At 36.8% G+C, this 72,089-nt stretch overlaps 1 long non-coding RNA gene and 1 pseudogene across 1 annotated transcript; both read right to left on the bottom strand.

Annotated features, from left to right (window-relative positions):
* Nucleotides 1-33,795: 33,795 nt before the first annotated feature.
* Nucleotides 33,796-34,901, bottom strand: LOC140523160 (actin, cytoplasmic 2 pseudogene; annotated as a pseudogene).
* A 22,589-nt stretch (nt 34,902-57,490) lies between these two features.
* Nucleotides 57,491-64,450, bottom strand: LOC140524158 (uncharacterized). The gene is made up of 4 exons (XR_011973585.1): nt 64,210-64,450; nt 63,079-63,164; nt 62,038-62,175; nt 57,491-57,639 (listed from the first exon to the last, which is right to left on the bottom strand). It is a non-coding gene; the product is annotated as an uncharacterized lncRNA (long non-coding RNA).
* Nucleotides 64,451-72,089: the final 7,639 nt, after the last annotated feature.

Raw genomic sequence — 72,089 nt, 5'->3', positions numbered from 1 at the left:
CTGCTTATCCCCTTATCCCCCACTTTCCTGTATTGTAAGATAGGTTTTCATACCAAAATGAGTGTGCATTTTATTCCTTCCTTTAGTGGAATGTGATGAGAGTAAACTTCATGTTTTTCTCTCCCTCCCCTCTTTAGCCCTCCACTAATAAGTCTTTTGCTTGCCTCTTTCAAGAGAGATAATTTGCCCCATTCCATTTCTCCCTTTCTCCTGCCAATATATTTCTCTCTCATTGCTTGATTTCATTTTTTTAAGATATGATCCCATCCTCTTCAATTCACTCTGTGCATTCTGTCTCTATGTGTGTGTGCATGTGCACATGCGTGTGCATGTGTGTGTGTGTAATCCCACCAACTACCCAGATACTGAGAAGTTTCAAGAGTTACAAATATTGTCTTTCCATGTAGGAATGTAAACAGTTCAACTTTAGTAAGTCCCTTATGACTTCTCTTTGCTGTTCACCTTTTCATGGTTCTCTTCATTCTTGTGTTTGGAAGTCAAATTTTCTTTTCAGCTCTGCTCTTTTCATCAAGAATGCTTGAAAGTCCTCTGTTCATTGAAAGACCAATTTTTCCCCTGAAGTATTATACTCAGTTTTGCTGGGTAGGTGATTCTTGGTTTTAGTCCTAGTTCCTTTGACTTCTGGAATATCCTATTCCATGCCCTTCGATCCCTTAATGTAGAAGCTGCTAGATCTTGTGTTATCCTGATTGTATTTCCACAATACTTGAATTGTTTCTTTCTAGCTGCTTGCAATATTTTTTCCTTGACCTGGGAATTCTGAAATTTGGCCACAATGTTCCTAGGAGTTTCTCTTTTTGGATCTCTTTCAGGTGGTGTTCTGTGGATTCCTTGAATATTTATTTTGCCCTCTGGTTCTAGAAACTCAGGGCAGTTTTCCTTGATAATTTCATGAAAGATGATGTCTAGGCTCTTTTTTTGATCATGACTTTCAGGTAGTCCCATAATTTTTATATTGTCTCTCCTGGATCTATTTTCCAGGTCAGTTGTTTTTCCAATGAGATATTTCACATTATCTTCCATTTTTTCATTCTTTTGGTTTTGTTTTGTGATTTCTTGGTTTCTCATAGTCATTAGCCTCCATCTGTTCCATTCTAATTTTGAAAGAACTATTTTCTTCAGTGAGTTTTTGAATCTCCTTTTCCATTTGGCTAATTTTGCTTTTGAAAGCATTCTTGTCCTCATTGGCTTCTTGAACCTCCTTTGCCAATTGAGTTAGCCTATTTTTCAGGGTGTTATTTTCTTCAGCATGTTTTTGGGTCTCTTTTAGCAAGGTGATCTGCTGTTCATACTTTGCTTGCATGTTTTTGATTACTCTTTCCAGTTGTTCGTCCAGTCCTCTAACATAATTTTCAAAATTTTCTGAGCCCTTTCTGAGCTTTTCCATGGTCTGAGCCCATTGAGTGGGCTGGGATGCAGAAGCCCTGACTTCCGTGTCTTTCCCTGATGGTGAGCACCGCTCTTCCTCATCAGAAAGGAGGGGAGGAGAAACCTGTTCACCAAGAAAATAACCCTCTATAGTCTTGGTTTTTTTCCCTTTTCTGGGTATTTTCCCAGCCAGTGACTTGACCTCTGAATATTCTCATCACACCCACCTCGCCTCTGGATCCTCCCAGACAATGCTTGGGGTCTGAGACTCAAAAGCTGCTTCCCAGCCTCAGGCCTTTGAGCGGGGGCAGGGCTGCTATTGAGTGTGAGATCAAGTTCAGCTGCCCAGGTAGGGGCAGGGCTGCCTCACGGGCTCAGTTCCCTCAGGGGGTTTATGCAGAGACCTTCAACAATGGATCCAGGCTCCTGCCTGCTTGGGGAGCCTTGGTCTGCTCCCGCCTCCTCTGTTGCCTCCCAAGTGGGCCTGAGTTATGGGTGCACCTCACTCCCCTCTTGACCCACCAAAGAGACCCTCTCACCGACCCCCATCACCTGTGGGTGGAGAGACCTGCGTGGCCGCTGGAGATCCCATCCCTGAAGCCCGCTCGGATCTGGTTCTCTCAGTGCCACGGCCGCGGCAGGGCTGGGCTGGGCTCTGCGTCTGCAGTGCGACAGACCTTTTGCGAGAAGTTTGCAGGTCCCTCTGGAACAGAAATCTCCTTTGCTCCACTGTTTTGTGGCCTCTGCTGCTCCAGAATTCACTGTGAATTCCTTTTTACAGATGTTCTATGGGTTGTGGTTTCGGAGCTATGTTTATGTGCGTCTTTCTACTCCGCCATCTTTTCTCTGCCCCCTGAAATATCTTATTAGAAAAACAACTGACCTGGAAAATAGATCCAAGAGAGACAATTTAAAAATTATGGGACTACCTGAAAGCCATGATAACAGAAAAGAACCTGGATATCATCTTTCATGAAATTATTAAGGAAAACTGCCCTGATATTCTAGAACCAGAGGGGAAAATAAATATTGAAAGGATCCACTGATCACCTCCTGAAAGAGATCCAAAAAGAAAAACTCCAAGGAATATTACAGTCAAATTCCAGAGTTCCCAGATCAAGAAGAAAATTTTACAAGCAGCTAGGAAAAAAAACAATTTGAGTATTGTGGAAATACAATCAGGATAACAAAAGATCTAGCAGCTTCGACATTAAGTGACTGAAGAGTTTGGAATATGATATTCCAGAAGTCAAAGGAATTAGGATTAAAACCAAGAATCACCTACCCAGCAAAACTGAGTATAATACTTCAGGGGGAAGAAAGGTCATTCAATGAAATAAGACTTTCAAGCATTCTTGATGAAATTACCAGAACTGAATAGAAAATTTGACTTTTAAACACAAGAATCAAGAGAAGTATGAAAAGGTAAACAAGAAAGAAAAATCATAAATGATTTACTAAAGTTGAACTGTTTACATTCCTACATGGAAAGGTAATATTTGTAACTCTGGAGACTTTTCTCAGTATGTATATAGTTGGAGGGATTATATATATATATATATATATATATATATATATATATATATATATATATACGTATATATACGTATATGTATATATATGTATATATATGCATATGTATATATATATACGTATATATATATATGTATACGTATATATATATATATATATATATATATAGACAGAAGGCACATGGTGAGTTGAATGGAAAGGGATGATATCTAAAAAAATAAAATTAAGGGGTGAGAGAGGAATATATTGGAGGAGAAAGGGAGAAATGGAATGGGCAAATTATCTCTCATAAAAGAGGTAAGAAAAATCTTTTTTGATGGAGGGAAAGGGAAGAGGTGAGAGGGAAAAAGTGAAGCTTACTCTCATAACATTTGGCTTAAGGATGGAATAACATGCACACTCAATTTGGTATGAAAATCTATCTTACACTACAGGAAAGTAGGGGAGAAGATGATAACTGGGGTATGGGGTGGATGATAGAAGGGAGGGCAAATGGAAGGAGGGAGTAATTAGAAATAAATCCTTTTGGGGAAGGACAAGGTGAAAAGAGAGAATAGAATAAATGGGGGTCAGGATAGGATGGAGGGAAATACAGTCTTTCATAACATGAGTATTATGGAAATCTTTTGCAGAACTACACAAATATAGACTATATTAAATTGCTTGCCTTCTCAGTGGCGATGGGTGGGGATGGAGGAAGGGAGAGAAGTTGGAAATCAAAGTTTTAGGAACCAATTTTGAGAATTGTTTTTGCATGCAACTGGGAAAAAAGAAATACAGGTAATGTGGTATAGAAATCTATCTTTCCCTACAAGAAAAGAGAGAAGGTGGGAGTAAGGGAATGAAGGTGTGTGATAGAAGGGAGGGCAGATTGGGGATAGGGGTAATCAGAATGCACAGTGACTTGGGGTGGGGGAAGGGAGAGATGGGGAGAAAATTTGGAACTCAATGTCTTGTGCAAATGAATGTTGAAAACTAAAAACAAATAAATAAATTAAATTTTTTTTTTTAAATTAGGAGTGAAAAAAAGAAAAAGAATCTCTACCTTGCTTTGAAGTTCAACTTTTGGGTCAACTTTTCTGAAAGACCCATCCTTGATTATCTGTTTGTCAGTGTTCTCCCCTTTCTTCTTATTTTTTTTCCTTTGTATAAATTTCATATTTAATCTTCAGTGTGCAGGTTATCTCCCCTTTTAGTACAAGGTAAATTCCTTTTAGGCAGAAACTTTAGTTTTATTTTCTTTTTTTAAAAAGTATTTGGCACACTAAGGGCTTAAGAAATTCATGTTGAGTGATGAAAGGAATGACTCACAGAATATGAGAAGATATGAAGCATTATCATTCTATATTGGTGGAGGGGGTCATCCTCACACTGAAAAAAATATGAATCTACCAAAGTAAGATAGACTAGATTGTCACTTAATATATTCGATTCTAACCTAGTACAGACATATATGTGTGTGCATATATATGTATGTGCATATATGTACATATGTGTTTGTACACATATACATTCAAATGCATGCAAACATACATGTAAATCTTCATTAGTCTTTAATTCTATTTATAAAATATCTACATTAAAATTATTCTTTGAAAAGATCATTGATCATGGACATACTACTAAGTATTTTAAAAAAAGTAGTAAAAATAAGCTTCAGGTAACCAAAAAGCATACTAAATAGAGGTTTATTTTAAGGACATTCACATAAAAACTTATGGAATAGTCTAAACTTTTATACTGAAAGGTATTACAAAAGACATATGTAGAATCTGACTTATTCATATTTCACATGCTCAATTTATCCTTAAACAATTTACTTTTGATTGTAATTAAATTATTTAAACATTCATGCATCCTATACATAGGAACCTTTTTTGACAGTAAGTAAAGGTCATTTATAATGAAGATTCTTCCGATGCATATCACTCAACTTAAGCAGGAAATAGAAACTGTTACTGTTGCCCTGTAATTACAGTTTGTAAAGCATGAATGTGATCAGAACTTACTACACTGACAGTAACTTAAATTTTCTTCATCACTCTGCAATTAAATCAAATTAAATCCAGTGACCATTATCATGGTACCCACTCTTCAAATTGTGTGCAGGTAATAGAGAAGAGACAGGCAGGATTTAGCATAAGTAAATTTCATTACTGCATGACTACTAAAGAAATCTCTACACTGTCCATTACAGAGACTCAAAGGGCACAACTTATTAAGGATTGTAAAGGAAGCAATATTATTGCATTGAAATGGGGTGCCACATATACCACATATACATAACACCCCTCTCTACCTTATATACATTTTAACCAACAAGGGGGTATAATGGTAAGACTATCTCTGCCTTAGTATGTCTAGTGTTCAGGTAACACTTGAACAGCTACAGTGAGTAGATTCAGGTTGTTATTCCTCTCAGATCACAAAGTGTTTTTGATGATATGTGTATCAAAGTGAATAGATAAGCAGAATACCCTAATTAGCTGGGAGCTCTATGATTCAGGGAAGATTAATTCTAAGGAAATATATAATTCTAAGGAAACATATCCCATAGATAGGTACCATGCAATGAATGTCTGAAAACTCTGATTTTGCAAAAGGATTTGATCCCCAGGTTGCTGTAGGCTGGAAAGAGATCTGGACAGGGACAAACTGGGACAAAAAGCATGGGGCAGAATACTGAATGAGAGGGCACTTTATGTGTTTATGGGTGATGTTTAATACCATGTACATTCCTGCCATTTTTAATAAATCTCACCTGAGTTTGGAATATAGTCTTGGTGCGCCCAACTTGCACTCAATGCTGTCATTATTAAGAGTTCAAGTAGTTCACTATTCTAGGGGCTATAGTCACAAAAGAAGACTTATAGCTGCTTTTTTTTCCCACTCTGACGAAGGAAGGATAACTGAAGGATTAAAGCTATACATCTTTATAGTGAATGCTTCTGTCAAATTTATTATGGTTTTTGGACCTGTGAATATTGTTTGTATAGAAAAATACTCATAAGGGAACCCTCTCTACCCATGCAGATATACTGCACCTAATCCAGAACTCAGACTCTTAGTAAACTTTCTGAGTTCTGTGCCTTACCAGAGCCACTAGGTGATGTGGTTCAGAGACAGGATTTTAATCTTTATTTTCCCTGTCTTGAAGTCAGCTATATATTATTAATCAGATTCAACATCTTTAAATCATACTGGAATTAATATTCTCTTTGTTTATAAATATAAAGATGTAAAAAAGTCAATACTCCCTCTGAACTTAACACTAAAGCAATTCAATATTCACTTTCCAAAAGTTATACAAACAAGGGGAAATGTAAGTGTTATCTAGGACTGAACAAAACAGATGCTCTAGAGGGCCATGTAGAATTTTCAGGTCAAGGAAATTGACACCCACACCCACAAACACACCCATACACAGTCCTCATGATCAAAATGGCTAGTTTTGTCACATAACACTTCCAACTCTCATCAATACCTGTACTACACTTCATCACAGAAGCTTTCTATTTTTAAAATTCAAACTCAATGTGGTCAACATAAAACTAATTAGATCTCCACCCCGAACCAAAAAAATCAACCAAACAAACCCAAAACACCTCTTATCTTCCCAACTTCCCCATTACTGTTAAGGACACCATCATCCTTTTAGTCACCTAGTCTTGCAGACTCATTCTCATGCTCAACTCCTCACTGTCTGTCCACATAGACCTAATCCATTGCCAAATTATATCCCCAAATCTCTCATATATGTGCATTTCCTTCCATTTACACAGTCACAACCATTTCTCAAGCCCTGGTCACTCTGCCTCTAGTCTCTCATAACTCCAAACCATCCTTCATTCAGTTGCCAAGCTGATTTTCTAAACTGTATTTCAGACCATGTCATCCTTCTGTTTAATGCACTCTAGTCACTTTTATTAGCCCCTGGATCACATATAAACTTCTTTTTTTGTGTATTTATAACTTTTCATAACCTGCCTCTGTCCTACCTTTCACTACTTACTATACTTTACTCTCTCCCAAACTGACCTACTTGTACTTCTTCCAACCCAACACTCACTCTCTATTCTCCAAACCTCTGATTTTGCTGTATCTTGTGCCTGGAATGTACCCCTCCCCACTCCCTTCAACTCTGCTTCTTATTCCCCTTATTTTCTTCAAGTCAGTTTCAATTCTGTCTTCTGTAGGAGGTCTTTTCAGGATCCTTCCCCCGACCTCCACTGAGAGCTTCCCCTCTCAGATTGCCTCCCATCCAATTTGTAAATCTTGTATGTATCTGGTGATTTAAAAGATGGATCCTTCATTAGAATGTATGTTCCTCTAAGGCAGCAGCTTTTTTTTTTCTTCCTGTGTATCCCCAGTACTTAGCCTATTGCTTTCATAATGTAAGCATGGAAGGCTAATTAACTGAATGAAGAAATGAATGAAGTAATGAATGAATACATGAAATTACCTTTAAAATAGTGCAAGAGGCCAGATTCTTAGGTCTCAATGTTGGGTCAGTGCTTGTATACAGTTCTGTGCCTTCCTTGTGTTCTGAAGTAGTCTTAATGCTTCATATTTCTGTAACAAATTTTAGTGTCAAGTACCTACCTGTCTTTATCCAGCTCAATTACATTTTAGCATTGTAATTCAACTAATTTTTTTTATAAGCAGGTAATGAAGGCCTACTGGTATCTATCCCATGGTTCTGTTGTAGTAAAAGGTCTTTAGAAACTGCAAATCATATAATAAATATGGATTCTTATTCTGTTCTCATCTTTTTGAGTGAAGTTCAGATGGTAGTGTTCCTATGAAAAGTCACCATTTCTCCTTTCAGATTTTTATTAATGTTCTGTGAATAGTTTCACAGGCAAGGAAAATAACTTTTATATAATTAAATAAAAATTATTGATATAAAAGTTTATCTTCTATAGGAATTATTTTGAGGACAATTCCAGTGGTAGCTATGATGATCTGCTTCTTACTTTGTCCCCACATGGTTTTCATCTCTCCTGAGAGGTTTCTGCATTTTCAATGTCTGTCATTTCACCCAGCTTGGCAATCATATTTGGCATGGAAATAATTATTGAATATATATTTATATGTATGTGTATATATATATATACATTTATATATATATGTATATGTCATGCACACGTATACATATATATTTATGAATCAACACTATATCTCAACAATTGTAAGTAACAATTTGATCCAGGATGATGCTCTGGTTCCAGTACAGTTTATTTATTGCATTCTCAAGAATATTTTGAGGTTATCATCATCATCATCATCATCATCATCATTTTATTCTTCTCATTTTTATGGGATTCGGATAGGTATAATCTTCAACAAGTCACTGTCCTACAATTTTTTTCTTTCATATTTAATGTTCTAGAGACTATTGCATAGGTGAATAAAATTACATCTATAGTAAGAATAAAGGCATTAGAATCCAAATTTATTCTTTATAGGTTTACTGAAACACTTTTAGTATGACTCCAGTAGCAAACAGGACAACAAAGATGTTATGTACCTCATCCAGTTGCCATTCCTCTAACCTCCTATATTTAGAAAGATTTTTACTTGATGTATGCTAGAGATTACTGGTATTTGATACACCTATGTTGTCTCTCAGTTTTTTAAGTTTAAGTGTTATATCTAATAGTGGGTAACAGTATGGTTTGCGAAACTGGATCAATACAATTTATTGGATGAGTTCTTGAGGATATTTTGAGAATTATATTTGTAGTACAGGAATTTGTCATCTGTTAAGCTACGAAAGATAGTATGTATAATTCTGTCCAAAATGTCATGTCTTGCTAGGTATTTGGTCAGTACCACTTTTTTAACAGCTTACAGTTATAGGTTGTAATGTCTCTATCCTTTCCTTGAAATATATCTATATGTCTGTATCTATATCTATATTCATATAGATTTATAGATATCACTAAGTCTAAATTTCATTAAAATAGCCATTTAGTAATGTATGATCCCTGTGACCTGACTGTGATTACTCATATCAATCTTTAAATCCAAGTATCCAATCCAATAGATTAATTCCTCTTTTTTGTTATTGTTGACTCAATTGTTGTAGATATTTTCCACAAATGGTCTTTAATTCTACTCTTTTTTTATTCCATAGCTTTCATTTGGTGATAAACCAATTTTAGTTTTCTGCAACAAACACAATGTTGTGTACTTGTTATGAAACTTTACCATTTCCAAGTGATACCAAAGAATATTTCTGTAGATTTTTTAAATCTATTGGTTACATGTTGTGAGTATGTCTCTTCATTCTGCTCCAATTTTTGGCAAGAAGTGTTCATCTTTCTATAGCAGTCTTTGGGAGAAGGGCTTTGTGTTTTAGCAATTTTTGTTTGTTAATTTTGGCCAGGATATACATAGATTTCAAATTTGTTGTGGTCTCTTTTCTATGTCCTAACTGAACCTTAAGACTAATAGTGCCATCAGTATTAATTTCTTTAAACGTGTTCCTCACATGGAGGTATGCTAGTTAGTTTCCTAATATATCAGAGTTGCCTCTCTGATCAGTGCTTACTCATTACCAAAAAATAAAAAAAATCTTTTGCTATATAGCAAGCAGGGGGGAGTGCTGGGAAAGACAAATAAAAAAGTGAGATTTTCCCTAATCTCTAGGCAGGGTTAAACCTAAAGGAGGTTTCATCTGAATAGGAAAGAGAAAGAGCTAGTGGTCTTTAAGGTGCTTTAGCAAAGGGTATGGTAAGACCCTGTTATCCTCTGATTTATCAGAAAGATCATAGATGATAATCCTTGGGAATCCCAAAATTGAGACTGGCCAGATTCAGATCATGGGGAACTGGAAGGGCCTCTACCACAGCTGTTGGAAAAGTTTTAGTGGCATCAAGAATCAGGTGGAGTGGGGAGCTCTGGGTTCCCTTACAATAGGGTGAATATGAGTACAAGGTCAGTGGTGGTCTGAAGGGTACAGGGGAAGGGGCCATTAAAAGAAAGCAGATATATTAAGGGGACTGGCTTCAGTGGTACAAGCTCTGCTGGGCCTTTCAATTCTCAGTAGCATCTAATGAGTGGGGGCTATGGAAAAGGATGGAGCGGTTCTCAGTGTAGTGTATCAGTGAGGTTTGAGCAGTGGTAGGCAAGCTTTATGGTCAATGTGTTTTACTTGGGGGATACCAAGTTATGTGTAATTAATATTTGGTTTCATTTGTTCAATATGACTTGTAATCTTCCGTTTCTATTTTCCTTGATAGATGTTAAGAATTTTACAGTTATTGAGCCTGAATGACATTTTTATATGACTAGAGAAAGAATCCTGAAAATTAAGGAGTTGTTTCATGTGATTTTTGCTATAGTATATAACTTAACATATAGCTTGATGTCATCTGTGTCTATCTCGTGGTGAAAGAGATGTTTTGGTTTAATTCTTTTCCTTTTATGGAAAGCATACATAATTCTATCTGGGAAAGATATCAATGGACTTAAGACTAGTCCCAACTATAATAGTCAAACCATCTATCTGTAAAATGCCCCATTTTATAGCAATTGTTCTTGATATCACTGTGTCAATCATGCGTCTAAAATAAAGTTTTCCATACAGGCAACAATTTTTTTTAACATTGTCATGATTCTGGGTCATATATATATATACACATCTATACATATATACACATATGTAGGTATATATATATGTGTGTGTGTGTGTGTGTGTGTGTGTGTGTAGGATTCGTGGCACATGATATAAAAATATAAAATATATACAGAATAATTACTATTGTATATGCAATTATATATATATATTTGTGGCACACCAATAAGCCAAAAATGAAGGCTGAGTCAAAGGTTTACTGTCAATAAAGAGAATATAAATGTTAAGGCCCTTTGAGGCAGCTTTTTTAACAGTTATAAGAATATGTCCCTTCATAATTCTGAAATTCAGGGTCAATACTTTTATTTTTGCATTTAATATATTATTTTATTGGAAGCATGTCTGTGTGTATGCAGTATGTATATATTTGTGTGTGATACAAAGTATGAATTCTTTATATCTAGTACATTCTGAAAACATGAAATTAACATGCTTTTGGCAGGTTTATTGATATGCTAATCTCTTAGTAATAGATATTTAACGTCTTCTCTTAAGAACTATGATGTGGGTTTGCATCTCCAAGTAAGGTAGTGAAATTCTTTGGTAGAAATTCATTGACCACTTGTTGGGGGTGGAAGCTCAATTCCATGTGGACAGTATCGGGCAGGTAAAGGTGGGAACTTCTAAATCTTAGAGTTCTCATGAGGCCCCCCATGAAACACCAGGGAATCGAGGAGTGAGACCGAGCTATCTCGTGTATTTCCGCCTCTTCCCGTGCGAAACGTGATGGGAGGAGCATCCCCGCCCTCGAGACTGTCCCGGATCTGGGCACACCTATTGTTATCTAACAGGCACAGTATTCAGGTGCAAACTACGTAGCCGGAGAGCTTAATTAGGGTCAGGAAAGCCTGAAAGCTCTTAGCGCGAAGGGGCCCTGACAGGACAGAAGGCTCCGTTTTTCCTCTATTCGCTCTCCCCTCCCCCTCTCTCCCCACTTACACTTCTACTTCCAATCTCTTACCGTAAGATCTTACCTCCTTGGGAGATTTTCTCTCTCCTTCCTAAGGAAGAGCTTCCCCTGCACATGTAACCGAGACCCTGAATAAAGCCTAACCCTTGTTCGACTCCGGAAAGTCTCTTCTCTCATATGTTTATCCGGTTTGGCCAACCAAAGACCTGGGACAGGTAAGGTAAGACTCGGGTAGCCCTCAGGCCTCTAGGCCTGGCAACCACTGTGAAGTATTTGAGTTAATAAATGTTGTCAAGTCTCACTGTTTCTCAGTTTTGTAGAGAAACTAGAGTCTCTGTCATCTCCTTTGATATAAACATTCTATTATAAATTATGTAATCTGCGGACAACAAACTTTTTGTTTCTCATTTGTTCTAACTTGCATTTTCATTGTGATAGATTTTTCACAGCCATAGAGAAGACAAGAAGTTTTCCACATCCTCCTTCTTCAGAGATCTTTTCTCACCTCTGGGTTCTCTGCTTCCCAACCTCTCTATAAAGTTTTTGATTATCATTGAATTCTTAATTTTGTTCTCCATGCTGCTTTGATTCCCTACATTACTTTAATTTCTAATCTAACTTTTAATTGTTGAATTAAGGACTTTAGAATTTTTGATGTAGCATTGACTCTAGACTTACACTCTGATTGTCATGCACACTAGCAGGATAGATTCCTAAAGCTAGGCTGGCTACATTCCCCACCCCCAAAGTCCCCCAACTCTGCCTCAGAGTTCTATACTTCTGAGCAGTTAAGATAATTCTCCTTTAATTCTCTTAGTTTGAGTCAACAGTCCAGTGACTCCTCCTTAATATTAGCCACCAAAGATATACCCTGATTTCAGTGCACCAATTAACCAGGAACTTTAACAAATTGATATTATTACAAAGAAATAAAGACATACACATGAACATTTCTACTCACCATCTAGGGAGGGGGCATTGTTCACTGTACTCTTGACAGAGCAGGTTCAACCTTAAAGCAGTTTTTATAAAGTATTTGCCCCAACAATTTCACTTCTAAATTTAGCAAAATTGATGACTAAATAAATTAATTCTATTTTGTCTGCCTTTTATTTATGCTGTATCAAATAATTCATCTGGGACTTCACATTACCTAGACTGGTCATAAAATGACAAAAACTGGCTGTAGGACCTCTGGTGGCTCATCATCCTGACATTTTAAAGCTCAAGTGATCATAACCTTATCCATAACTTCATCACCAAAAAAAGAACAAATGCAGAGGCAAAAAACACAGGTGTATATTTGTGGGCTACATGTTAGCCCCCAAAAATGAGGTCCAAGGCCTCTCCTTCTAGAGCCTTAAAGCTCTCCCTCTCTCAGTCAAATAGTAGGTAAACAAAAAAGCTCAAGAAGAAGATTCATACAGATTGTGCCTTTTCATTTCATCCCAGTTCTGGCTCAGGAGCCGGTCAAATTTGTCATTTCACTCAGACAACTGGTTTCAGAATAACTGTGCATGCTCCAAATTGGAGAGGATGGTCCTACCATTATACATAGCTATTACTTTCCTGAAGTAGGTTTCCCAGTGTCTTTCATGTGGGCTAACAAGAAGAAGAGCAAACTGAAGGTGATCTGAGGATGTCTAGGCCTCCTAACATACTTTTTTACAGATGTCTTGCTTATTTCTTCCTTCCTTCTCTCCTTTCCTTCCTTCTTTTTCTCCTTTCCTCCCTTCCTTCTCTCCCTTCCTTTTTTCCTCCCTCTCTCCCTCTTTCTTTCTTTCCTTCCTTCCTTTCTTCCTTCCTTCTTTCTTTCCTTCCCTTCCTTCCTTCCTTCTTTCTTCCTTCTTTCATTCCTTCCCTCCTCTCCTTCCTTCCCACCTTTCTTTCCTTACTTCTTCTTTCCTTGCTCCCTCACTTTCTCTTCTTTTTTTTTTTTTAGATGGAATGTCATTCAAGCTTAATCTTTTTTTTTTTTTTCGCTTGTGCCAGCTAGATAATTAATGTAATTTTCCAATACCTTCTTGTTGATCTCCAATATCTTTCAAGTTTCTTCTGTCATGGTGATCTTTTATGCCTATCCTTAGCTGCTTTTCTTGATAGGTTCATCCTTCCTTTTATGATTCCCTCTGTGGCAAGGATCATCTCACATACTGTTAGGAGTGGGTCTTGAAATGTTTTTATATTTTCTATTAAATATTGGAAGAGAGTGTGCTTATTAAGAATAATTTTAGCAAACAGCTTTTAAAAAGTACTCTTCTCTAGTATATTTGGTTTACTAGGTTAGATCTAGGCTATAAATCTCAAAAAATGTATTTCAAATTCCCGTGTCAGTATGACTCTTCCATTTTAAAAAATCATTTGATACATCCTATGTAATTTTTAAAGTTTGCTTGAAATGAAGACTTTCGTTGACCTCAGGTTTTTCAAGTTTTTCTTCTTCCTATTTTAGTAACTCTTCAATTTGTTCTCTTATTTTGAATAATCTAAGTTTAGGTATTTAATGATTTCTTAATATTCTCCTGTACTTGTCAGTAATACATGGTTTCATGACTGGGAATTGAGAGCAGCATGCACAAAAATCAGTAATAATTTGTAAGATTTGTTTCTTATTGAGCAATCTCCATATCATGCTGCTTACAACCCAATCTCATCTTCCTCTTCCTCCTACATCCAGAAATCAGACTCTGATTGGTTAGTTTTCATTTTATCTCTCTGTTTTTCAATTCTATCTCTTTATTCAAATAAACACCACTATTTGATATTCCTTTTTGATTACCATTCTCCTATAAGTGGCAAATTACTCTATCAGAATATAAGTTCCTAAATGGCAGAAGCTATTTTACTTTCTCATATTTGCATTTCCAGAACTTAATAAAGTACTTGGCAAAGAATAAGTGCATAATAAATGCTTTCTCATTCATTCACTCATTCACCCATTCATCTATCCATTCATTTAATATTAGCACCTAACGAATGAAGGTCTTCCCCTCCCAGATCTATCTATCTATCTATCTACCTATCTATCTATCTATCTATCTATCTATCTATCTATCTATCTATCTATCTGTCTGTCTGTCTGTCTGTCTGTCTGTCTGTCTGTCTGTCTGTCTGTCTATCTTTTCAAGACACTATTCTTTGCCTCATTTCATATTAAGCCTAAATCATTGCATGGGCCCTGCTTCAGTCAAACTGAGACCTGTTAAATATCTTAGCTCGAAAAGGCCAGTGTTCTCCATTGCATCTGGGGCCATCTTCAGTTGTCCTGAACCATATGTGGCCACTGTATCCAGATGATTCCTGTAGTAAAAGTGAAGCTGGTGACTTTGCACAGCCCTCCCTAATGTAAATCCAATTAACTTGCATTTCATGTCATCATTTCCTTAATGTCATGGTCCATTTGAGAACAAAGGACAAACAGCAACTGGCATCTAACAAAAGTTTTAATCTTTATTCCATTTCCTGAGCATGTGTAATTTGCCTACTTCAATGGTGCCACCTGCCTTTATAACATTTTCAGCAGTTGGTTTATTGCTATTTCTGATTTCTTCTGGTGCATCTTTACTTCTTGTTGTTCCAGAACAAGAAGGAACATAACTGTAATCCTTCAAGTGAAACTGATCATCACTATTGTTTAAAGTAGCTCCACTCCTTAATACAATGCCACCTATGACTATTTGAATTTTAGGAGCAGTCACACCACACTAGGTCAGTGGAATTACTAGAATCCAATTCACCAGAATTTCTGAATCTCTACTGGATTTTTGAAGCTACAGAACAAAGTTCCTACTTACTGACATTCCTCTACTTCACCTACTTCACACACATAAGGAATTTAATCATTGATAGTATAGAGTGGAGGGGCTGGACTCAGGAAGACTCTTCTTTGTGAGTTCAAATCCAAACTTAGATAGTACCTTTGTGTCCTTGGGCAAGTTGCTTAACCCTGTTTGCCTCAGTTCCTCCATTCCTAAAATTGAGTAAAGAAGAAAACAGCAAACCATTCCAGAAAACCACAAATTGTCAAGAAAACCACAAATAGGCCATGAAGAGCTGGACACCACTGAAAGGTAACTGAATCACAAGAATTCAAAATAAGATTTTTTAAAAATCCTCAAATCAATAAACTATATGAAGAAAGAAATTAATTCTTAGCTCAACATAATTATTGAACATGGATTGGGGAAAAAAATAAGCATTTAACTGGTTTCTAATCCAGAACACCATCTATTAATCAAGCCAAATATTAAAAAAAAAAAAAAGGTTCATGAAGATCAGTCAGGCAATTTATTAGCCCTTCATCTCTGGCATTAGGCTGTTAAAAGGCTAATTGGCACAATCTGTGAATGAATCAATCCCATAATTACCCAAACTAATTATATTAATCATCTCAAAGACATTCATGAGAAATTGTTAATGCATAACCTTGTAATGTTGCTATGACCTTTATTCAATTAAGGGCGTGCTGAATAGGTATGATTTACTAAGTATCACGGAGAATCTCTAAACAAATTTTTTTTTTTAAAAAAAAGCAGGTTGAAAAGAGACAAAATGAGATTGGAAAATGGTAAGATAACGTATTTTCAAAGGATTTGACATTAGTAAGAGCCAGTGAACTGAAAAATGTCATTGAATGGCATCCTATTCAATGAATTCTCCCTGTATGGTAAATTCATTCATTTCATAACAATTTATAATTCATCTCATAACAATTTATAGAGTAACTATAACCCAGATTTATAGCTGCATCAAATTTAGCTGAAGGAACTGTGCATGGGGGTTGGAGTAGAGGGGGGAGAAGGAGGGTGGGGTCAGGAATAGTACAAGCAGGGGGGGAATGGCTCAGAAAGGGTATGATAAAATGATGGTGGATTCTTTAATAGAGTCAGGTTATCCTTATTCAAGGCCCAGAATACCTCTCTTGCGTTGTTCCCAAGACTGTTCTACATGAGAGCCCCTTAGTTTTGGATCCACTCCTACAATATAACATTAAACAATCACATAAAACAACATCTTAGAGTGGGGTTTGAGCACAAGCACGCCATAATTCCCCCCTCGATCAAATGGGGCCCAAAATCTTGGGGTAAGGGCTGAAGATCTCTTCTTCCATAGCTAGTTCTTGCTAAGATTGGATGCAGAGCTAGCCCTTCCCCAGTGAGTCCCATTAGAGAAGTCATTTCTTTTAGCTAGTATCCAGAGCTTGGTGGATGCCAGGTCCTGGGGTGACAGCATATGAGAAAGGGGGTGATATACAGCTTAAGGGATCAGGCATCTGCAGGTGGAAGGTATGGAGCCTGCAGAAAACAAATCTGACAAACAAGGTGAACAGACAAAATGCCAAAAAAGAAACAAAGAGTAAATAACCAGAAGCACGGTAGATACAGGGTCAGTCATGCTTCTGGAGTCCATGAACCCACTATCAGCCTCATTCACTGTTGTTTATTGTTTTCTAATTTGCAGTTTTGGGGTTATCATTCCAGCTAGGGGCACACCCACTTTTATCTGAGCTGGGGCCTGGCCAACCTTCCATCCTTACTGCAGTTATGATGAACTTGGATACGATGTTTCAGAAGGACCTGCAGGGGCAGCTCTCATCTCCCAGCACAATCTAAACTTGAGCTTCTTTCCTTGACATATTTTGTATAATTCATTAGTTGGAATGCCATCTATTCTTCCAAAATTTACCCCATCTCAATTGAGCAATTCCTTTTTTGTCAATCTATTCTGACTTTGAATCCACTGGCTATTTACTCTTCTCTCTTGAGGAAATTTGTCTTTTTTACTGACTCTTGCCCTCCAAGGAACAATGATTCTCCCATTCTTTGGGTGAACCAAAACATCTTTGACCTCCTGCTGAATATAATACTCAATTCCCTCCCCAAACACTATGCCACCCCCCACCCCCCATTCTCTTGCTTCCTTCTTAGTAGTGGCTGAAGCTCAGCCCTTTCATTTGTTTAATTCTCCTCCCATCCATCCTCCTGGCCTGTGTCTCTTTTAGCAGCTTGTCTCTGCTTTTGCACATAAGGTAATAACTTTGTTAGCAAGGCCCAGCATCTCTTACATATCCCTGCCATTTCTTTCCTTGGTTCTATTGACATTCCCTGCAAACATCTTCCTAAGTCTGGGTTCTCCCTTCTGTAGCCTTGGTTCCCAGTTTTCACAAAGCCCTATGCCTTTACCTCATTCTCTTGCAAGGGCAAATAATAAGGCAAATCCTCCCATTCTGGGACATCCATTTCTTCCTCTGTCTTCCCTGTCTTTCTGTCTCCAAATAAAGGTCTGATATTTTGTGATCCCATCCCCGTTGTCATTTGTAATGCCAATGCAACATTCACAGCACCTGTGAGTGTGTTCTTACTTCGTTGCCAAAGAAGACCATGCCATCAGAGAAATGAAGACATACTTGCACTTGACCTTGTTTTGAGTAAGGGAGGGCTGTGCAGGTCACCAGACTCACTTCTCCTCCAGAACCTTCTGAATCCATTGACCAGATATTCATCAGGACGACTGGAGGTTACCCAGGATGAGGCAACTGGGATTAAGCGACTTGCCCAAGGTCACACAACTAGTGAGTGTCAAGTGTCTGAGGCGAGATTTGAACTCAAGTCCCCCTGACTCCTGCACTGGTGCTCTATCCATTGTACCACCTAGCTGCCCCATGTAATGAAACTATTGTGCTATTAGAAATGATGAACAGGAAGACCTGGAAAGACTTATATGAACTGATGCTGAATGAAAGGAGCAGAACCAGGAGAACTTTGTACAACCACGGTGTGAGAAGAATTTTTCCTATAGTGGCCATGAATATCCTTCCACATTTCTGAATCTCAAAAATACCACAGACTCTCCACATGGAAACATAACCAAAACTTTTATTCAGACACCAGAAAGCCAAATCCATCATAGTAACAAAAATCTACATACTGTAACAATGCAGAGAACAATACCATCTCCAAAACTTACCCCTGCTAGGCTTCCCAGCCTATCAAACAAATGGATTAGCTCTGTATGGGATGGCAAGACCCCCTACTCAAATTGACTACTCAGAGGCATCTCGAAGTGTTAACAGAAAGTTCCTTTATTCAATTCTCGTGAGAAGCGAGGCAGTCTCTCCACCAGGTAGTCTGGAGCAAGGAAGCCGAAGCACAAAGGCATAGCAGTAATATATATAGACCCTAACGTGGAAACCTCCTCCCACCACTGACCATTGTTCTCATTGGCTGAGAATGTGGTCTTATATTCTGGGCCCGAAATCTAACCAATCTCGTCTTGAGTTTGGTTCGAATTTTCCCTGCTCTCTGTCTATTACAAAGCCCACGAAAATACATGTCAGTATATGCAAATGAAGCATTGAAAGTATATGCAAATAAGGTGGACCTGTGTGAGGACTGCCGACTGCTCACGTGCATGCAAATTAGGCATTGAAGAGTTACTGAGTTTTATCCAGTCATTGACTACACAGCTTATATACTTATATGGGCATCGCCTGAGTCCGAAGGCATTGTAACCTGAGTCTCTTGGTCTCCTCCACCCCTGGGAGAATAATCCACATTCCTGAGAAGTCATCACTGAATCTGTTCCCATTCAGCTCCATCAATCAAAACACAATCAGACACCCCCTTAAACAAAATCACAAACAAGCCCTTTCACTCATGGTAGCCAGCAGCCTGCATCCTTCCTAGACTGCTCTCTCACTAATTTCATCTCACCTCTGCTCTAGCTCCACCTCTTCCTGTTCTATCCATTCAGCAAACTCTTCCTACCAGAGGCCCCATGTGACTTCGACTCATGAGACTCAGGCTTTTATGTGACCCAGGTAGATCACTTGGGTCTGTTAATGAATATGAAAGATTTCCCCATTTAAATTACCATTACACAGTCCCAGCACTTTTTCAGCTATACCACTTAGCTGCACATATATATGCCTGGAATACACACACACACACACACACACACACACACACACACACACATATATTTGGCCATATTTATATGTATGTATATGTACACATGCATGTATATGTATATGTATACACACACAAACATACATATGAGTATGAATAAAATGGAGCACTTTTCCTATGAGGATGTGTAGTCAAGTAGAGAAAATAAAATATTCACAGAAATAAAACAACACAGATGCAGTAAGTCTGTTATCAGCTTCTATTTGGTTAATTCAATTTAAACACATCTTGAGCACTTATTTGTGTGGAACACTATATTAATAGCTGGGAGAAAAACAGAATTGAGACCTAAGACAAAGTTAGTAATTAAATTGCAACTTAAGGTAGAGTCGAGATATAAGACACTTTCAGGAATAAACTATTGTTTCATACATTGCTGAAATCTGTGATATTATCAGGATATCTTTTGTGTGTTTCCTATTTTATTTTTCTTCCAGCTTACACATTTCCATCCAGGCACAATATGACACAATCAGTCAATCACTCAATAAGGATTTATTAAGCTCTTTCTATATGGTAGACTCTGTGAAGAGATGAGAATACTAAAAAATAAGAGAGAGAGACAAAAGTCCCTGCCTTTGAAGAGCTCATAACTTAATAGTAGGCACAAAATGTAAGCAACTATGCATATACAAGGGCAGCTAGGAGGCACAGTGGATAGAGAGCTAAACCTGGAAGTCAGGAAGACAAATCTTCTTGAGTTCAATCTAGCTTCAGACACTTGCAAACTATGTGATTCTGGGAAAGTCATTTTACCGTTTACCTCAGTTTCCTCATCTATAAAAGTAGCTGGAGAAGCAAATAGCAAATGACTTTAGTATCTTTACCAAGAAAACCCCAGATAGGGTCCGACATGACCAAACTACTGAATAACAAATTATCTCTGTGTCTGTCTCTGTCTCTCTTTGTGTGTGTGTGTGTGTGTACATACATATATATATAATATATATATATGTATACATACATATATATATGTATACATACACATATATAACATATATATGTATGTATGTCTATATATACACATATATAGACATACATACACACAGAAACACAGAAATTTATATATGTATGTATACACATGACATTGCAAAGACAGAATAGCTGGAACTTGGCAACAGATTAAGGAGTAGGGAGGGGTTGGAATGAGATAGAGTGAGAAAGATTGGTAAGTTTTGAATGATGCTTGAATTTGAAATTTCAGTGAATGGAAGTATGGTGATGCCCTTGATAGCACTGAATAAGTTATAAAGAGGGGATGCTTTTAGAAAAAATATATAATTAGTACTCTTTTGGATATGTTGAATTTAAGATTTCTGAAGGATGTCTATTTCTAGATTTTCAATAGACACTTGATGAAATGAGATTCAAGGTCAGCAGAAAGGTAGGGGCTGGATAAATAGATCTGAGAATTATGTGCCTGGAAATGATAATTGAAACCATAGAAGTTGATGAGATTACCAAGTGAAATTATACAGAAGGAGAAGAGAAGAGGATCCAAGAAAGAGACATGGGAGACAGCCATAGTTAATAGATGCATCCTGGCTGAAGATCAAGCAAAGGAGACTTGAAAAGAAGCTTTCAGAGAGTACAGAGGATAAAGAATTCCTTCACCCCACTAACTGACATCTTCTAAATAGTCCCTAGCTTGTTAATGTTCATTCTAAGACTTTCTCTACATTTGAACTCAATACACCAATCAAGATGTGGTCTGACATGAAATATTATTTACTGTATTATGAACACCATGTAATGAAATTTAGGATACCATTAGACTTTATGGCTACCACATCATATTATTGAATTAATGAGCTTTCCATCCATTAATCAATATTTTTTTCACTGTGAATTAGTTTCCTCCATTTTTTACTCAAATATTTGATTTCTTAAGCTATGTGAAAACTTTATATTTACATCCATCGAGTAACATTGTGATGCATTGGATTCATCATTCTTTATATTTGGAGAATCCTATTCTGTCAACCAGTATTTCAAGTAGCCTCCTACAATTTACAAAATTCACCAAAATGACAAATAAGACAACTGCAAGTTTAAGTCATTGTTATAATAATGCCGAATAGCAGAGGGCCATGGAAAATAACCAATCATCCTCCACTAGTGACTTTCTTCCAAATTGATACTGATCTGTTAATGACTAGTTGTTGTTCCAGGCTTTCCACATTTACTGAATCTAATTACATTATCATCTAATGACTATGTCCCAATTATGTTCATATATAGAGTGTAAGAGATTTTTGAAGTGGTTTAATGAAATATCTATTACATGACTTCTAGAGCTTTCTTTTGAACGATTAATTGTAACAACAAAAACAACAACTTTGAAAATAGCAGTCTTTTATACGGCATTTGAAAGTTTGTAAACCATTCATACAACCCTGTTATATAGGTGTTATTTAATTGTTCATGTCTAATATCATTTTTATAGCCTAAAGCACTTTATTCTCATATTCTAATATTCAAATGACAATCAGATTCAGCCTGGTTTTACTTCTAAAATAGGTCATATTCAGGATAGAATCGCTATTGACATGTCTATGAGCAGATTTTAGAGATGAAGTCAAATATATGGTCTCATTTCACAGGTTTTTGCAAATAGAATGAAATCACTTAGAATTTTCTAGAAATGACCTAAGCTGACTTAACATATACGTGTGAGAGATTTCTGAAAGGCTTTGGCTTTGGAAATTAAAAATAAAAAACTCATTATTTTCTAAATATGAGAAATAGCACCCTATCGAACAAATTTGCTAATAATTGCTCCTTATTTATAGTCATTAGCTTAAGCTTCATCTTCAGACTTCACGTATAAAACTCAGAGATTATGTTTCAGAAATCTAATCAGAAATGATAGTCAATTTAGAAACTTAATTCATTTAAAAATTCTCTATTCAGCAATTATTCAAATTAACAGCATAATAGTTAAAACCCTCTCTTTAGGTGAAGAAATTACAATATTGACTTAATAGTCCTTTAAGGGAAAAACTATTTGATATTATTCTTATTTAAAAAACACAAAATATACTGTTCAATCACTGATCTTATTATATATTATTTGTTTCTCTAATCACAACTTACAATTTATGTTAAAGCTTTGCGATGTTTTCTATTTCTAATTTATTAATTTTATATTCTAATGAGTTTTAAGTAGATATATTTCTTTTGTAGTGTGAAAAATTCACAAAAAATTAACTTCCATGAAAAAGAATTCTCTTTTCCCCCAAATACATAATTTAATTATTAATATAACTTTGAAAAAATGTGCTGCAAAATTTCCCCTTGATATATGGAATTTCTTGCTAATTTAGCAAGGACCTTTTGCTGGAATCTAATACCTTTTTTTCTTCAAGAAATCTGCATTTAGTTGTTTATCAGCACCAATACAGAGTTAGATAAGCCATGCTTCTGAGAATACCCATAAAGCACAGTAAAATGTCTGACAATTTAAGCTATAGATCAGTAGTTGATTTATTCCTCCCCCTTGCCTCACAAAAGAGGAAGGCACCAGCACCTTAAAGTTAAGCAGTTTAATTTGGAATAAAATGAAATGAACCCTCCAATAATAAATATCATATCTCACTTGTGGAAGGTGATTTCTTTCACCCATGCAAAAGACCTTTATAATTCATTGTGTCTTAAGAATGAGTTATGATGCTTTATATGGTACTTGCAAAAGAAACACAGTATAACTCCTTCATGGTTGAGATAGCTAACTTTTAATCACAAAATCTATACTCTTAATAACTTTAAAGAGAAAAAAAGTATGCTGCGTGGAAATTTTTAACAGTAAACTGTGCATTTGTATTAGCAATATGTATGCATGTATAAGTAATATATGTGTGTATATATATGTAAATATGCATGCATGCATTACTATATACTCTAAGGAATTTTATTTTAAAAGTTACAAATCAGAGGAATTCAATATCTGTTTTATGAAGACAGAGTTGATGGAATTTTTATGTCCTTTTTATCATGTATTTCAGTATATATTTATATTTCCCCATTACTGTATTTCCCATTATCTGCATTCTAATAATTATTGTATCCCATTTTTTGATTTATCAATTTACCTTTAGAATACTACTTGTATAAATGCAGCCTTCTCTCTTTTGCCAAAGTAAGCTACTTTAAAAAATTCTATGCATTAAAAAAGTTCTTTGACATATGATTTGAGCTTACATGAAAGACAAAGAAAAAGTGAAGAGATGATAGAAAAGGAGTTGAAACAGTGTGCCACAATTCAAGATCATGCAAAAAATTTAACATTCACTAAGTACTTGAAATATGCAAAACATTTTTTGTACGTACCAGCGATGGAAATGTAATGATGAAAACGTTTCTGTTTCTTTAGTTTCAAATTATTTGTGTCATATTTACAAATGGCTGCTTGACCTTAGGTAAGTAATGTCCCTTCTACTTCCCTTCTCTGTATCTCATTTTCCCTAGTTTCAAAATAAAGATGGGACTAAAGAATGCTTGTCTTGTGTTTGTGTATATGTGTGTATCTTTTCACTCTCCATGGAGTATAAATTATTTAAGATAAGAAATTATATGTCTTCTCAGTACACTAAGAACCTTAGAAAATTAGGGTATGGGGAGGGAGAGAATCTCAGCCTCCAATTAACATCTTTAGCTTCAAGTCTGAGCAATGAATTGTAAATGAAAGGATTCATGATATTAAAGATTTTACTGTGTGGGAGTGCTATGGAAATTTAGGGGCTTTGCCTGGAAGTTAGAAGTAAAAGTGTTTCCTAGCTCAGTACTTGCACATGGTTAATAAATATTTATTGAATTGAATTGATCACACATTTTAGATTTCAGATATTTTAGGAATAATGATTTGTCAATTGGTGCACATTATAGGAGACAGACCACAATGGAAACCAACTGCGAGGCTATTGCTATAGTCCAGGTAAGGGGTGATGAGTGCTTGAACTAGAGTGATAGATATTGGAGTGAAGGAAAGGGACAGGAATAAGTCAAACCTTAGTAATGGATTAGATATGGGGCATGGCTTGCACAGGTACGCTAGAGCCAGGTCCAATCATTTTACAAGAGTTGATTATTAAAATTTCAGGGTGAGCATTTATACTTCAGAAATCAGTGAGCCATTTCAGAATGGAAGATCTGAGATGCCAGGATGTTTGGAACTCAAGCCCAAGAGTTACTTTAGTTTTAGGATTTGGGTTTATTCTAATTTGAGAACTAAATTATAATCTAATCCCCTTCCACTCCAGAGCATATGAAGTGGTATGTATGGGAGAAGGTAGTTCCTCTCATATGTTGGTGAGTACCTTTATATATTTCTATAAATATTCTTTTGTAAATGTAAACCAAATGTTAATGATTAATGGAACTATGCTGAGAATTACCACCCTACAATTGAGAGAACATCATTGGTAGAGAATGGAGTCAAAGATAGAGAACTTAGATATTTCCAAACCCAATTAAAGTTGCCAGATAATCCTGGGGAAGGAGCGAAATGTAGAATACTTGGCTTTCAGGTATTGGAGATCAGGGTAGTTGTTGTTATACTAGACCTAAGGAAGACATGGATAATATGTTAATAATGCTGACTGAACTTAAAACTACACTGTGCATGAATTTTTTTTAAAGAGATTTGATTGCTAAACATTTATGAACATGCATAAGAGACATATGGGGGCATAAGGGAGAATGAAGAGTCAAGGATGACTCTGTGGTTATGAATACAGGCAGCTGGAAGAATGGTAGTGCTCTAGTAGAAATAAAAAAAGACAGAGAAGGAATGATTTTGAAGGAGACAATATTGGTTCCATTTTGGACATATTGAATTTGACATGACTATGGGGTATTCAAATGAAGATGAACTTCAGGGTAGGACTAGATGTCTAAGGTGCCTTCAAACTCAATATCCTATCAGTATATAATCTTCCCTCATAGCCATTTGAGTACTAACTTCAGTTGTTGTCATTTAGATACCTATGGGAATTATTTGATTAATTTCCCCTATATTCTGGTCATATAACCTCCTCCCTCAACACAGTGTCTGGTCCATAGCAAATTCTAATAAATGCTTATTGACTGAATATTGACTGACTGTCAAATTTCCTTGACCTGAATCTCAAGGCAATCTAAATCTGAGCTAGTCTAATTCTTACTTCTTTTCAGTTCTTCTTTATCCCTTTCTAAACCCATAGACTTTCAGAAACCTGTTGGGTTTTTCCAAACATTTTTCTATAAGATTATCAATTCATCCATCCGATATATTAACACATTAAATTATCATTCATTTCATTCATCCTGCATTGAGATGCCCATGAATATTTTTTCAGTACAATGTTTATTTTTTAGATCATGTTGCAATATTCATCCTACTATTTTGATACACTCTTTCAATCCCCCATAATTTGATAAGGAAGGATTATTTTTCGCTCAAAAGTATAGAATAGATACATGAAAACATATGGGAAGTTAGATGCTTGTATGTGAGTTTGGTGATTTTATTTCCTTAGTATAGTTTGATCAAGTTCATGGAGACAACAAATCAGCAGATAAATTGGAACAGCACAGATATTATGTACATCAGCATAACAAGATCTCCTACTTCTATGTCACTTTAAGGTACACACATCACTCTTATCACAATTGTAGAGTGAAGCAGGTAGTATAAGTTTTATCATACCAATCTATACATAAAGAAGCTCAAACTTTAGCAAGTTAACTGACTCGTTCTGAGTTATCTGTCTAACATAAATGGTGTCAAGACCAGGATTTAAACCCAAGTTTTCTAACTTTTGCTGCCTTTTATTCTATGCCAGAATGCCTCCTGAATTTGAGATAGAACTTTCTTTGGCCTATTAAAAATGTAAGCAGACACATTTGTGTGAGCTTCAGCTTTGTTTAAAAGATAGTTAAGCTTCAGTTGGAAATATTTCTGCTTTTAGATGTTGAAATTAGCGATGCCACCATTGAGGAGAATCAGCAATGTGAAGAATATTGAAATTATCACTTCAGTTTCTCAATATTTTTTCTCCACATTCTCAATAAGCTACCCAACCCAAGCAACAAGAACAAATGTAAAAGGACTGAGAGAAGGGGGAGAAAAAGTAGTTCACATTTCTTTTTTAGTCAACAGATCATCTGAGTCTGATAATATGAAAATTTTTACATATACTTCCCCATCTTTCCAATAAAGGGAGGAATATGCATTTCCTTACAAGGCAAAGTTTTACTTTACAAAAATGATCAGTCCTCTAGCTACCAGGGATCTTGGTAAAACCTCCTGAATGCCTTTCCATTGGGTGTCACAAATATATAAGTTTAAATCATTTCATTTCATTGTATTCTGAAAATTCTTAAGTTTAACTTCCATAATGGTAAAACTTTGAGAGTATCAAGAGGCCCTGTATTTGAAGCATCTCAGTTTAACTGACTCCCAAGGACACCTCCAACCAATTTCTGCCTTAGGGTCAAATGAACACTACATAATAGAGCTTTTTCTTAAAAGGCCTTGAAGGAAAAAAGACAACCTTTAAGAGAGACATATAGAATCTACAAAGAGGAGGTAGCATGATTCTATTTTGCTTCTAAACGTAGCAAAAGTTTTAAAAGGATATTCTGAAGTAAAGCTCAGAAAGGAAACTTTCATTTTTTTCTATTGAAATATAGGTATTTTCTTTTTTGCCTAGAAGGTATAATTTTATGGTGATATATGAAATTTATTTCTTCTCTTCCAAATATACATGAGGAGTTCTGATTTGTAGAGCAATTAAATTTTAGCACCACTGGAGAAAGATTAAGAAAGCACATCCAGATTTAATAAATGCTAGTCTCAGAGATTGACGTTATGTTGGTTATAAATATTTTCCATGTTCGACAAATTTAACTCTTACATTAAATAACAATAAAATATTAAAGAGACTAAATCTATTTATTTGAATTAAGTTTTACAATATTTAATAAATCTTAAACAAATCATTACTAACATATCATAAAAATTAGATTAACTTTATGAATACTACAATTTAAAATGGGTAATATTTAAAATATCATTTAATCTGTAAAAAAATCACATTGGTAGAAGCCGAGAAAATCCACAATTGAAAGAAAGTATAGTGTTCATATAACATAATATCACATGACATTTTAAATTGCCTTTTAGAGAATTGATGTTAAAATGCTTCCTTAGATCCAACCTTTCAAAATAAGAGCTTTACTCTCTAATATATCAATCAAAGCATTCAATCTTAGGATCTGATTAGAACCAAGTAATTGAAAAACTGCTTTACTTTTTTTTTTTAGCTTGGCCTTCTGTATTTTAATAAAAGTACTTTGTTTAGGAGATTTTGAGATTTATTGAGGGGAGGCATAAATGTACACCCACTTCATAATTTTACTGTGTGTAGGATTCTCAAGCTTCAGTAAAGACTTGCTCTTCCAAGGCCTCCTTAGGATATGGAAGTGACTCTGGATTCTCCAAAGTTATAACAACATTAATTACCACAGTTATAGTGTTGTTGTTTTGTTCTTCTTTTCAGTTTTGAACAGGTGGAAATTTCTCTGGTTAGCTGCTTTCTAACTCCCTTCCTTACAGGCCAACCCAGTAGACTGATTGGACATAAGTGTAGTGGCTGCAAACTGGAATAACATGGGGAAAAAAAGAAAGGTGGAAGCTCATTCCTTTGAAAAACAGGTTTTGTTTTATTTTAACCTGAAGCAGCAACTAGTTATTTATTTCCTAGAAAATGCCAAAATTTTGATCTACCAGGTAAAAGAAATTGTTCTTCCTAAACTTCTTACTTTACACATGTTTTCCCTGAATTTTCCTTTAGCTAGAAAAACATCCACCTGCAGTTCTTTAAAGACAAAGGAAAGTTTTCAAGGAGCAAGATGACCATAGTGAAAACTATGAAATTTTATTCTATTTCCCCAACTTCCCACTGAAGCATTGCTTTAATTTACTTACTTTTCTTGTCTGGTATTTAAATTATCTTCATGTTCTTGTTTCTTATCAAAAAGGAACCTAAATATTGTTTATATCTAATACCTCACAATTCAGCCAAACTGCTCTCTCCAAGGTTAGCAATGATCATAGTTTCCAAATGCAATGGCCTTTTCTTAATCTTCAGTTGGCATGACCTCTCAGCACTCTTTGACAATGTTGACCACTTTCTCCTCCTTAATACTCCCTTCTCTGTCGGTTTTTAAGACATCATTACTCATTCTCCTAGTACCTATCTGACCACTTCACTCTCTTCCTCGTTTGCTGGATCCTCTTCCAGATAACACTTTCTAATCACAGATATTCCTCAGGGTTCTCTCCTAGTCACTCATCCCATCTCCCTCTATATTACTTCAATTGGTGATTTCATAAGTTCCTGTGGATTTAATTACCATCTCTATATTGATAATTCTTAAATCTATCTATCCTGTCCCAATCTCTCTGCTGACATCCTATCTCACATTTCCAACTGCTTTTTAAGACATTTTGATCTGGAGGTCCAATAGGCATCTTCCAATTAGATATTTTACATTTCTTCTATCTTTTCATTCTTTAGATTCTGTTTGAGTGATTCTTGACATCTCACAGAGTCACTAGCTTCTACTTGCCTGATTCTAATTTTTATCCAATTATTTTCTTCAATTAGCTTTTGCATCTCCTTTTCCATCTTTCCAATTGTTCCTTGTAAGGAATTTTTTTCTCCAGTTAGGTTTTGTACTTCACTTTCCATTTGTCCAATTTTCCTTTTAAATGCTTCTGTGATTTCTTTTTTTCATATTTTTAAAATCATTGGTCAATTTTTCTTCTATTTCTCTAATTTGGCTCTTAAAATCCTTCTGGAGCTCTTCCAAGAATGCTCCTTGTGCTTCAGACTAGTTCACATTCCCTTCTGAAGTTTCAGATGGGATTACAGTCTCAGTGCTGACCTCTTTGTTATTCATGTTTTGGTCCTTGTCCCTATAGAAAGACTCTATGGTCTTTTCTTTTCTGCTTTGTTTCTTACTCATATTGATCACCCTTTTCCTGACTTTTAAAGTAGATCTCTGAGTCTGGGGGACAAGAGAATCTGTCCCACAGTTCTTGTGCCTAAAACTTGAGGCTTTGTGTGTTGTGGCCTCTGGTTCTTTCAGCTAGAAGCTAAAATGCCACAGTTTACCTGGTGCTGGAAAGCAGAGGCCAAGTGAAGTCTTTTTGGGTTTCCCAGTAGTTACTCTTGAGGTAGCTATGTTAAGTGTGGGGGAGGGGTGGTCTGGCCACAGAAAGTCTCCTCTGCTGAGCTAGAGCATAAGGAAGCTCAGTGGTTGGTGATCCCATCTGCACTAGTGTCTTCCTGATTTACCTGGGTGCTGAGGCACACCTGGGGTCCTGGTATTGGTGGTTGCAGGCTTCAACCCCTGGGGCTCAGGATCTCCTCCTGGTTTGCTTAGGTGGGGCTGTCTGGGACATCTGTGGTCCTGCACTGGTTTCCTTCAGCCCCAACAAGAGGGACCCTCATTAGTGATTTTCCTAATCTCACAGGCTAAAGACTGTTTACCCCTTCTGCTGCTCCCACTGTTCCAGGATTTCTCCTAGGGAGATATTCCCTGGGCTCTTCAAGGTCAACAAAGGGAGGAAGATAGAAATTACTGATCACTCCACCATCTTGGCTCCCAGAAGTCTCTCTGTTCAATAGGCATCTTAAACTCAATATGTTTATAATGGAGCTCATTATCTTTCCCCCTCCCCTCCTCTGCTTCCATTTTCTCTATCACTAGACAAGGTAACACAATCTCTCACAGTCTCTCAGGCTCACAACCTAGGATTCGTCCTGGATTTCTCACTATTTTTCACTTCCTCCCCATATCAAATTTATTGCCAAGGCTTGTAGATGTGACCTTGGCAACATCTTTTCAGTACTCCTTCTCTCATTTGACCATGGTGTAGGCACTTATTTTATACCTGAAGTAGTACAATACCCTGCTGGTGGTTCTAAGAGCTGAAAGATTCTTCCTGCTCCAATACATCCTCCATTCTTCCACTAAAGTGATTTTCCTAAAGTTTAGCTCTGATCTTGTCACCCCTCACCCCCACTCAATAATCTCCAGTTGCCTCTAGGAGCAATGTTCACTTTGGAATTCAATGCCTTTTTATAACATAACTCCCTCTTACCTTTCCAGTCTTTTTACACTCTATACACAAGAAATATTCTTTCATTCAGTGACACTGGCCTCCTGCCTTTTCTAAAAAAAAGATACTTCATATCTTGGTTATGAGCATTTTCTTTGCCCCCACCTTCCCCCTTGCCTGGAATGCTACTCTTTCTCTGCTCAAAAAAATGACATACTTGCCTTCTTTTTTTTTCTAAATCATTCTAGTGGAAGTTTTCCCCAACCTTTTTAATTCTAGTACTTTCCTTCTGTTATTTCCAATTTATCTTATATTTGTTTGCATATTGTCTTCCCCATTAGACTGTAAGCTCCTTAAAGGTAGGGACTATCTTTTCTTCTTTTTGTATCCTCAGTACAATGGCACTGTACCAGGTGCAGAGTAGGTTCTTAATACATGTTTATTGATTGGATTGAGTGAGTGATTGAAATGACCCATGACTGCTTAAGGTACTGTGCAGCTATCCCCAAATATATATGTTTTAATAATGCTTAAAACCTAAAAGGAAGGCTTTTCTAACAAATTTTACATATTGGTAGATGGATAAGGGACATATTTATGTGAGACTAGGGGGCCCTAAAATCATATCAAATTTTCACAAACGTGTGAGGCAGGTTTGCCATGGTGACAGAGAGATTTCAGATAATTTTTTTGATGTTTGCCACCTTTGTAGGATGTATGAAAATCTTCTGTTTACAGAAGGGAATATGGTAGATTTATTAAGAATGTTTATAAAGTCAATTTTTGCAAACAACTAGACAACTGAGAAATAGAGAATGTCACCTGAACACAAAGCACTCACAGATAACAAGCAATCAGAACAAAACAAGCCTCCTTGAAGCTTAAATCAATGCAAGTAAATAAATAAACATGCAAAAGATAAGCCAGAAAACCCAAAGAAAATAAAGTCTGCATTTCTGATACAAATTGTTTCAATTATCTGAGAAATTTAGCTAGTGTTCATAAACTGCCTATTCTAAAATGAACAACTCTCCTAAGCTGGCAACTTGAAGAAAAAGATTCCAGTAAAGATGCCCAAACTCCTTTCTTCTCTCCCTCGTGCCCCCAGCTTTTTCAGTTTTAGTAGTTCAAACAGTGCTGAAACACACTTCAAAACTTTGCCCTTTAAGAGTGTATTGGTTCCATTGATGAGGTAGAAAGAAGGGGTTGAGGGAGATGAGCAAGCAGGACTCAGGATGTAAAATGCAAGATAAGATGCAGGATATGCATTGATACCCCCCATTGTAGACTTTCCTGTATGCTTTCACAAAGTACCCCCAATTTCAGAACAACTCTTCCCTTCCCCTCTCATATTCTCTTTGCTTGTCTGTATGAGAAAGGCACCTCTGGACTACCTGATATCCCAGGCATCTCTTGCCCCCTTCTCCCCATTCCATAAAATTGTTTTTAAACCAGCCACCTAACCCCAATAACCTCATTTGCCTCCTAGAAGAAGAGCTTGCACTGTTTTGTAAGGGGATCAGGATCTACCACCTATTCTCTGTGTCCCCCACATGGAAGCAATCACCCCAATAAATGCCTTTCTTTAACTCAGGGACTGTCCAAGTGAATTTTTTCAGGCCAATAGGACCCACAAGCTCATTCCTCATCATTTCAGGTAGCAACCCAACATTCTTGGGGTGCACATAGAACTCATCACCATCATGCATCTCCTTATTCTTCCTAACATCCTAGTGAATTTATCTCATCCAGGTTCCACAGTGGATTGAGTTCTGGACTTGGATTTAAGATCTGAATTCAAACACAGCGTTACATACTTTTAAGGTGTGTGGCCTCGTAAATCACTTCTGTTCTTTTCACTTTCCTCTACTGTAAAAATAGTGATAATAATCATACCTACCTCCCAGGGTTGTTTTGAGAATTAAATGAGAAAATTGTGAAGTACAGTGCCTGGCACATAGTATGTACTATATGCTAAATATGCTATATGCTATATGCTATATATATATATATATTCATGTATATACACATACTAATATACTATATATTGCTACTGTTGTTGCTCTTGCTGCTACTACTGCTGCTACTACACTGGATGGGTATTCCTTTCAATAATTCCAATTAGAACTTAGCCACATTCTTTTGTGCATTGTCACAGCCAATAAATTCATCACTAAGTGGCTAGTCTACTTGTGATAACCCTCCATTTAGAGAGACTGCTCTTCTGGAAAGAGGAAATATGATATACCAAAGCTTGTGCCTGATGAGCATAACCTGAAATAATTCAAGGTCACCTATATACCACCATAAGATACTGGCAGAGGACTTTGCTCAAAATCTTCCATTGACTACATATTTATCTACTATAGGAACATTCAGACATTTTGATAAAGATTTCCTCATTAAACAAAATGAATAGAGGAGGTGCTTAATAAATTATTGCTCAGTTGGAATATTTTTTAAATTGTTAATGGAGGGTTTCCCTACAACTAGTACTAAACAATCTATGTTTTATTTTTTTTTCCTTTAATGTGTGTAGTTTTATTTGAACCTGTCTTAAGTTAGTGTATGGGTACAGCTCCTCCTTCCCCCCAAGTACTGGTACCACTCTCATAAAAGTCACAGGAAGATTGTAAAGTCTTCATTTACATGTATGTTGCCAGGAAGGGAGGGGATTTGGGGGGGCATTCATTAGGGCTGACAATTTAAAAAAAAGAACAGGTATTAAGGAGGAAGATAAAAATTTTAAAGAATTACATAATTTACACGGAAAACAATACTAGTACCTTCCCCCTCCTTCCTCTCCGTCTCTGGATTTGTATTATGTAGCTCCTTTGCTCTAGCAAAAGACAGCCTTCATAGAGGCTTGTAACAACTCTGTAATAATGCATTATACAATATTTGGAATGACTACTTAAAAAAACACAAAAAAATGTACAGAGTCCTGAAGACACACTGCAGAATTTTGGGGATGTTTGCCTCCAATATACTTAGATTGCTCGTCGCCTTCACTGTTCCAGTTTTTAAACTCTGAGTCAAACACACACACACACACACACACACATACACACACACACACACACACACACACAAATAATCTATGCCATTATCGTATCTTCTCTCTCTCTCTCTCTCTCTCTCTCTCTCTCTCTCTCTCTCTCTCTCTCTCTCTCTCTCTGTCTCTCTCTGGAAATTATCATGTCACACTCTTTGACAAACAAATAAGTAAACACAAGTAGTCCATTTAGAAGCATTTGCAATGGACGATGGAGGGCTCAGATTCATCATATTCCTGCTTGCTGATCTACATCTGTTGGAAGGTGGAAAGAGACACCAGGAGGAAGCCTCCAATCTAAACAGAATATTTGCATTTAGGTGGGGCAATGATCTTGATTTTCATTGTGATGGGAGGTAGGGCTGCAATTTCCTTCTGCATCTTGTCAGCAATATCTGGGTACCACCAGAGAATACAGTATTACTGTACAAATCCTTATGGATGTCAACATCACACTTCATAACTGAGTTGAAGAGAGTTTCCTGGATTTCACAGGATTTCATACCTAAGAAAGAGGTTGAAACAGAGCTTCTGGACTTTGGAACCTCTTGTTGCAAATGGTGATAACTTGACCATCAGGGAACTCATGGTTGTTTTCCAGAGAGGAGCTAAATGCAACAGTAACTATTTCCTGTTTAAAGTCTAGGGTGATATAACAGACCTTCTCCTTGACATTACATGTGATTTCTTTCTCAGCTGTGGTAGTGAAACTGTATCCTCTCTTGATCAGGATCTTCAATAGGTAGTCCATCAGACCATGGCTAGGCAAATCCAGACAGAGGATGGTGTAGGAAAGGGCATAACCTTCACTGGTGAGTACAGTGGTGTTTTACACCATCACCAGGGTCCATCACAATACCAGTGGTATAACCAGAGGCATACAAGGACAGTATAACTGGGATGGCAACAAACATAGTTGGGGTATGGTAGGTCTCAAACATAATCTGAGTCATCTTTCCTCTGTTGGCTTTGGGGTTCAGGAGGGCTTCTGTAAGCAACCCAGGGTGCTTTTCAGGGTCCACGTGGAGCTCTTTGTAAGAAGTATGATGTCAGATCTTCATTTTATCCCAGTTGTTGACAATAATATGTTCAATGGAGTACTTCAGGGTCAGCATACCTCTCTTGCTCTGGGCCTCATCCCCCACCTAGCTGTCTTTTTGGTCCATACTCACCATCACACCCTGGTATCTGGTGTGACCAACAATGTAAGGGAAGACAGCCTGAGAAGCTTCATCTCCTGCAAAGTCAGTTTTGTGCTTTCCAGAACCATTGTCAACAAAGAGCAGCAATATCATTGTTCATAGTGAACTTTGAAATGGCAAGTTCAAACCCTTAAGAGAGAGAGGAGGAGGTACCGTACTTGGAGGCAGAGGTGAGGCAAGTGCGTGCTGGTTGGAAGAGCTCACAGAACAACAATCTATGTTTTATAAATACATATACACACGCATAAACACATACATATAAATGGACATGGATATACAGATATATACATAGATAATTAGATATAGATATATGCACATACATACAAATATACATGTGTACATTATATGTGTAGTATGTAAAGAAGAAGTGTTAGTAATGACCGGAACTGTGAGCTTTATCGCACTGGTTCTAAAACTACACAACATCCCCCACTTCAAATCTAACTAAAGCATTAAACATTGCCAGCACTCAAAGGGCAATAGAGAGGTACCTGGTGGCCAAGAGCAGATTAAGACATATTATAAATAAGGAACCATTAGGAAGGAAAAGAGAATGAATTATAGAATAAACATTATCTTCAGGGAAATATATAATTTAAAAAGATGGAGTAATCATATTCAGAAAGTGGGAGCTTAAGTGGTTAAAAGAAATTGAGGAAGGCCTCATTTCCTCCTCACTCTCAATTTCTTTGTCTCTCTAAAACTTCCTGTTGGGTCAAATTAACTCTTTACAGTTTCATAGTCCAAGAAGATGGGTATGGGAGAAAAAAGACCCTCCAACACCCAGAGAGTTTGGCTAAGAATGTATTTCTCAGGTCAATCTGATGGGGGGGGTAGGATGACTCTAAACTAGATGACATGTTAAAATATAATTCTGGGGAAATAAATTGTGAGAAAGACAATAATTAACTTTAAATTCCAGTTTGTAGGCCATCAGTTAAGTACGACCTATAGTCTGAATATAGTTGTACTCAGAATCTCTCCCATCCACCAAATAATTTCATCCATTATCCTGTTATACTCAAGCCTGAAAATGAAATATTTGACTCTTCTTATTCCATTACATCTTATAACCAAGAGAAAGAATGGAATACTGTAGTTGAAAGCAGGCAGAACCTGGAGAAAAGGTCTGATTATGTCTTGGCTATACTCTGTACTGCCTGTCTGACTTTTGTCAAATTTCACAATCTTTCATATCTGTATTCCTAGCACTTAGCTCATTAAAAGAACTTAATGTATGTATGCTTTTTTGACCTTTAAGTTGAGCTTAGACCAGATGGTTTCTAGCTGATCATTTCTTGCTCTAGAAGAGGGATTGCTAACCTTTTTTTGTGTGTGTATTATGAGCTCTTTTGGTGGTCTGATGAATCATATGAATGAATAAAGCATTTATCAGTCATATCCTACATACAAAACACTGTGCTAAGCTCTGGTAATCTACATACAAAAGCAAGACAGTCCCTATTCTTGCAGTTATCCAGAACACTCATTCTAATGCAAAAATTACATATATAAAAGGCTGCAGCTCCAAGATGGAAAGGTCTGATTTTTCTTAGAGTACAATGGTAAAATATATTAATGCTTCTTCTTTAGTGTCATCTCCAGTAATAAAATCATATCATTTCTCCTTTGGAGCTGTTTAACAGTGTCAAGGAACTTGAGGAAAAGAACGTTTCTTCCTGGGTCTTCTGTAGGTGTGGCTATAGCATCTGCCATAGTAGTTGCCAGGCTGTATAACTCAAAAGGGGTTGTATACCAAGATGAGTGCTGAGTGCATTGTGCTCAAAATATTGCTATTCCCAAGACCCCAGGGTTTAGGGTCTTGGATTCTATTCATCAAGATCTGAGCGAAGATGGTGGTGAGAGTGGTAGTGGTTTAACTTTCCTAAAATATGCTGCCTCTTCTCTTTCCCGCAGAGTATCTTACTGTGTCAGGTAGGCTGATCTGCCTACTTTGTGTGTGGAAGTTGATTCACAAGATGATAGGGATGTCTGACTCCTCCACAAGAATTTCTTCCCTCAGTGAGAGCTGTGAGGACTGGGCTGAGGCCAGGACTAGCGATGTAGGAGAGTGTTGTCCCTTGTCTATGGCAGCTGGTCAGCAGCTGTTGCTGATGGTTATAAGGAAAGTGGACCTTCTCTGTACAATGTATTTCCCCTCAAGGAAGGTCTCTTAGGGATCCATTTTTAGAATTTTTTTCTTTTAATTGAATTTAAAGTAATCAAAAGTAATGCTAAATGTCAAGCTAAAGTTAGGGAAATAAAAATATTTTTTTTTCCTCTGTGAAAGTGCATAGACCCCATGAAATCTATCCATAGAACCGACTTTAGAGATACAATTATATATAATATGATGAAAACAAGTACATAAAGTATAGGAATCTAAACCAAACAAGATGCAATAAGCAGAAACTGAAGTAAGTATCCAAAAACACAACTTAAGTATGTGTGCTTGAGGACAAGGGTCAGGAAGCAAATATGCGACTATGTCCTTATCTGTTGTACAACAGGGATATGACTTCATTCACAGAGGTTGACTGTTCTCTTCCTTGATCTTCGGTTTCTTAAGGAAATGTGGGGGAAAAGTGCCAGGACCTAGAGAAAGACAGGACTTACCTTGTAGTAACCTAAGTTTTAGGAATAGCTACTTTTGACAGCGGGGCGAAGATGAGTCAGATCTTCCAGGGGTTAGCCAAGTATAAGTTTAGAGCCTTCCTCAATTAGAATGACTGTAGCAGCCACTACTTGGAAGCATGAACATTATCTGACAGTCCCAGGGTCTAAATGTTTTGAGAAATAGGCAGCTGGCCTTGGTTCAGGTCCTTAGGACTGGGTTATGACCCTCAAATCCTGTCCTCTCCTTTCATCAACATATAGAGTTAAAGAGTTTTCTGGATTGGGTGGAGTTAATGCTGGAATGTTGGTAAATTTAGTTTTCAGAGTCTCAAAAGCTTTAACTTACTAGGAACCATGCTCTAGAGGGAGTGAGTCAGGGTCTTGAGAGAAGTGATAAAGGGGCTTAGCAATTAGAGAAAAAATAGTCATCTAGATTCTATAAAATCCATACTTACCAAGAAAAGTTTGGAGCTGTTTCATAGTGGTTGCAACAGGGATAGACAAAATTGCCCTTTTCTTCTCTGAGGTTAAGGAAGGAGAGGTGGACATTAGTTCATGACCCAGACCCTCTGTGAACCCTTGGAGAATCTCAAGCTACTGTTTAGAAAGTCTCCAGCCCTCTACAGCAGATGGGTGGATAAAAAGAGATGAAATCATACATACCCTTTTCCTTTTTGTATTTTGGACTTGCTATAGTCATCTTTAATTCCCTTCAGAGAAGTTGCCTTTTCTCTGCATTCCTTTTGTCCCTGTTTGGTCCTTATTTGCTTAACCTCCTTGCCAGGTTTTTCTCCTCCAGGGTCCAAGCCATCGACTTCCAGATGACTGCTCAGGCTATATACCAATCTCCAACCAAGTACAATGTCTCTAGCTCCCAGGACCTGGCATCAGCCAGGTTCTAAAGTATGACCCTCTGAATGGGACCCAGTGAGAAAGGGACAGTTTCAAAAGCCAAGACCTTACCCCCTTACACCAAAAGAATTTGGGTCTCATTTTTTTTTGAGGAGGGAATGATAGGATATGGACTCTGTACTCCCTCCCCCTTTGAACTTTTCCCTAAATTTCTCCACATGGCCTAGTCCCTGGCATTCACTTGAGGCATCTGCTCATCCCTGAATAATCCTTCCAACTGTCCTTTCCTGGTGGCTCTGACCCAACCCTAACCTTCAATTCTCTTGCTTCTGACCGCCAACCCAGGCTATGTCCTATACAAATCTCATCTATCTCTTTCTCTGTTGCCTCCAGGTCACCCCAGCCTATTGTCCATCCCTATATCCCATCCAAATATTCCCACAAAACTTCTTCCTTGATAAAAAGAATCTGTCTTATCTACCAAAGGTCAGGTTCTTAAAATCCCTCCAATTTCTATTAGTAAAAGAAGAAACTTTGTCTCTGACTGAAACAAGGCTTGAGTGGTTGAATTCTTTCCAGACAGGACCTGTACTCTTTAAAAAATGTTCATTTGTCATTTTCTCTTTTCATTTTTAAAATTAATTAATTTATTTTTAGTTTTCAACATTTATTTTCATGAGACTTTGAGTTCCAAATTTTCACCACTTCTCTCCCCATTGCCTACCCCAAGACAATGTATACTCCAATAACTCCTTCCCCCAATCTGCTCTTCCTTCTTTCCCACCCTCCCTTCTCTCATAACCTTCCCTTTTTTTCCTTACAGAATAAGATAGATTTCTATACCCCATTGCCTGTATGTCTTGTTTCCCAGGTCCATGTAAAAATAACTTTTAATATTCGTTTTTAAAACTTTGAGTTCCAAATTCTCTCCATTCTTCCCTCCCCATCCATCCACACTGAGAAGGCATACAATGCAATATAGGTTATACATGTGTGGTCATGGAGAAGATTTCCATAACAGTCATAATATGAAAGACTAACTATACTTTCCTCCATCCTATCCTGTCCCTCATTTATTCTATGCTCTCTTCTGACTGTCTCTTCTCAAAAGTGTTTACTTCTAATAACCCTCTCCCTCCACGTGGCCTTCATTTAATTATCCCCTAACTGCTCCCCGACTTATTCTCTTTCCCCTATTTTCCAATAGTATAGGATAGATTTTCATACCAAATTGAGTGTGCACATTATTCCCTCCTTAAGCCAAATCCAGGGAGAGTAAGGTTCACTACCTCTCACCTATCCCTTCTTGCCCTCCATTCAAGAAAAAGGTTTTTCTTGCTCCTTTTATATAAGAAAATTTATGTCATTTTATTTCTCTCTTTCTTCTTCTCCCAATATATTCCTCTCTCAACCCTTCATTTTATTTTTGTAGATATCATACCTTCATATTCAACTCATGTGGTGCCCTCTGTCTATATGTATATAATCCCTCCAACTGTTACAATACTGAGAAAAGCCTTAAGATACAAATATTATCTTTCCATGTAGAAATGTAAATGGTTTAACTTTAGTAAGTCCCTTATGATTTCTCTTTCCTGATTTCCTTTTCATACTTCCCTTGATTCTTGTGTTTAAAAGTCAAATTTTCTATTCAACTCTGGTCTTTTAATCAAGAGTTTGTGAAAGTCCTCTATTTCATTGAATGACCATATCCCCCCCTGAAGTATTATACTCAGTTTTTGTTGGGGATGGAAGCTCAATTCCATGTGGACAGTCTTGGGCGGGTAAAGGTGGGAACTTCTAAATCTTAGAGTTCTCATGAGGCCCCCCATGAAACACCAGGGAATCGAAGAGTGAGACCGAGCTATCTCGTGTATTTCCGCCTCTTCCTGTGAGAAACGTGATGGGAGGAGCATCCCCGCCCTCGAGACTGTCCCGGATCTGGGCACACCTATTGTTATCTAACAGGCACGGTATTCAGGTGCAAACTACGTGGCCAGAGAGCTTAATTAGGGTCAGGAAAGCCTGAAGGCACTCTTAGCGTGGAGGGGCCCTGACAGGACAGAAGGCTCCGTTTTTCCTCTCTCCGCTCTCCCCTCCCCCTCTCTCCCCACTTACACTTCTGCTTCCAATCTCTTACTGTAAGATCTTTGCCTCCTTGGGAGATTTCTCTCTCCCTCCTAAGGAAGAGCTCCCCCTGCACATGTAACCAGGACCCTGAATAAAGCCTAACCCTTGTTCGACTCTGGAAAGTCTCTTCTCTCATATGTTTATCCAGTTTGGCCAACCGAAGACCTGGGAAAGGTAAGGTAAGACTCGGGTAGCCCTCAGGCCTCTAGGCCTGGCAGTTGGGGCATTCCAAACAGGGACAGATGCAGATATCCTGGGTGGTTGGGGACACCCAGAAGGGGCTGTGAAAGTAGCGAGTCCCGAATCCTAGATTCGGAAGGAGAGACAGAGTGAGTAGCTTCCCACACCCATGGGAAAAGGGCAGGGATGGGGAATCCATTGCCAGTAATAAAGCCAGAGGAACAGGAGGTCTGGGCTGAGATACTTTACAGGGAATGCAGGGAGGCGGGGGTCACTATAGAGTTAAACGACCTCCGAGAATTTTGTAAAAGGATTTGGAAGGTCTCTCCTTGGCTTGAGCAGACCGGAATATCAAGAGAAAGATGGGGAGCGGTCGGAGAACAAATGACCGCTTATGAACAAGAATGCCCCGGGGAGCTGGAAGATTTAGATTTCCTGATATTCGGTGTGATTAAAAGTCTTTTGGAAGGCCCGGAGAGACCAGGGCGGGATTGGAATGAGAGTGGAAGCGGAGAGAGGGGAGGGGAGAACCCTGGCAAGCAGAAAGTTAAGGAGTGTAGAGAAAAAATAGGTTTGGAGCTCCATCTAGCAGATGGGAAAGGCGATGCAGGAGAGCATACAGCGTGTCTTCCCTCTGCGCCTCCTTATAGCACGCTCCATACTGGAGTGGATAGGACCTGCCTTAGCGGTCGCTCAGTACCCCAGCACTGGAAGCTCAAAGAAAGCCAGAGACCAGTGTGGGGAATAGGAGGGTGCCAAAATACTTTAGAGACAACGCACCCAGTAAAGTGGGAGGCAGAGGATCGCCAAGGGACCGTATGGCCGTTGGTGATTCCAGGACTTAGTTTTAACATCTGGGGCAGAGATATCATGAGCTGCCTGGGGATGAGGCTATCAAATTTTTAGTAAGGGCCATTGCAGTTGCACTGGAGTCCCCACCCTTGAATTGGAAGTCAGACACCCCAATTTGGGTGGAGCAATGGCCCCTGACTCCAGAAAAACTCCAGGCATTACAAATACTGGTTAAGGAGCAATTAGCACCCTGGAATGCTCCTGTGTTTGTTATAAAGAAAAAATCCGGGAAATTCAGGTTCCTTACAGATGTTAATCAAGCATTTGTGAGCACCTGGCAGCAGCTATACCAAAGTAACCAGCCAGTATGCATTCTTATCAACTTCACCATAAAGGCGATCCTCGCTAAACAATAAAGGGGAAGAGGTCGCCTAACACAATCAGAGCTTGATACAGCTGTCTCAAAAAATTCACATACTGCTCCAGCTATGAGACATTTTGTGACTATTCCACGACAACCCCGCAAGGAAAGTAATACCCAGGCTGGAAATAAGGACACATGGGCCATGGTAAAGGATATGGCCTCAGGGAAATGGCAAGGTCCGTATAAGATACTAATATGGGGTCCAGGGTATGTTTGTGTCTCCACAGGAAAAGGGGACGAGTGGATTCCCATTAGAAGGATCCGTAGGTAGAAACCGGTGTCGGAAACGACAGAGACGCAGGAAGCGACTATGCCCGGAGACCCCGGAGAAGAATCATGCATCACCTAAGTCTGCTGCTGACAGCTTTAACCTTGCTGCCCAGAGAGGAAGCAGCACTCATCCCAACCACTGACATTGCTGCCCACTCCATCTAGGCATCTCCTTTCAGCGGCTGAAGGAGGACCTTGGCATCACAAACCCAGGACACATGGGGGGAGGTGACCAACTTTTCGCCTGAATACCACAGGCTTGGCCGTTGAGATCCATTTGCATGACTGAAGGGGTGGTGATGTGTAAGGTGCCAGCACTGAGCTACTTCTCTTAGAATATGCTTTGGAATTAGTGATTGCACTTCCCCTTGTTGTAATTCAGCCATTTAGCTTCATCTTTGTTTTGTTGGATGCCTCTCTTTGTCAGTTGTGCTAGCTGCAGATTTCTGTGTAAATGAAGTTCTTGTTGTGGGGTACTCATATGCTAAAGGCCTTCCTAACCCACTCAGCCTCCGGCCGCTATTGGCTCTAGAGCCATGTGCGCTCAGCGCAAAACAAAAAAGGGGAGATGCTGGGGATGGAAGCTCAATTCCATGTGGACAGTCTTGGGCGGGTAAAGGTGGGAACTTCTAAATCTTAGAGCTCTCATGAGGCCCCCCATGAAACACCAGGGAATCGAGGAGTGAGACTGAGCTATCTTGTGTATTTCTGCCTCTTCCTGTGAGAAACGTGATGGGAGGAGCATCCCCGCCCTCGAGACTGTCCCGGATCTGGGCACACCTATTGTTATCTAACAGGCACGGTATTCAGGTGCAAACTACGTGGCCAGAGAGCTTAATTAGGGTCAGGAAAGCCTGAAGGCGCTCTTAGCATGGAGGGGCCCTGACAGGACAGAAGGCTCCGTTTTTCCTCTCTCCGCTCTCCCCTCCCCCTCTCTCCCCACTTACACTTCTGCTTCCAATCTCTTACTGTAAGATCTTTGCCTCCTTGGGAGATTTCTCTCTCCCTCCTAAGGAAGAGCTCCCCCTGCACATGTAACCAGGACCCTGAATAAAGCCTAACCCTTGTTCGACTCTGGAAAGTCTCTTCTCTCATACGTTTATCCAGTTTGGCCAACCGAAGACCTGGGACAGGTAAGGTAAGACTCGGGTAGCCCTCAGGCCTCTAGGCCTGGCAAGTTTTGCTGGATAGGTGATTCTTGATTTAATCCTAACTCCTTTGATCTCAAGAATATCATATTCCAACCCCTCTGATCCCTTAATGGAGAAGCTGCTAGATCTTGAATTATCCTGATTGTATTTACACAGTACACAAATTGTCTCTTTCTGGATACTTGCAATATTTTCTCCTTGACCTGGGAGCTCCGGAATTTGGCTACAATATTCATAGGTTTTCCTTTTGCGATCTCTTCTTTCAATATCTACTTTATCCTCTGATTCTAGATTATCACGGCAGTTTTCTTGCATAATTTCTTGAAAGATGATGTCTAGGTTCTTTTTTTAATCATGGCTTTCAGGTAGTCCAATAATTTTTAAGTTGGATCCATTTTCTAGGTCAGTTGTTTTTCCAGTGAGATATTCCACACTGTCTGTTATTTTTTCCATTCCTTTGGTTTCTTTTTATAACTTCTTGATTGTTCACAAAATCATTAGCTTCCATCTGTTTCATTTTGCTCTTTAAGGAATTATTCTCTTCAGTGAGCTTTTGAACCTTCTTTTCTATCTGACCTGTTCTGCTTTTTAAGTTATTTTTCTGGATGACTCTTTGGATCTCTTTCACTATTTGGGTGAGTTTATTTTTAAGGTGTATATTTTCTTCAGCTTTTTTGGGTCCCCTTTAGCAAGCAGTTGACTCATTTTTCATGATTTTCTTTCATCATTCTCATTTCTCTTCCCAATTTTTGCTCTACTTCACTTATATGATTCTCAAAATCCTTTTTTCAGCTCTTCCATGGCTTCAGACCAATTCACATTTTTCTTGGAGGCTTTGGGTATTGGAGTTTTGACTTTGTTGTCTTCTGTTTGTATATTTTGGTCTTCCTTGTCATTAAAATAAGATCCTATAGTCTGATTCTTTTTCTGATTTTTGCTCATTTCCCCAGCCATTTACTTGACTTTCTAACTCTTTCTCAAGGTAGCTCTCTGCTTCCTGTGGGGTAGATGTCAGTCATTCAATACCCCCATAATCTGTGGGCCTAGAGTTCCAGAAACTGCTGTTGCCTCTGCCACTGCTTTTTGCTGCTGCTGCTTCTGTGGGCTCCTCCAATCCCTCTACCAGCCTGGGGCTGGGCTGGACCACTCTACTCTCTCACACAGGTCCAACAGGCTTTTTTTTTCCCACTGATCTTCCAATTTATCCTTGGAGTTTTGTAGTTGTGAAATCTGGAAACAGCCACAGGTGCCAGAGATTCAGTTCCCCCTTGGCCTGCTCAGGTTCAGTTTATGCTGGTGTGGTCCATGCTTGAATGCTCTCTGCTCCCAGCACCGCATGATACACACTTTCTATGGATATTCTGGGCTGTCTTTGGCTGGAGATTTGCTCCATTCCATCATTTTGTGGGTTCTGCAGCTCCAGAATTTGTTTAGAGTCATTTTTTACAGGAATTTGGCTGGGCTTATAGGGAGAGCTCTACCAAGTCTCTACTTCTACTCCACTATCTTTGCTCTGCCTCTAATATCTACATCTTTTGCCCTTGAATTTTGGGGTCCCTAGGACCCCAGTCCCCGCAAAGATTCTAGATCAATTGGACATTTTGTATACTTTGCTATTTTGCTGTGGTTCCCTAATGTATTTACTATGGCATGTATCACTGAAAGTCATTTCTATGTGCTGCCTTCAAAATGTTGAATGCATTTCATATTAACTGTACACTTCAAACACTTAAATGGTTTGCTGTGACTCAGCATGGTACAGTGATTTATAGTTAGAGAATTTGAGTTCATATCCTGATCTGAAACTTCTCAGTTGTATTACTTTAGGCAAGTAATTTCTGGTCCTAAATTTCCTCATCTGTGAAATGAAGCATCCTGTCTGAATAGATGACCTCTAAGGCCCCTTCCATCTCAAAATCTATGATGCCAAGTACATATTTATCACAGTTTAGAGTTTCTAGTCACCAGCACAGTCACCATTACATTGAAATGAAAAGTTTTCATTCCCTTTTCAAGTGAAATTTGATTCAACCTACCTCAAAAATATGCTATTTTGTTATTTAACATACTTCTCGATATCTTCTCATCAATAGTGAATTATGGATCCTCTGGCTAAGGTGTTATTTGACTTCATATTAAGAATAAGTTTTACCCTTACTGTGGTTCTTCAAATATCCTGTTGACCTTGAAATGAAAGGAATATCTCTTGACAGAATAACTCACAAAATAATAAGGAAAAGGCCACATAATAGCTCATGCAGCATTTCTCTTGTTTCTAAAGAAGCTGTGCACCAAAATTAGATTCAATTACTGGTCATTAGAAATATCAAGGTTAACATCCAGAGAAAGAACTACAGAGTCTGAAAGCAGATTGAAGCATACTATTTTCACTCTGATTTTCATTTTTCGTTTTTTCTTTCTCAGTTTTCCCTTCTGTTTGGATTCTTCTTTCACAATATGACTAACGTGGAAATATGTTTAGCATAAATGTGTATGTTTAACCTATATCAGATTGCTTGTTGTATTGGGGAGGTGAGAGGGGAGGGAGTTGGGGTAGGGGAGGGAAGGAGAAATATTTGGAACTCAAAATTTTACCAAAATAAGAGTGTTGAAAACTATATTTACATGTGATTGAAAAAAATACTATTAGGAAAAAATAATAAAATAAAAAGAAAAATTAAGTTTAAAGGAATAAAATGGAATGTCTTATGTACTAGGATATAACCTGGAACACATTTCCTGTCACTAGCATATAACCTGGAACACATTTCCTGTCACTAGGATATAACCTGGAACACATTTCCTGTCACTAGGATATAACCTGGAACACATTTCCTGTCACTGTTCTTGTCTTCTAAAAACTTCTTTTTTAAAACTTTCTCCTAAAGATTAAAATCACTAAGCTCAGTAGTTCATATTTCATGGGACCAGGGGTTCATTTTGATGATTATTACCTCAATAATTATTGATTATAATTGAATGCTGGAATAAGATGATTCTAGGCATTCTAGGAAAACATTATAACTTCCTACTCAAGGAAGACAATACAGTAGGTCAGAGAAACAGGCAATTATATGCTGCTTTTTTGTCAAAGGACGTTAGAACTTTTCCTCACTTTTTTCTTTAAATAGTAATGTATTAAAATCATAATTTATAGAAAGACTAAATGCAGTTGTAACTAAATACTATCACAGGTTGTGTGGAATTTTCTTTCAATAGTTAATTTAAAAATCATCGCCTGCAGTTGGCAATCCAGGTGACATTTCAATGGAATTCTTTTTCTGTTTGAGAATTTATTTGAAGAAGAGTTCTTTCCCTGCAAACAGGAATGTTTGAAGATCAAAATAACATCAAGGATGTGTGTCATGTGATTCCCCTGGCTCTCTGCAATGGTTTTAGAAAACTAGAAAGAGACACCATCAGTAATAGCTGAAACCAGCCATTCATGTGCTGCTTCTTTAGTCACCTATGGTGGTTGAAAATGCTTTATTATCTACATATATATATATATATATATATATATATATATATATGTAGATAGATAGATAGATAGATATAGATATATAGATACATATATCTATATATATCTGCTAAATATATTTATGTTTGCTATATATATATATATCTTTTAAATGCACACACATGCACATTATATATATATATATATATATATGTGTGTGTATATATATATATGTATATATATATATATATATATGTATATATATATATATATATATATATATATATATGCTAAATCATTTTGCTAATATTTGCTCAGACTCCCTAGTCACAAATCAGGCTGTTTCTCTCCTCCCTTTAGGCCCTCCCTGCCTCCCTTTCTCCTTTCCTCTTTCCTTTCATCTTTTTTCCTTATTTCCTTCCCTTTCTTTTTCCCTCCTTCCTTTTATCAGACATTCCCTCCCTCCTTTCATTTATTTTCTTATTTCTTTCTTCCCTTTTCCCTTCCTTCTCACTTTCTCTCCCTCCTTCTCTTCTTTTACTTCCTTATTTCCTCATTCTTTAACTATAGACATATTTAAATGCATCTTACATATATCAACATTATTTTAGCATGAAGAAATAGAGAAAGTTTAAGTCTTATCATCTAATCAAATAACAAGCTTTTTAAAGTTTTTGCTGTGTAATAGATCTGTGTTAAGTGCTGGGAATATAAATAAAATCCAAACTAGTTCCTATATTCAAAGAGCTTTCATTCTAATGGAAAAATAAGATACAAGTAAATGATTCCATATAAGCTACACATAAAATGCCAGTCCACTCTGAGCTCAACTACAAAGATTTCGTCTAATGTGTTTATTTAAACTAAGTAATAGGTGCAGAAATATGATGTACAGATTTTGTTTTTTTGAAATGGGTTAGCCATTGACCAATATTTTTGTTTGCTTTCTTTTTTTTAATTAGCACTAGCTCAACAGTGCTTTCACATCATCCCTATACTTGAAAAATCAATTTTTTGCCATATACTAATGATATCCAAAGGGGAGACTATGACCTCATCCTTGAGGATTATATGTTCAGTCAATCAGAGAGTGGACATATGGGTAACATCCTACTCTCCCCCAGAAAGAGTTTAAAATCAACCATAACATCTGTTTTAGTTGTTAACAAACATCTCTTTAGTTCCTGCTTTGTTCCAGGCACTACTAAATTCTGTGGCCACAAAAACAAAAACAGTCCTTGTCCTCAAGAAGCTTATATTCTAATGGAAAAGAGAACACACAAACAATAATGTATACACAAGATATATAAGTGGTAAATTGGAGATTATCTCAGAGAGATGGTGCTATTATTGAGAGGGACCAAGAAAGGTATGCAGCAAAGGTGGCATTCTAGACTTAAAATAAGCAGGAGAATATGGTAGAAGGAGAAAAGGAGGGATAACATTACAAGCATGGCAGACAGAAATCAGGAAATAGATTATTATATATATGCAATATAAAGGAAACCAGTGTTACAATATTATGGAATATATGGAGGTAAGTAAAGTATAAAAGGACTGAAAAGAGAGAAAAGGGAGAGATTATGAAGGACTTGAAAAGCCAAACAGGGGATTTTATATTTGAAACCAGAGATCATAGGGAACCACAGGATTTTGTTTAATGGGCTGGGATTGTATCTTAATTGAATGATAAATGCATTTTAAGTGAACTTCAAAGGAGAAGTGGTCATTGAGTGATGGTTGGAGAGGGAGAGTTTGGGAGTGGCAATTGGTAGCAGTAAGTTTTTCTACTCTCCCCCATCACTTAGGAAGGGGGTAGTCATGAACAAAAATGAGATCAGTAATGGAAAATCTGGCCAGAGCAGTTGTCTCTTCAAGAGGGAGCCAAGTCTTGGTGACACCTAGATGATGAGTGAGTTGGAAAGGAAAAGATTTAAGATGAAACCAAGTTTGGAGCAAACATTCCAGAAAGTATAGTGAAAATGGTAGGTATATCTGGAGTGGGATATTAGGGAAGTAAGGTTGAGGAGAACGGGAGTTAAGAAATGGGCACTGAGTTTTCAGAAGGATGAAATTTATACTAAGACAGCAAGGGGTTCACAGTCACCAGAATAGGATGAGTATGAAGGAACAGGAGTACCCTAACTCTGCCTACAGGCAGATTAGCAGTGATTAGAGAGTAACCCATTGAAGGCAACAGATTATTCAAGGATGAAATGGAAAAGTAGTAATGTTGCATCTTGGGAGATGCAGGAGTCCTGACTTACCACATGCAAGAGCTAAGGAAGTACAGCTGAGAAGAGTCTGGACAAAAGGCTGGGGCTGGCAATTCAATGTGGGTCTTATTCAGGATGGTCTAGGGATCCCTGGAGAAGGTCCTTTGGGCAAAATGACTGAGGCCACACACAGGTGACTGAATCCAGGGCTGATTCAAGAATCCCTAGAAAACTTCTACAGAAAAGTTACTCCTGTACAATCTCAGGAATTTAGCTCTGGAGTTTGAAAATTAAATATTTGGAGTAGAGTGATATATTTCTCTTTTTCCATTCACATTAACAATTTTATTATTTCAAAGTGCAATCGTTTCTTCATTTTAATAATGAGATCAGGCAGCCTTTAGATCTCTTTAAAAGCCTAGTTCTAAATCGTAAAGTATAACAGATTCTCCATATGGAAGGCAGAAGAAAAATATTTATTCAGACATTAGAAAGCCAAATCCCAACAACAGAAAACAAAATTCATCATAGTAACCAAGAAAATACCCATTAGTATTTTAGGGGACAAAGTCATTCTCAAGCCTCTCACACCTCTACCCCCACTGAGATCTTCCCATAAACACTCAGAAGACTAGCTATGCCTTTCTGTGCCCTCTTTTTTCTTCCCCTAGCCACTCTCACCAATTTTGTCCCAGTTCTGCTCCAGCTCTGCTTCTCCCTGTTCCACCTTTCCTGTTCCACCCCTTCCTAGTCTACCCATTTAGCAAGCTCTTCTCACCACAGACTTCATGTAAGTCAAACTCATGTGACTTAAGCTTCCATGTAGCTTAAGTAGGTCACATAGGCCTATTAATGCATGAGAAAGATCTTGCCATTTAAATTATCATTATAAACCCCTACCTATCATTTTTGTTTAGTAGGAAAGAGTAAGTAAAGCAAGATGAGCAGGCATGGATGGGTTGCAATTTGCATTGTATATCTCATTATACTATTTTTCTCCACATAGTTACACCCTTCTTCTGAAAACCCTTATTTCCACCAGCAGCCATTAATGTTCTATTCTCAACCTCTTTGTTATCCTTGATTCCTCACTCAGCTAATACTGTTCTCTTTAATTCTCAGTAAAGATCACTTAATTGCAAATTTTTATGTCTTTATTTTTCTCAATCTTTTTGTTTTCATTCTCGACCCTTCTACAGCATTATATGCTGTGGAGCAACCCCTCTTTCTAGATCCTTGCCCTTTACTCTCTGGATTATGTGAAGGCATAGTCTAAAAAGAAAAACAAAATACCAGACAACTCATATGTCTGCACACTTAAAATTTTTGGACATAGATATTTCAATTTATGTTTTTTCAAATTGTTTCTGAGTATTATGACCTATTGGTTAAATATATAGAAATAAAAATATACACACACACAAACACACACACATACACACATATATATGCACATACACACATATGTATGTATATATGTAATTATATAAAATATAAAAATAAATTAAATTGCAAGAAAAATTGCTTGACATCATGGAAGATGGAAATATACTAGGAAAATTTAAACAACAACAACTTCAAAAAGTAACCCTTTGTGTAACTGATGGATAGGATTAAAAATAGTAATATAATTTTCTAAGTACAGTTCATGATGCTCTTCTTCCACTTGGATCTATACTTTTTTTTTGAATTTTTTTCTATTATGACAACCATGAAAGTCAATAAACCAAATTTAGAAACCAACTTTCAAATCCCTATATTGCAAAAGGTTAAACAAAAGTTTTAAAATAATGAAGTATATTCAATTATATTTGACAGTTGTAATTACTTATAATGATTTTATGATAATAAATAGAACACTTGGAGACAAAGCTCCAGACAAAGGATTTTTCACTTGGAAGTCTGTGAGATATGTGAGATACACACACACACACACACACACACACAAAAGTGTGCATGTGTGTATGTATATGTATATATGTATGTATGTATGTATGTATGTATGTATGTATGTATGTATGTATGTAATTTTATGCATTTAAATTAGAAAGGGTTCATTGGCTTCACCAGCCTGCCAAAGGGAATTGTGAGATAAAAATATTAAGAATCTTAGCCTTAGACTTATACTGAGTCAAGAAGAAATGATGATGAAGATGATTATCCTGATAGTAGTGGTAGTAATGATCATAATAATGGCAATGATGGTAATAATAATGTTTGTGAGTGACAAACTTGAGTTAAATTGTCAATCTTGTGGTAGCCAATCACTACACTCTAGTCATGCTCTGTGGTTCTTCACTTGGCCTTAAGGTCATCACAAACCATATTAGTGTAGTTCAGTTGTTATACAGGAGGTAGAATAAAAATAAAAAATCCATTTTTAAGAGTTTTATGTTCGCAGGAAATCAGCTGGTATGGGCTTGTTAACTCAAAGCTCAGTGCTCTCTTTTCTCAGTCCTTAAATGTTTGAACTATCCCACCCAGTCTGAAGACCTCACAACTACAGTTTTTCTATCTCACCAACCTCTAGGGAGCCTCTCCACTCAAGTGAACTTGTTCTATCTTCATTTTTGTCCCCCAGTTTCCTTCTCCTCAATGAAAAGTCATATCAGATAATAAAAGGAAGAACATAGGCAGAATGATGAGAGTCACTGCTTTAATGCTTCACTATATAGAGAGCTAAAGCAGACATTACATATAGATCATCAATCGGTTTTGAATAGAGAAGTATAATCTTAACCATCTTCCTGCCACTACTGAGTGACCATTATTTATAGACTAGTCATTTCCCAGTGGAACTATATGGTTGTGAATCCTAGAATATGATAATACAAAAATTAAGAGTGCAGGTCATTCAAAAGATAATGGAAAAGCATATAATGGATATAAATAGACTTATATTGACAATAATAATTGTATAACTAAATTATAAAGGATTTTCATGAACAGAACAATAGAACATCTGTATCTTGTACTTGTTTCCACAGAATATTAAAAAGGGAAGGGGAACTTTACAGTGAATGGAGTAGACTCTCTATGGAGTTTTTATGGAAAATTATGAACAAAAATTATAAAGGCTAAAAAGACATGGATGGATTGTCATTAGGGCACTATATTATCTCTATAGTCCCAAATAGTTGTTTATGAAAGAAACCAAACTTATATAGTTTAAAAACAAGGCTCAAAATTGATGTATTAATGTAATCTATCCGCAGTCTATTTTTATTAGAAGTTTTTAGGTAGGAAAAAAATATATGTCAAAGGAAGGTTAAAAGATAGATGACCTTCATAACCAACACTTTGGATATTATAGGGCTATAAGTTATCCATTGATAATCCAAAACATATTGGGAATATACACTAGTGTAGTTCCTTAGAAATGGAAACAGTAAACATAAACTTATTAATACTGGTGTTAGGCATTATTTGAGTTGATGTGTTTGGAGAGGGCATATTTGTGACTATGAGAAACTCAAAACGGTATTATTAAAAATTGTATTGAATAATACAAAAAGTCCATTTACAAAGTATCTTTAAAGCATCCTTAACCAAAAATTGACCAAGTATTAATATCAACCAAAATTTTAGATGTGCATGCACAATTTCATGTTTATCCTTATTTGATAAACTTCTTGCATTTTGATTTTCTAATCATACATTTCTTTGATGTTATTAGAAAATTTACTTAAAAGTAAATATATTGTTTCAATTAATGTAAGGTGTGCTTATCAAGCCTCTATTTTGTAGACTTCCTATAGAAGTACTGAAGACACTTAAAAACATCATCAATATCATTTTTATCATCCATATCATCATCACCATCATCACCAGCAGCAGCAGTAGCAACAGAAGAATTATTTGGTAAGGTTCTCATTTTTATTCATCATAACACACTGGTTAAGGGATTTGGATAATAATTTCCCACAAATTTTTAAATGATTTGGTCCTTAGGGTTGGTTGGTTTGTTTCTTTCCTCAGATAGAACGTGTCGCTATCACACCTGACAAAATATATTTCTTTTTCTAGTGAGCAAGGTTCATGCTTGTAATCGTTAAAAAATTATTCTTAGTTTTTAATTTTTTAAATGTTTCATCAAGGACATCAGAGAGTTCTTAGGTGTTCCAAGACATTAGCAGTAATACCTGCCTCAGGTTATTAGGTCAATGTTATCTGAACTATGCTAGATTATAGTGGAAGACATGCAGAAATATCTGTGACATTACCTCTTAAATTCATAATATGTTGGTGAGCGTACTAAGTGAATTATTAAAATAAACACCAACTATATACTGCCTTTGTGCTAAGGACAGCTATGTGAGAAGAACTATGTGTGTCCTTGGTGAGAACTTAAAGGCAATTCATAAAATCGTAGCCCACTATATGTATGCACTTGAGAAAATTCTCTGCCCTTGCATTCACTGAGGCATTAAAAAATGACAGTGTTCTAGAATGCAAATGTTATCTTTTAACACACAAAAAAAGGCTTTAAGAGCACTGTGTGAATAAAAGATGGGTCAGCTTTGGCTAAATAATAGTGAATATGGTCAGCATAGACAACGAATAGTCATGATAGCTGTGGGACAAAAGACAAAGGTGAAGCCACCTTTTACCTTTTAAAGTGAGGCTTTCACTGAATTTATTCCAGATAATAGCTTTAAATCTTATTCACTATGGTGGAGACATTATCATGACTTTACATATCACAGCCAAGAGAAAAAGAAAGAAAAGAAATGGATTTGAAATATCAATCGGCTTTAAATATTTAAGAACCAAATGATACTAGTAATACCTAATACAAAGAAATTAAAATAGTTATCTAGGTCCATATTATAGCACAGTATTACAAGGCCAGAGTGAGATAGTTTTATAGTTGATGCATACACTTGCATTATTTATAAGAAAAAAAACTAAACCATCAAAATGAGTTCTTAAGTACTAAGATACATAGGGTACTCTTCCCTTTGTTGTACAAGAAAAAAAAAAATATTGCCCTTTGGTTTACAGTTCCCACAAAGTTGCCATTTTTGTAAAGTATAGCCTTATTTCTGATCACATAGTCCCTACTCTAGGTCATCTTGTTTACCATCTCCCTAAAACACTCTAGTTGTAGAAAGGTATAGAAAAGGCAGCTTGGTGGTGCAATAGTTTGGTGACTGGTCCTAGACTCAGTAACACCTGAATTCAAATCTGGCCCCAGACACTTATTACCTATGTGACCCCAAGCAAGTCACTTAACCCCTGCCTGCCTCAATTTCCTCAACAGCAGCTGAAATAGTAATAGCACCTACCTCACAGGGTTGTTCTGAGTCCCGACAGTTGAATATATGTAAAAGTACTTAACACAGTTTGTGGCACATCGTAACTGCTATATAAATCCTTATTTCTTTCTTCCTTCCAGTTGGAGAGGGGAATTTACTCAGTTTAAAGATTTTCTTATATCATGTGATATTCAGCTGATTTCTGCTCTCTTGACTAAATAACTGACTTTGGACCATGTGTTTGACTTCTACTGATTCATTTTCTTGTTTCTGTCTAAAGCATCAGCATATTCCCTGTCTTTTTACTAGATTCCTTGCTTTTCATTGATTATTGTGCCTTGATCTTAGGTGTCTGTTGAGTTTCTTGTTGTCTCCAGATCCACTAATCCATCTTTATCCCTAATTGCTATTTACCAGTGGGATCAATATAATTTCTTTGACTACTTCTTTTTGTCAAGGTAAAATAGGCAACTTAGCCAACTAATTTAGGGCCAATCTGTCAGAAATTTTATTCAGAGATACGTAAAAGTAGCTTTGGGAAGAATATTAGAGTCTCATAGACTACTTTGTTTACTCTAAGAAAAACACCTTGTAGCTGTCTTTATAAGCAGAAAAGCAGTTGGTTGTATTCCAGAAAAGAATGTGTTTTTTTGTTGCTTTGTTAATATGTTGTTGGGCTTCAGGGGCCAAGAATGTGTGTGTGTGTGTGTGTGTGTGTGTGTGTGTGTGTGTGTGTCTGTCTGTCTGTCTGTGTGCAATTGGTCTTGGAGGCAAGAAAGGTGATAGGAAAAATCTAACACAGGACAAAGAATGTCACTGGACCCTCAAATTCCTATATCTCACTATTTCCAGCCTTTGAAACCACCAAGATCAAAAACTCTCCTCTCTGTACCTTGATTGAAAAAGAAGAAGTCAGAGACTCAGGCCCGTTTCTTTTGGATCATATAACTTCAGTGGGGGAAGGTCCCATAATCTTTTATCTTATAACATGTTTCTGTCCCTGGAGGCTATGAGGGAAGAAATTGCCTCCCCTTGGCTCCCCAGATAAAAACACAATAAAATGATGGTCAGAGATGACACAGGTGCTTTCATAGATATTCTGGATCTGTAGTTAATGAAAGAAACAAAACAAAACAAACAAAAACCTCCAGTCCAATATGGGAGAGGCCAATTGGAACTAGTTATAAAATTCCATGTACATACTTACCTCACATCTAATCATAATTCTCCCAGAAGAAGCAACCCAGTGTCTTCCATATCTTACATGTGGAGATGCTGTCTTAGCAAATTAGATATCCACTGGTTACTTTTCTTCTCCTACACATTATTTTGGAAATGCCTACTTTATCCACAGGTATTTGCAGTGATGTCAAACTTTGTAGAAGCAGCAGAAAACAAGATAAGCCTAGGGTCCTTATTTCCATCTATGCAAGACATAAGGATTCCAAGTTTATCCTGAAAAACAGTTAACAATAGAAGAAATGATAATGTACTTGTATCTCAAGTCAAGAGTAAAACCCTATTCTCACTCACCAAGTTCTCCCCTTATATCTCCTTGTTCTTCTTACTAGTTTAGAATCTGTAAGGTTCTTAGAGTCTTTGACTCAGAATCCAAATTGTCTTCAATATTATATAGGTACAGTTTTCTGTAGTTTTAAACAATACATAGAAAGGATGATGAATGCAAAATGATAAACTCTGTAGAGTTTAGCATTGGTTATTGAGGCCAAATACAATTATGTTATTAAAAAAGAGCTCAGCTATTTTCTTGACACTTTTATGGGTGCATCACTTTATTTTTGTTTGTTTCTGATGAGAGAAAGAAAAGAAATATTTTGAAGCTTGTTTCTCTCTTTAAAAAAAAAGAACTACTTTCCTCTTTATTGAGGAGAGAATAAATATACTATATGAATATAGAATGAGAAACTGTATGCTCTTTTAATTAAGTATATCTTTGTTCTTAATGATAGAAAAATTCCTTTTTTCCTCTTTCAATTTACATTGTATAATGAAATCAAATTCAGATTCAAAGAGACCAAATTTAATTTTAATTTTTTTCCTCTGCTTTTTTCCACTTTGCAGTTGCAAACTAACCTCTAGACTATGGAACAGTTGTTCATCATATGATGTAAATTTTATACTGCTAAGATAAGCAGTAATCAGTATCAGCAAAGAAAAAATGATTCATACAATAGGAGTCTAGTTGTACTACCATGTTTATTAGTGATCAATTATCTAGAAAAATTCATTTCTTTGGTTTTTGCTATTGTTCAGTCTTTTCAGTAGTGTCCAACTCTTTATGACTCCATTTGGGGGTTTCCTTAACAAGGATACTGGAATGGTTTACCATTTTTTTCTCAAATTTCCTTAACTGCAGATACAACGAGGCTACAACATTGCTATCACAGAAAATACATGAAATACATATGGAACTGTGAGGAGCCAACATATATAATTGTTTACTCGTAGCATTGTTGAATTTAATAAATAGAAAATATTATCCATAAAAGAAACAAAATTCATTTCCTTGAATCTAATACGTCTGGCATTAATTGATTTGCTGCTTACTTGCCCTCCCCCAACTCCCACTAAACACATTTGTAACTACCAACAGGTTTTTTGCAAATACACTAATGTTTGTACATCCTAAAGAGGTTAGGTTCAGTGGAAACCCAATTATATTATCATAGGAATCTTCATCAGGCAATCACCTACTGAATTTTCAAAAGACTAGTTTTAAACATTGATCCAAAAACCATTTCTTTTAGAAAAGTTAGAGTATTTTCAGAAGATGGAGGAGGATATAATTTTCTCTTTATTCTAGATTCTGCAGCATAATAGACTGAATTTAATACCATGTAATGATAAAATCTCTCAGTTTTCAATGTTTAGGTTTCTATTACTGACATACTTGTCTTCTGAATTTTGAGTATTCTTTTAGAAGATAAAATTCAAAAAGCACCTGAGAAGCATTTTCTTTATACCTGGAAAATGCTGTGCTCAATATGGTCTTTCAATCTGTGTGATAAGTCTAACTAAATAAAACAGTAGTCTTAAGGAGCTCCTAGCAACATTTATAAGTCTAACTTCTTTTCCCCACCTCAGAATAGTAAAGAATATTCTAGATAAAGCAAAACAATAACAAAATAATTAAGGTAAAATAAAATACAAGGAATATCTTGAAGAAAAACAGTGAGACTGAAGTAATGAATAAACAATAAAAAACCAAAAGCAAAGAGAAACAAATGCAACTAATAAATATTATAAAAAAGATTAATTTCTTGAAAAAAAAGCCACTATAGTTTTATATTACAAGCAACCAAATCCCTTGAAATGATCATTTCATAATAGTTAACATTTATAATAGGCCTCACAATGTGCCAAGAACTGTGGAGAAAGTTCAGAAGCAAACAGGAGTACTGTAACTCAAATCCCAGGAGCACAGGAGGGTATCACTTCCAACTTCGAGTCCAATATGAAACCTGCAGAAGAATTAGTGGGACAGAAATCACAGATCCAAGGTGATTATAGTTCTATGCAGCAGAACCAGAAGTTTTCGAGATGACTAATAGTGGTTGATAGAGTCAAGAAGCAATTAGCTGGTACTCAAATCCAAACACAAATCAGAAGAAACTTGTACAGGTAAGACTAGGGGGCTAACAGTCAACCTTTCAAAATGTCAGAACGTTTTGAGAGCATGGAAAGTTTGCAAACCACCAGCATGAGCTATTCCTGAGAGCCTAGAAGTAACATTACACAGTACCCCCTGAGAATGTAGTAAGAGGACTTCCTCTCTAGAAGTTCATAGAGACCAGAATCTGACAATAAATCTGAAGTCAGGGAAGTCAGCTGGAAGAAGAAGCAAACGTAAAAGGAATTCTAACATAAAAAGTTACTATATTGACAGGAATGCTAAAGAAAGAAATCCATAAGACTCCAAAACATCTACATGCAAACCCTTAAAGAAAAACACAACTTGTACAAAAATTCAAAAAGATTCACAGAAGAGATAAAAAAAGAGTTAAAAGAGTGTAAAATGGTTTTTAAAATGAAATGAGAGATTCTTATGGGGGAAGAGGAAGGATAATTGAGTAGAAGGAGCACTCAGCTGAACTCTCTCAACATTCCCCTCTAAACTTAACTTCAAAATATCTCTTCAAATAGAATTCTGGAGTAGCAGAGCTAACAAAAGGCCAGGGTGAGACATTTTTCCATCTAACACCTATGAGATCTGAAGGACAAATCTCTGGAAGTTGGCCTGGAGTTGAGGTGCATAGAAATCCAGTACTGGGACTTGGAGGTAAAGAGTGAAGAAATAGCTGCTTCAGGACTTCTCAAGACAGAGATGGTAAGGGACTTTGACAACTAGTCACCAAAAGATTATAAGAAATTCCTGTACAAATATTGGAAACAGGATTCAATGATGTTTGATAACTCCGTTGCCTATAGTCACTTCTGGGTCACAGTTCAAAGTGAGAGATGAACACTTTCAGGAGAGAGTAGGATCCCTGAGGAACAGTGCTGATTTTAATGCCAATTATTTGAAATTTGTTTTTATTATTTCTTGATGTCTCATAAAATTGTTAGCTTCTACTTGCCCAATTCTAATTTTCAAAGAATTTTCATCAATGATTTTTTTTTTACCTCCTTTTCCCCATTTGGCAAATTCTGCTTTTTTTTTTTTTTAAGGAGTTCTTTTCTTCAGTGAATTTTTCTACTTCTTTTTCCATTTGGTCAATTTTGCTTTTTAAGGAGATATATTCAGTGACTTTCAGTGCTTATTTTATGAATTAGTCAATTTTGTTTTTAAGGGATTATTTTATTCAGTATTTTTGTGCCTCTTTTACCCACTTGTTATTTCTTTTTTCAAAGTTTTCTTGTATCACTAATTTCTTTCTGCTATTTTCTTCTACTACTCATTTCTTCTTTAAACTCTTTCTGAAACTCTTATCATTTGTTAAGCCTTTCCTTTAGCCATTTTTACATTGTTGTCTTCTGAGTTTATTTTTTGTTCTTTCATACCTAGTAAGTAGTTTTCACTGGACAAATTTTGCCGTTATTGTTATCATTTGCTCTTTTCCTCATCCTATTAGTTAATATTATATTTTTGTTAAAGCTGGTTCTACTTACTTGGAGGTGGGGAGGTACTGTCCTAAGCCTTAGGCTTTCTTATACTTTCTTGTATTTGCTTTTCAGAGGTAGTTCTGAGTATTTCCAAGTTTTGGGTGCTTCCCAGGTGGTATGATCCTAGAAGAGGTATGCTCTCTGATCTCCTGACTTGTGTTGTTCTGTTTTGCTTTATGCAGGAAGGTCTCTGGTTCCCTACAGCTGCCAGTACTAGTGATACTCTTAGCTTTGGTATTGTGATCAGGACCCCTGCTCCTTTGTCCACCAGCACTCCTCTTTGTCCTTAAACTGTGATGCAGAACTATGTATCACCAATAAAATTGTGAGTCAGTATCCTGGGCCAGCAAATTGTCCCCTGTGATTTCTTACTGACAGGCTGTTTGACCTCATTACTGTCTCTGTGATGAAAGCTCCCAAAGCAGCTACAGCTACTATGTCCACTATTACAGTAGTGGCCAGTGTGGATTGTGGGCAGGCTTCAATTCTGATGCCTCACATTTTTCTGCTTACTTCTTAATTAGACCAGAAAAACATCTAACCCTGACCATTTGTTGGTTCTGCTTCTCCAAAATTTGATTTGAGGCATTATTTCAAAGTCATTTGGAGGGGAGTGTTGAAGGAGTCCAGTTGGGTGACTGCCTCTTATCCTTTATTCTTTGATCTGCCTCTGAGTACCTTATGTGTTAAATAAACAATGTAATTGATACATGCTGGAGGGTTTATAAATAAAAATTGTACTTTACTCCTGACCACAAGTAGCTTATAATCACTAGAGCTACTTCACTAGCATTTCCAAACCAATTTTTTCAAACCATAGAAAATGAAGTATACCACATATCAAAATAGTTGCTAATATAAGTTGAAAGTATTTGTCTTCAGCATAGACATAAATGGGTTTTCTCTTCTCCTTCCATAAACAACTTGTGTACATATTGAATCAGTGTCCTAATTTGTCCTAATTAACTGATGATCCTTACAATATTCAAACAACTAAAATAACTCTCAAAATTACTTTTTTGAGTATAATATCCAGGGAAAACAAAAAACAGATTGTTTACATGAAATATATTCTTCTTTTGTTCTTCTCCTGTAGACAAAACCAATTTTGAAGCCAAAAAGGCAAAGATAAGGGCATGGAATTTGTGTATATGTATCATTACCTAAAGGACCATGAGATTTGCTAGTAATAGACAAATGACACTCAAGATTTTATCATAATATTACTTCACTGTTCATATGCATTATTAATCTGACCTCTCCAGTCAATTATACTTCATGCCACATTTGATCTATTTTCCATCGCAGTGAGTTATTTACCTTTATATTGTGCTCTACTGTGTGTCCTCTATTTCTGATTGTTATTGAACAAAACTGGTAATTTCCTAATGATTTAATAAAAAGTAACAAGCTCACCACTTTCCTCAAGAATACAATGAAGAGTAACAATAATGATTTTTCCTAGTGCAATCTGGTAAGTGACTTCTTAACATAATATTTGAAGCTTAATGACAGGTAGTACCAACCCAAAGGTTTTCTTATTTTCTTTTGAAGTCTATTTGGCATAATTTTTAAATATTTTCAGATTATATATTTCATTAACAGATTTGTTAATTTGTCCTAACTACTGAGAATATTTAAGAATTATAAATGCTAAATATACAGATGCTCAAAATATGCAGATTACTCATAGTAGCCCTATATATTTAAAAATCTACATTTGAAATTTATCATCTGTAATGCATTTAATTTATTGGATTATATAACACCTCTTGTTTACGTAGAAGTAATAGCCAAATGAGTAATATGAACACAAATCACAACTAACTTAATTTAATTTGTAATTAATAGGTGCTTTCATGTGTTTCATTATTTGTGAATGGGGAGTTACAATAAAAAGAGAAAAAATAGTGGCACAATGATTGGCAAATTATATCTATCTTTCTAAACATAGATATAATAGATATACGCATGTATGCATACACACACATATATACACACCTATTTGGTTGTGCACATATATATGTGTTTATACATTTATATGAGAGAGAGAGAGAGAGACAGAGACAGAGAATTAGTTGCAGTTTTGATTTTTCTGCTTAATTCATCAGAATTCTATCTTGACTGGGGAATCCTTAACTAAATGAGAGAGAAACTTATTGATAATGATCTTTAATATTGGTCAACATTGTCTAAAACAGGGTAAAAATGAATCTGATATTTTCTTCTTCTTATATGAAAGTAGGTCAATCACTATCATATTTGTCTTTTTGCATTATTCCCTCCAGTGCATACTTATGATTATTCCCCTGTGAAAAGTGGAGCCAAGTTGGTGCCTACAGTAAGTCACGTGCAGTGGAAGACAAAAGGGAGTGACTCAAAAGACTAGAGATTTTCACATTTGAAGGCTGAGAGCCACCTAAGAGCGAGTTTTCATTTTCTCTTTATTCAGCCAATTTTCACATACTCCTGACTATGTGGGTCATTTCACTCAGGGGCAATTGTTTCAATTAATCACTCTACTTTAAGTAGTAGGCACAACCTTAGAATAATCTTCTATGTTAAGTAGGCTATGATCTACAGGATAATACTAAAGTCAATGGGAAAGCAATAACTCAATCATTCACCTATTTATGTAATCTTACTTAGGTAAATAGCAATTGTTTCTATATTGATCAGAAACCCTGAAGGTCTTTCCCTCCAAGATTAATATTTTTAACTAGGTAAAAGAGACCCTTCTTTGCCTCATTTCTTACCTAGCCTTAATCCTAACATTGCCCCAGTCAAACTGAGGCCTGGAAAAGACCTTAGCTTGCAAAGGCCATATTTCCCACTGCATCTGGGATCATCTCCAGTCATTCTGATCTGTATGTTGCCACTGGATCCAGATGGTTCTGGAAGAGAAAGTGAGATTGGTAACTTTGCACAGGCCTCCCTCACTTAAATCTAATTCACTTGCAAGTTATGGCATCACCTTCCTGATGTTATGGGCCTCTTCAGGAATGAAGGAATACAACAACAGTTATCTTTCTGATCAATCAACCAGCATGACTCTTCCTCTCCCCCTTCTTATGAATTGCCTGATTGTTTTGATATCAGGTAGTCAACACTTAAATTAAAGCATTTCCTCCCATAATTGTATGTGCACAACTTCTTTTGAATTCAGAAGTTCCTAATACTCTGCTTACAGATATTTTTAGTAGTTTATTCATTGTTGCTCACAAAAGTATTTGTCTCACTTGAAATATAGTAGCTGAGAGTAAAATACGGGAAATTAGTTCAGTACCTTCTGTGACAGTAGTAGATGTTTTAAACTTATTAACATATATGTACCATCTGTTCCCAATGTAAATGTCACACATTGAGTTTTCTATACTTGCAACATGTTGGGGAATTCTTATTGCGTTTCTCTTTCTCTCTCTCTCTCTCTCTCTCTCTCTCTCTCTCTCTCTCTTTCTTTCCTTTCCTTCCCCTCTCATTTTTTTTGTTGTGTTGAAAATATGTTCCTTATAATCTTGCAAGTACTTAAAATATATTCTTACTTTGTATTTTTGAGAGTATATAAAATAGTATTCTGAATGAGATAAGAATTTTAAAGAAAATTAAGAATTGCGGAAGTATGACTTGAATTTTATGTTTAAAATCAAATATACTTTTAAGGACTATGCATGCTATATACTAAATAGTAGGGGGTTTACACAGAGGTACTACATCAGCCACCAGCACATCATTCATATGTGGAAACATCAGTTACAACAAATGGAGAAGTTTTGAATACTGCACATAAGTTCACTTACATTGACAGGATACTTTCTAGGCATGCCCACGTTGATACTGAAGTTGACACACATATTGCCAAAGCCAGCTCACTGTTTAGGAGGCTCTAAAGGAAAATGTGGGAGATAAGAGGTATTAGACTGACTACCAAACTGAAGGTCTACAGAACCATTGTGTTGACTTTACTGATATATGCCTATGAACCTGAACAGTCTACAAGTGCTAATCCAGGAAACTGAATTGCTTCCATTTGAATTTTCTTAGTAAGACTCTGAAGATCACCTAGCAGGATAAAGTACCAGATACTAAGGTTGTTTTTCAAGCTAAGCTGCTAAACATTCAAACTCTACTTCAGAGAGCACAACTCTGATGGGTTTGCCATATTGTTTGAATGTCAAACATATGCTTGCCAAAAAAGACTATTTTATAGAGAACTCGCAGAACAAGAGCTCATATGGTGGTTAGAAGAAGTGATACAATGATACTCTCAAGGTCTCTCTTAAGAATTTGGAACTGATTGTGTGACATGGGAGACACTGGCACAGGACCACACAGCATGGCATGTCCAATCAGAGAAGTCACAGTGCTCTATGAACAAAGTAGAATTAAAGCAGCTCAAAGGGAATAAAAGTTGTACAAATTTAGAGAATCTACCCATAATGTTCACATGAATTATTTATGCCTGACCTGTGATAGAGCATTCTAAGCTTGTATTGGTCTGATCAGCCATATTTGGACACACTGTGACTTAACTCTAGCACAGATCCTAGGAATGGCACAGAATACAAACAAAACAATGTCTACTGTTTTTTTGAGATTGTTATCCATGTTCTCCTGGAAATTTGCCTCAGAGACTCTACATAATGCATTGGATTCCTGGACAATTTTCTCTGATATTTTAATTATCCATTTCCTATTCTCACACTTGTCACAAAATGAGTCAGTCTTTTCTAATTCTTTGGTGATATCTTTGCTACTGTTCTTCAAGGCTTTTTAGGGGGTGGAGCCAAGATAGCAGAGTAGAAAGACACACATATACTGGCTCTCTCCACACAGCCCATAAAATACCTGTAGAGAGGGACCCTTAACAAACTCTGGAGCAGCAGAAATGGAGAAAAATAGAGTGGAGGAGATCTCCAGCCCAGGGTCACCTGAAAAGCCAGCAGGAAACCTCTGTTGCACCAGATGTGGAGCAGAGCCCAGCCCAGCCATGGCTGCCACGAGGTTCAGCTCTGGGAGGATGCGAACAGCCTTAGGAGGCGGAATCTCCAGTCCAGGTAGCCGCAGTTTGCAGATCCCTCAACCAACAAGGTGCCAAAGGTCAGTGACAGGGTTTTTTCAGCAGGCTGGGAAGGGAGAAGGGCCTTCCCATAGCTCTGGCCTTAGGCAGTGGCCACAGTGGCCACATCAGGCAGGCCACAGCAGTTCCCACCGCAGCCCCTAGAGCAACCCACATCCATTGTTGGATCATAAAACCCCTGGGGACACTGAGCAGCCCATTCTTACCTTAGTCCTATGTAGAGGCCTTGAGGGAGCTAATCTTTGTCTCATACTGAATGTCAGCCCTGCCCACCCAGCTTATTTGAATCTCAGCCCCCAGTGCTGGCTTGGCATACTAGAGCCCAAGTGGCTGTGGGGAGGAAACTGCTAAGGTTCTGGGCACAAAAATCTCTCTCTGATCCCAGACCAGTGTGTACACTTGATTGTGACACCTTGGAAGAACTGAGATCTTACAAATTCCCAGAGTACACCCTACTCTTGACAAAAGACCCCAAAGTCTAGTACCTGGTTGGGAAAATGCCCAAAAAAGGGAAAAAAAATAAGACTATAGAAGGTTACTTTCTTGGTGAACAGATATCTTCTCCCATCCTTTCAGATGAGGAACAACAATGCTTACCATCAGGGAAAGAAATAAAAGTCAAGGCTTCTGTATCCCAAAAATGCAAAATAAATATTCAATGGTCTCAGGCCATGGAGGAGCTCAAAAAGGATTTTGAAAATCTAGTAAGAGAGGTGGAGGAAAAACTGGGAAGAGAAATGAGAGACATGCAAATAAAGCATGAAAAACAAGTAAACACCCTGCTAAAGGAGACCCAAAAAAATGCTGAAGAAAATAACACCCTGAAAAATAGGCTAACTCAATTGGCAAAAGAGGTTCAAAAAGCCAATGAGGAGAAGAATGCTTTCAAAAGCAGAATTAGCCAAATGGAAAAGGAGGTTCAAAAGCTCACTGAAGAAAATAGTTCTTTCAAAATTAGAATGGAACAGATGGAGGCCAATGATTTTATGAGAAACCAAGAAATCACAAAACAAAACCAAAAGAATGAAAAAAATAGAAGATAATGTGAAATATCTCATTGAAAAAATAACTGACCTGGAAAATAGATCTTGGAGAGACAATTTAAAAATTATGGGACTACCTGAAAGCCATGATCAAAAAAAGAGCCTAGACATCATCTTTCATGAAATTATAAAGGAAAACTGCCCTGATATTCTAGAACCAGAGGGCAAAATAAGTATTCAAGGACTCCACCTATCACTGCCTGAAAGAGATCCAAAAAGAGAAACTCCTAGGAACATTGTGGCCAAATTCCAGAGTTCCCTGGTCAAGAAGAAAATATTGCAAGCAGCTAGAAAGAAACAATTCAAGTATTGTGGAAATGCAATCAGGACAACACAAGATCTAGCAGCTTCTACATTAAGGGACTGAAGGACATGGAATATGATATTCCAGAAGTCAAAAGAATTAGAACTAAAACCAAGAATCACCTACACAGCAAAACTAAATATAATGCTTCAGTGGAAAAAATGGTCTTCCAATGAAATAGAAGACTTTCAAGCATTCTTGATGAAAAGACCAGAGCTGAAAAGAAAATTTGATTTTCAAACACAAGAATCAAGAGAAGCATGAAAAGATAAACAGCAAAGAGAAATCATAAGGGACTTATTAAAGTTGAACTGTTTACATTCCTACATGGAAAGACAATATTTGTAACTCTTGAAACTTTTTTCAGTATCTGGGTAGTTGGTGGGATCACACACACACACACAGCACAAGGTGAGTTGAATAGGATGGGATCATATACTAAAAAAAATGAAATTAAGGGGTGAGAGAGAAATATATTGGGAGGACAAAGGGAGAAACGGAATGGGGCAAATTATCTCTCACAAAAGAGGCAAGTTAAAGACTTTTCAGTGGAGGGAAAGAAGGAGGAGGTGAGAGAAAAAACATGAAGCTTACTCTCATCACATTCAAATCAAGGAAGGAATAAAATGCACACCCATATTGATATGAAAAGCTGTCTTTACAATACAGGAAAGAGGAAGAGAAGGGGATAAGCAAGGTTGGGGGGGGATGATGGAAGGGAGGGCAATGGAAGGAGGGAGCAATTAGAAGTCAACACTCTTAGGGAGGGACAGGGTCAAAAGAGAGAATAGAAGAAATGGGGGGCAAGATATGATGGAGGGAAATATAGTTAGTCTTGCACAACACGATTATTATGGAAGTCATTTGCAATACTACAGAGATATGGCCTATATTGAATTGCTTGCCTTCCCAATGGGGATGGATGGGGGGGGGAGGGAGGAAGAAGAGTGGAACTCAAAGTTTTAGGAGCAATTGTTGAGTATTATTCTTGCATACAACCAGGAAATGAGAAATACAGGTAATAGGGTATAGAAAGTTATCTTGCCCTACAGGACAAAAGAGAAGATGAGGACAAGGGAAGGAAGGGATGGATGTTAGAAGGGAGGCAGATTGGTGATATGGGCAATTAGAATGCTCAGCGTTTTGGGGTGGGGGAGGGGAGAAATGGGGAGAAAATTTGGAACTCAAAATTTTGTGAAAATGAATGTTGAAAACAAATAAATTTTTAAAAAAGCAATAAAAATATGGTTAATATGGAAAAAAAGCTCTTTAACATTATTTGTTACAGTCTATTCACACCTTTCATGTCAATATCAAGAATTTATTAAGTGCCTTCTGTGTGCCAAGTATTGTGCTAGATTCTGGGGATACAAAGAAAGGCAAAATTTAGACTTTGCTTTCAAGAAGCTCACAGTCTAATGGAAGAAGACAACACATAAAAATAAATTAAAAATTTGGAGGTAGGGAGAGATGGAGAAGAGGACCTTGACCACTCACCTGAAGGTATGTTCTAGTCCAGAAGAGTGTGGTTGGGTGAAAAGTTATAAGATGCCTATCCTGAGCTCCCTCCTTAAATAGAACATGTAGAAGAAGCTGTTCAATTTCCAGTTTCAATTTCCACACTCTCCAATTAGAGGGACAGAGAGACTACAGCACAAGAGAATACCAAGGATATTTGCATTTCAAAGTTGATGATATCATATAAATGCCTCTCCATTGCCTTCATTGTTTCATCTTTAGGTCTTTGGAGTAAGTGGTCTTAATTTCCCTCTGATATGTAGTAAGATTCATTTAAAATGCAAATATTGAAAAGAGATTTTAACTTTTAGGAAATTTGGAGCTCTCTTCACTTTCTCAATCTTTTTCAACTCTGGGGAAGCTCATTATACATCTCTACTGCCTTTCCCAGTTATACCTACATTTTTCATAGAGTTTACAAATATTTCACTAATTCACTCTGTCTTTCCTGTGGGGATATAGAGTCCAAACTGCTTTTGGTGAATATGAATCTCTTCTATAAGGTTTGTAGTGTCCATCATTTTGGTGCAGTCAGCATAATGATATTTACAAATAGAAGAAGCTGGAAGATATCATCGTGCACTGGGAATCTGTCCTTGTCTTTATAATGGATGAGATCCATTGCATCTTCCATCATAATGGCAAACACCATTGGTAAGTATAAATATCTCCATTTTATGCTTCTCCTGATGTTTATTATTAAATTGTTCATGTGTAGAGTAATTTTTTTTGTTATATCTTCTAAGTAATCCTGAATGTGGTTGATATAAGTATGAGAGATGTCTTCTTATAAGTATGAGAGATGCCTTCTTATAAAAGAGACTCTCAGCAGCAAATTTTTCCATCACATTACTCAATAAAAAATGAGCACAGTGGGACTTTGTTCTCTCTCTGCCTCTCTGTCTCTCTCTGTGTCGCTCTGTCTGTCTCTCTCTCTGAATTGTAAGACAATAATAATGTAGTCCACTTGCAAAATCCCGGTTTTCCTGTGTTAATATTTTCATTAAGGATGGTCTCATTTAAGGTTTAAATTATTCTCATGAATATTTTGTTTAGAAGGGAAAGTAGACATACAGGTAAGATGTATGTTAATATCCCAGTCAACCTTTTAAAATTATCATTATGGTACAATTCTCCTTACCATCCATAACTTTGATGTCTTTCCCTTCTTCAGATATGACTATATTGCCTTGATAATGGGTCTCTTCTGTGTGTGTTGGTACAATCCAGCTTGTTTCCTGTCTTTATATCCTGAATATAATTTTAAAATAGAATTTGCCCTTTGGTCTACCGTATATAATAAAAAGCATAAGAAAATAAAAATGACCTGGACTACAACTCTTCTCTATTAATGTATTGATGACTGTGATACTAGGTTGCAAGGATGGTTGTTCTAATACCCTTCAGGAAGAAAACAATTTGTTAATGAATTTTATTATTTTGCAAACCTATACCATTTTATTCTCCTTATATTCCTTCCATTTTCATTCTTAAATGCTCTTCAGATGATTCTTTTAGTCGGAAATTTTTTCTAAGCTTTCTTTATACTGGTTTTACCCTCCACTTGTTCTTTTTATTTTATGAGATGCTATTGCTTAAAATAGCCCATCATCATTCTTCATGGGATTTTCCAGACAAGTTTATATTCTAACCTGTTTTTGCTTTTGGAGATCATCTCTCTACATTTGTCAAACACTTTTAATGCTACCTTACTTTCATATTTTCTAGGCTCTTTATTCTTCCTACAGTGGCAATTAATTAATATTGCCTAAAATTTTGGATGAAATTATTATATTTGAGACTGATGTGATTTCTCTTCCCTATTTATCAGTTTTAATTTACAATAATATTTACATAATTTAAGGCTAAATCAGTTTAATCTATTTTTTGATGATATTCTTTTTTTTAAGAATTCTGATGTATTAATTTTGAAGATTTGATGATGTGTTTGTGCACAAATAAACAATTTTGGGGGAAATTCCCACTTAAGTTATATTGCTGTCTTGTTAAGCTACAATCTATTTCATTCATCATAGTGCTATTTAATGTTCCATATATATCTAATGCCTACCCATTATTTCTTATATAACGTTCATACTATAAGTGTATGATAATTTTGTCTCTATCTGGCTATTGTATCTACATGACACTGAACAACTTATTGACTGTATGATTTGTTTTGCCCTGAATTGATTGATTTGCTTTTCAACTAGACTAAATTGAGCAATTATTGTTGTGATATAATGTACAACTATTAGTGACTCATTCTTCTTGATGAATCAGGGGTGGGGAACCTTTAGTCTTGAGGCCACATGTAGCCCTCTGGGTCCTCAAGTGTGGCCCTTTGAATCCAAACTTCATAGAACAATTGTTGACACAAGAATCTAGCAGGCCACAGGTGGCCTTCAGGCCACTGGTTCCCCACACCTGGACTATATGACTAGAAAATCCTCTTCTGAATGTTCCAAACACCTCTTACATTCAATAGATCCAAAGCAAAAGCTATGATTCTTTCTCCAAACCCAACCTTCTTCCATATTTCCTTATTTGTGTTGATGGCTCCAGGTTCCATCTAGATACATGTATAAGAAATTTCAGTCTTCCCTGACATGCCACCCTCTCTCACAGTTCATATCTACTTAGTTCCAGAGCATTTTCACTTTTACCTTTATAAACATCTCTCCTATCTTTCTTTTGCTCTACACTCACATCGACATAACCCTGGTTTCATCTCTTGTCTGAATTATTTGAATGGACTCTGAACCAGTCACCTTGGTTTTAATATCTCACCTCTGTCATAATCCAGACAACTATCAAACTGATATAGCATAGGTTTGATTATGTAATTTCCTAGATCAAGAAACTTCATTGATTTCATATAGTCCCTAGGAGGAAATGCAAGGTCATCTGTCTACATTTAAAGCTTTTCACAGACTAGTTCCAATCTTTCCAGTTAGTTTCACATTAATCTCCCTCTTGCATAGTATGTCCTGTTGAAACTGGTCCCCTTGCCCACATATAAAATTCTGTCTTCTATCTTAATGTCTTTGCAAAAGCTGCAGACTACTCACATGATTAAATTTTCTTCCATAATCTACTATATCCTTCAAGAAAATCCCCATATCCTTTCATGACCCAGAGTGCCAGTACCACCTCCTATATGAAACCTCTTTCCATGTCATTGTCCATTCTTTTGGATTGATCAGTCTAATAAAATAAATATCTCACAATAAACTAAAGAATTTATAAAATTATGTTCAATTCATTGCAATCAAGACATATCTCTATCAGGAAGGCAGCTCTGCTGGGCTTCCTTACCATGGTTAGTACAAGAGGCCATGCTTAAAATTTTGCTTTATTATTATCAGTATTTTCTACTCTGAAAAAGAATCTGATTCCTATGAATAACTTTGATTCTTACATAATCCAGCAGTTATCCAAGTGTCTGCATCTCTAAATAAAACCTGAATATGTATACATTCATTTGACTGTTGTTCTCTCATCTATACACCCCTCCTCTATGATGTGAAAAATCTGAATATTGGAAAATTTCTGGGAAATTCATGGAAATATTTAATTTTCTTCTACCTGTGCATGTGTATTTATGTATCTACATAGGCACACATACATATTAGCATGTACAAGTAGTTTATTCTTTCTTATACTACCTAAGACACTGTTTATTTCTGCTATGTCTAGGCCAGGGTGTGTGACAAGTTTAGAAATGAATTAACTTTCAAAACTTCAAAGGTAGAATGACATTAATTTTCACTCTACTGAAGCCATATCAGTATTAATTGAAGAAGAAAGTGCTAATGCAGATGCCAAGGCCCCCTGAGCAATAAGGAGCCAGTAGAGTACTTGGTGGAAAAAGACTGTTGGGCCGTAACTTTAATAACTTAAATATATCTGATTTAATTAGGCCTTGGCAGGTTGAATGACCTCCTGAAATTAGAGCAGGAATTTTCCCATTATGCCAGCCCACTTCGTTATTTACAGGAGAGGACAGCTATCACATCTCCTGAAAAATGCTAAAAAGAGTATACCATCTCTACAGCACACTGACCAAATACCCATAGACCTCTGACCTGATACCCATAGACCTCTGACCTCGGTTAAAGTCATTCCTTATTAGCTTCTTTAATTTGTTTTATTTTAAATCAAAGCAATGACTTATTAATAGTATTAGCAGTAGCAGCAGCAGCAGCAGCAGCAGCAGCAGCAGTAGTAGTAGTAGTAGTCTGAAGAGTTAGTTTCTTTTTAAGAATAGTAAGATGGCAGTCTTCTTTTAAGACTTTATATTTCTCTTGATTAATGAAAAAACAATCACGGCTTTCACATATTTCATTAGATACCTATCTATACACTAAGACATTTATATATATACATATATAAATATATATGTGTGTGTATATGTATCATGATAACTAGATTTTAGATTGCAAAAAAAAAAATTAGACTTCTAGCTATCTTCAATGTGGGAATGTTGTAACAGCAAAGCTACTAAGAAAAGTATGGAAGAGGGTGTCACAGATCTCAGTTCCAGCTGAGCCAGATCTTCTCCCAGAGGTTTGAATTTGTTATTTGGTCCTATCCCTATCTGACTCTTTGTGACCCCTTTTTGGTGGTTTTGTGGCAGATACTGAACTGGTTTTGCCCTTTCCTTCTTTAGTTCATTTTAAAGAAGAGGAAACTAAGACAAAGAGGGTTTGGTAACTTGTCCAGGGTCATATAGCTAGTAAGTACATGAAGTTGTATTTGAATAAAGCAAGCCAAGTCCCTGATTCCAGGCCCAGCACTCTCTCTACTGCGCTACCTAGTGTCCCCAAGATTTATATAGAATATTTCTTCAAATAGATTGAATAA

This window comes from Notamacropus eugenii, chromosome 2 (assembly GCF_028372415.1).
Source record: "Notamacropus eugenii isolate mMacEug1 chromosome 2, mMacEug1.pri_v2, whole genome shotgun sequence".
Classification (NCBI taxonomy): Eukaryota; Metazoa; Chordata; class Mammalia; order Diprotodontia; family Macropodidae; genus Notamacropus; species Notamacropus eugenii.
Note: the sequence above shows the minus strand (reverse complement) of the source record. Positions and strands in the feature narration are given on the sequence as shown.